We start from the raw sequence: 72089 nt of genomic DNA on the forward strand, positions 1-72089 counted from the left end.
TTTCTTAGTTAATATTATAATTCCTCCTCCTTTTTTTAAATTTCTGTCTCTTCTCCATATATTGTATTCCTTTAAGTTTAGTATGTCGTTAGATATCCTTGGTGTTAATTTTGTTTCAGTTAGGCATATTATTTGTGGTTCATTTATCTCTAGTAATTTGGATACCATTCCATCCACATTTGAGTACATCAACTTTATCATCTTGTTTATATACTTGTCATGACATGATTTTATTATTTTCCTCCTTTTTATTCCATCCTGTTTGTGTACCACTTTCGTATCTGCAATCCTATTACTTTGTAAAAAAATTTCTTCTCCTCTTCTGATCTTCCCTCATTTTTTTTTTTTTGCTTCCTCCCTTTTCTCTTTCAGTAATTCCAGTTCCTCTTGTGGTAGGCATCTTTTTATCCATACATTTTTGAACTCCTCTTTTTCCATAAGATTCTTTGCATTTTTTAGTATCTCTTCCACAGTGTTTACACTCTGGAAAGTCACCTTTAGAGGTCTTGTCTTGCTTTTCTCATATTTCCCTAACCTTTTGTGTTCCTCTATGTCTTTACTACAGATTTCCTCTGATACTTCTTTCAGTAAGCTCATTACATTTGCCATCTCCTTTTTGTCTCTTGTGATCTTGTTTTTTACTCCTTCCTCTTGTATACCAGTGATTACTATAGATTTGTTTATATCTACTGAAGCTCTGACTAACTTTGGATTGTTTTGGATTATTCTTTTCACTTCCTTTTTAATGCTTTTTTCCTCCACCCTTGTTTCTAAGTCTTTTTTTACTTTCACCATTTCAGCATACATGGTTTCCACATCATTTTTGTAGCTTTGCACAGATTCATTCACCTGTGTTATCTTCTCCTCAATATCACTGCTTTGGTCAATAAGACTGCTTACTTGCCTAATTGTCTCTGTGTCATTTTTGAACTCTTCCATAACACTCTCGTGATTGACTACTGTACTTGCCATTTCGCTCATTTTCTTCCTAAGTGTACTCAATTCCACTGTTAGTTCACTGATGGTTGTGTCTTTCTTATTGGCCTCCCTTCCTAGTTTTTCTATTTCTTCCTTTTGGAAGTGCATCTGCTTCTTTATTTCATCAGTTTCATTTTTGAAAGCCATTTCTTGTTTGTTTACACATTCAACCAGTCTATTGTGAGTCTCCACTTCAACCAGTTCTTGGTAGAAATCATCATTTTGCTTTTTACCTTTATCCCTTTTCTTTTCCAAATTTGCTTTACTAAAGTATGTATCCATTTTGCAATACTAAAAGTGCAGAGTATGTACTTACAATCCCCGTGTTGTTGTAGTCTAAACAAACCTCACATGACTCAGCGTATTCTTTCGTCTTGGTTCTCTTTCCTGTTTGAACAAGTCTTGTTTAAGCTTATTATTTTTTTCCTTTCAATAATGAAAAATCATTTAGTCTAACCTGGTACAGAGCTTGACTCATACAAAGATACTAATTTAGGTAATGCCACTGGCCGTGTTGGTTCGGTACGGAGCGCTGATGTCGCACGTCCGCCTCGATTGAATCCCTGTGTGTGTGTGTGTGTGTGTGTGTGTGTGTGTTACAGAGACTGGAATAAAACGATTTCATTGTGTCTACACTTCTTCCATTACGAAATGTCTCCTTCATACTGAATAAAACCACCTGCCGTTAGAAAAATGGATTAAACATAACAGGCCATAAATACAAGGAGAAACATAGCCTTCCATAACCAAATATGAAGAAAACATAACCAGTCAACAAAAAAAAAAAAAGTGGTGCCAGGCACAACAAACCTCGCTCGACCACTCAAGGTCAAAAGTCATGGTGAAAAATGAAAGCCCACATGAGACTTCCTAAATCTTGATAATAGTAATTATCTATCTTCAACCAGTTTCAAGTTATAGTCCCGTGGATATCCGTGTTAAGTCTCTGCCCCACACTGCCACAGGCTCCAACAGAAGTAGTACAGTACAGGAAGGACGTTGCCCAGTGGGTTGTTCTTCCTATGGTCAGCCTTTACTGTAGGTGTACAGCGCACAAGATCAGCTGAGGCAAAAATAAACATTGTCGTCTTAAAGTTCGCGATCTTTATTTTCCAAATAATTCCACTTAATGCTTTCCAGCTTCACTTCACTATTCTCACAGACACTGGAGCTATAGAAACTTTATTAACTGCAGTTATACTTAATGATTGACAACTCTATTTTCAAAAGTACCGATGATGTACAAACTTCAATAGACATTTCACTATTTGCCAACACTTCCCTGTTTTCACAAGTACCGAAAACATACAAACTTCACTGCACTGACACTGCACTACACTTAAACTGAACTGAAACACCGATTGAACCCGAACTAGTCTCCTCCCCATCCTTATATAAGCTTGCATTGTGCTAGAATGATCTACTTCTCTACAGTTCTGGTGTATTGAGCACAGTTATCAACTCGGAGACAACTAAAAAATGCCAGAGCTCTCCCACACTGCACTATACTCTAAATTATTTAGCATACAAACTTAAATTAAATTACACAGTTTAATAACCAATCACATAAATAAAACATTATTGAGAAAAAGAGCATAAAAAGTAATGCATAACTTACAAAGTAACTACGCTCACAAACAACAGGCAAACTGGCAACTCTGACTCGTATCAGAACTAGCCTATGGTATGGGAAACGTCGCGAAACGTCTCGGCTACATAACTGGCAACTCTCGCTTCTTAACACTACCCCCTCCCTAGTTTTTTGTTGTCCCAACAAAACTACACAATATATACCAACACGATAAATCCTAAAACATCTAACTATACACAAAATAATCCTTCAACTTATCAGGTCTCCTTCTATTCTGCTTCCGACGGCGTCATTGCTCCTCCAGACAGTCCACTCCTCCAGGAAAGTCTTGGTCCTCTTCCCAAATCATTTCTTCTCTCAGGAAACTGTCACCATCCACTTGCACTTCAGCTCCATGGTCCTCAACATCCTCAGCTGCAGGAGAGCACGATTCCTTGGAGACGTCCCAGATGTACTCTCCTGGCCTATGGTACTGCCACAGATGATTCACGTGTACCATCTTTGGGCGAGATTTCCTGCCTCCCTGAATCTGATATGTTATGTCTGATAGGGAGTCCAACACAGTGTAAGACCCATCCCATGGAATCTGCAGCTTCAGTGACTGTTCCTTCTTTCACTGAGGATTGTATAACCATACTTGGTCACTCTCCTTGAAGCTCACCTCACTTGCCATGGCATCATACTTGCACTTCATCACCTCTCCTGAAAACATGAGGGCTCATCGCACTCGATGTTGCACTTCAGCCAGCTTTTCCTGAAGATGCTTTGCATTACTGGAGGTGTCTGGAGGCAGCTCTTCACCAGGTGGTGTTCCCATTAATAAGTCAACAGGTAATCGTAACTCGTGGCCCAACATTAATTTTGCAGGGATGTAGCCGGTAGATTCCTGGGATGCAGACCGATATGCCACCAGGAACGCAGGTAATTTCTTTCCCATTCTGTTTCTCCCTCTATGCAGTACTTGGCCAGTTCTTGTCCCAGGGTCGAGTTGAATTTCTCCACGATCCCATATGACTGTGGCCTTAGTGGGGTCGTCCTGGTCTTCTTGATTCCTTATAACTTGCGGCACTCATGTTTCTACCCTGGTCTGAATGTAGCTCTTGTGGCATCCCCAAATGACAGAAAAACTGCTCAACTAACACCTGAGCAACAGCTGCAGCCTCTTGATCGGGGACAGCATAGGCTTCTGGCCAATTTGTGAAGTAGTCCATGGCGACACATATATATCGGTTTCCTCTTTCAGTGAGTGGCAGAGGTCCAGCAATGTCTACCGCGACTCTCTCCATCGGTGCACCCACTTGTACAGCTGGAGAGGGGTGCAGCCATATTTCTTGGGTCCCTTCTTGGCAAAGCATACATTACAGGCCTGACACCACTCTTCAACATCCTGACGCATGCCAATCCAGTAGACCCTCTGTCGCAACCGGCTTAGAGTTTTCTTCACTCCCAGGTGCCCACTAGTGATCTGGCTATGGGACTCATCCAAGATCTCGGACCTCATCTTCTTCAGAACCATCAATTGCCAATTGCTGAGGCCATCAGGTGTTTCCCACTGATGCTCCAGTAGTCCGTTGTTCAAAAGAAGAAGGTCCCACTGACTCCATTAACTCTTGGTCGCAGGGTTTAACCTGGAAACTTCTTCCCAAGTTGGTCGCACTGTACTCTGCTGCAGCCACTCTAGCACTAGTGGTAAATCTGCATCCTCCATCTGCATCCTCTTCAGGTCTCCTTCATCTGATTCTGGCCCTGTTAGTACAGTACAGCAGCATTTATTGCTAAGATTTCCATTCCTACTACACTGCATTGCATATGTTCTTCCATCTTCTTGCACACTAGTCATCAAAGTTCTACATTTCTTCAGTGGTGGGGCTTCTTGGGGAAAACTGGCTGGTTGTTGCCTCTCGTCACCAGCATTCATTAGTTTACCCTCATCCATCTCAGTTGGACACTCATAGCTGAAGTGTCCCACCTCACCACATGCCCAACACCCGTTTGTTGCAATCTGAGATTTCCTTGCACTGTTCCATTCTTGCTCCTTCTTCCATTTGTAACAATCCACCTTCTTGTGTCCCAGCTTCCAGCAGAACCAGCAACCTCCTCTGATCTTCTCTTCTTTCTTCCACTTCTTGCAATCCACTTTCCAATGTCCTGGCTTTTCACGCTACCAGCACCTTCCTTTATAACTGTCCACTTCCCATACCTGTGCCTTTCTTGCCTCGAATCCAGCACTATGACCTGTCTGAATAGTGGACGTACTGGACCTGACATTGGACTCGACTCTAGAGCCCTGGCACGCTTCTGGGTTATGCTTGTTTCACTTGCACTTTCAATTCTACTGTCAAGAGTATCGATGAACTGGTCCCTCAGCTAACAGGTTAGGTGCAGCTCCAGGGTATGCCTTATATGCCATACTCTTCAGGTCATGAGCAAGCTGCTGCAGAGATTCTCCTTGAGCCCATACACGGCTCCAGAATCTCGCTTTGTAAACCTCAGTCTGGTACATGGTTCCATATCTGCGCTCCAGCACTTCTACTAGGGACTAATAGCTGTTCCTTTCCATTATTGACACGTGGCCCAGAATCTCAATTGCAGCACCCTTAAGGCTAGTATCATCCTCATTCTGATCCGCAAGTAACTCAAACTGTGCATGGTAAACTTCCCAAGATACTCTGCCATCAAATTCCTGAGGTTTCTTTTTAATTAGACACCCATTATAGCCATGCACTTCACTGGTTTGGGGCCTAAAATACTGGGGCATCATAATTAAGGCCAGTACCTAAAATTTCTGCACTCTGATTATTCAACCCTGTAATGCTACCTTGCCAGGGATCCATTAAGATTCACCATATACTGTCCATTCCTTTCATATGCTCCCTGTACACTAACCTGAGGCTCAGCAGTGCAATAATTCTCTACAGCTTCATTTTTCTCACTAATTATCTTCACATAGTCAGCTACATGCTTCAACTGGTTATCTACATGCTGTCTGGATTTGTCACTATTTCCTCACTAATTGTCTTCAATTGGTCGTCTACATGTTTGCATTCGGTCACATTATTGCTTACCTCATACTTCTGCTGCCGTAGCTTAGCATATACCTCCTCCTTCAATTGTTCCTGTTCTTCCTTCATTCCCCCAATGAATGCATCAAGCTGTCCATGCATACTCAGTTGTAATTCCCTCCATTGCTCCTGTAATGCCTCTTGAAGTAGTTCACTCTGTGCATGCAATTGTTCTTTGATTTCATTCCTGAGCTCTTTCTGTTCTTCACTTTGTGCTTGTAATTGTTCTTTTTCTTTACTTTGTGCCTGTAATTGTTCTTTTTGTTCTTCAAGTTGTGCCTCTAGCTGTTCACGCTGTCCCTCTAGTTGCTCAATCTGTGCCTTCATTTGTACACATTGTGCCTGTAATGCTTCACAATTGTCGCCAGGAAAATTTCTTCCTCCTGCCCAGCTCGAGATCTTGTCTGCACACCTCCTGCTTCCATGTCGAAAGTTAGAGTCACTGGAGCCCTTAAAATATCCACACTCCTAGCACCAGTGTAACGTACAGTACCTGTCCCACAGTGCCACAGGGTCCAACAGCAGTAGTACAGTACAGGAAGGATGTTGCCTAGTGTGTTATTCTTCCTATGGTCAGCCTTTAGGTGAACATCACACAAGATCAGCTGAGGTACAAACTGTCTTCTTAAATTTCACGTCTTTATTTTCCAAATAATTCCACGTACTGCTTTCCAACTTCACTTTACTATTCTCACAGACACTGGAGCTATACAAACTTTACTAACTGCATTATCACTTAATGCTTGACAACACGTCACTATTTTCACAGGTACTGATTATGTACAAACTTCGATAAACACTTCACTGTTTGCCAACACTTTCGTGTTTTCACTAGTACCGAAAATATACAAACTTCACTGCACTGACACTGCACTACATTCAAACTGAACAGAAAACCGACTGAACTCCAACTAGCCTCTTCCCCATCATTATATAAGGTTGCATTGTGCTAGAATGATCTACTTCTCCAGAGTTCTGGTGTATTCCAGAGAGAGAGAGCAGTTATTAACTCGGACAACCAAAACATGCCAGAGCTCATCCACACTCCACAACACTCTAAATTATGTAGCATACAAACTTAAATCAGATTACACAGTTTAACAATCACGTAAATAAAACATTATTGAGAAAAAGAACATAAATATTAATGCATAACTTGCAAAACAACTATGCTTACAAACAGCGGGCAAACTGGCAACTCTGACTCGTACCGGAACTAGCCTACAGTACAGGAAACGTCAAGAAACATCTCGGCTACCTAACTGGCAAATCTCGCTTTTTAACATCTGTGACCTTGAGTTTTACCTTTCAAAGTCACTTAAGGTCAAAGGTCATTGTACTGATTACAAGCCGATATATGACTTCTTATACGTTGATAATAGCAAATATCAATCTTCAACCAGTTTTGAGTCATAGCGCCCTGAATATCTGTGACCTTGAGTTTGACCTTTCAAGACCACTCAAGGTCAAAGGTAATGGTGCTAAATGAAGGCCCATATTACGAGCTCCAGTATGTTCATAACAGTAGCCTAAATATCTCTTTCTGCAACCGGTTTCAAATCCCAGCCCTCTGAAAATCCATGACCTTGATTTTGGCCTCCCAGGTTCACTTGATTAGCTCCAAATTTTAATCACTTTCTTTTGGGACCATTACCCACATATCCTGAAAGTTTCGTGTAGTTTCATTCAGTCGTTCTTCTGTAATATTGATAACAAAGAAAGAAGCAAACAAACCAACAAACAAACAAACAAACTGGACCGAAAACAATACCTCGCCGGACTCCGTCCGGGCGAGGTAAAAATAAAGAACACGTAGCTGGTCAATACAAAAGAAAAGAGAAACAATCCGGTCATAACCCCTTTCCAAGGAAACACTCGCTTTAAGCTTAGTAAAATCGTTTGGGGGCAGCAGGAAAACAATCTTTGGTGGTAGAGAAAGGGTTTGATGTTATGCAGTTGTGGTGAAACAAGCGTGAAGGCAACACAAATTATGTAGTGGTAGAGAATAGTGCACGGGGAGAGGAGGGGTAGAGAGGGAGGAGAAAAAGAGGATGGGAATGGGGGGAAGGGGAGAGAGGAGGAGTAAGAGAGAGAAGGGATAGAGAGAGAGAGATGCGATGCGATTAGAGAAGGGACAGAAGAGGGAATGGGTGACAGGAAGGGACGGATGGAGGAGATGGAAAGAGGTGCATGGAGGAAGGGAGAACGAGAGCCATGGAGGGAGGAACAGAGGAAAGAATGGGCGATGAGGAGGAAGAAGGAGAATGGCAGGAGTGGGACGAAGGAGAAGGAAGGAACAGAAAGAGATTTAAAAAAAAAAAAAAAAAGAGGAATGAGTTGAGATATAGAAGAAAGAAAGAGAGAGGGTAGGCAAAATGGAAGTAGAATAAGGTGGGAAAGAAAAAGAGAGAGAGAGAGAAAGATGGAAGGGAAAGAGATGCAGGTACTAGAGGGAAAGGGATGCAAGAAGCAGGGAATGCAGAGTTGATAGAATGATGGGAAGAATGACGGTAAAAGGTAGTATGGGGAAATGGAGAGAGGCTGAGGGTGAGGGACTGTGGCAGAAGAAGGAAGAAGAAGGGAAGAAAGGAGAAGAGGAAAGAGAAAAAAGGAGGGGTGGAAGGGAAGGGAGAGAAAAGAAAGGAAAAGGAATGACGCAAAAGGTAAAAGGGAGAGAGAGAGAGAGAGAGAGAGAGAGAGAGGATTTGGAAGAGAAAGAGAAGGGAGTAGGAAAAGAGGGAGAAGGGGATGAGAGGGTAAGGAGAGGAGAGGAGGAAGAGGATGAGACGGGGAAGGGGATGAGAGGATAAGGGGATGAAAGGTGAAGGGGCTGAGAGGGGGAGGGTAGAGGGGTTTAATTTTTAACGTGACGGAGGTTTAGGTGATGCATGTAAGGTCACTGTGATGTTGGCCTTTGGTTAATTAAGTTGTGCTTTGACATGCACGCCTCACTCTTTACACACAACCTGTCACCAAACTCCCCCACCATATCACCAAATATAATACTGCTTTATGCATATTTTGTACATCGACAGGTGACTAAGTAAAAGATGACAGTACCCAGACATCTCATGTTTTAAATCATATGCTGAATAAAATTGTCTGGCGGTAATTATAACAGACGTAAAACATGGCATCGCATATTATTTGTTGAAGATTGTTCTTAATCCTTAGATTACGAAACCAAATAAATCGTCTGTCACCAGTAAAACACACACAGAAAGAAGTCATTGTTCTAAATTAAGTTAATGTTGTTTTAAATGCATAACATCCACGCTAAACAGTTTTTGACACTAATCGCCCTCATGATATCACAAAATTATTTAGTATATTCTTAGGTTGTGTATATCACCAGTGATTAAGTATATGTAAATGCATAATCTTTTTCATTCAAAGCATTCAGTAACATTTTTTTTTTCCGTCGTGCAAAGAGAAACGGCTGACCCATAGAAGAACTGGAACACTGCATTATAAAATACACATATACTGCATATATAAAGCCATCTGAATGTATTTGACTTTGGAAACAACTCTTGTAGTAAAGCTCGTACCGCTGAAGTTACTCTTGCTCACGTTTAATAATATACATCACCTTGGAGCAGGCTTATCGTAGTAAAGGGGTTGGTGGGTTTCCGTTCACCCTGGAATCCGATTATATCCTTTGTTTAAATCTTTTTTTCTCGTTAGAGTGGTTTAATTAATCTCTTTGCACCCCACGTCCCCATTATGGGACGGAATTGGGCTTTTTTCAAAATTTCATAAAGATGGGAAGCCCGGGGTAGGGACCTATGAGCTTCGCGAATATGAGTCGACAGGAGGAGGGTGGTATGCCTAGCACCAAACCAGCAAAATCCCTCGTGCAGGAACCCTGGGAGCTAAGGGGTTAAACACTGACATATCCACTAGTTTCTTTAACCCCTTTGCACCCCACATCCCCAGCAATGGACGGAACTGTTTTTTTTTTTTTTTTTAAATTTAATAAAGAAGGGAAGCCCGGGGTAAGAACCTATGAGCTTCGCTACAATGGGCCGACAGGCAGAGAGTGGTATGCCTAGCACCGTTCCAGCAACATCCCTCGTGCAGGGACTCCGGGGGCTAAGGGGTTAACACTCTACTATACACCTTACCTACAACACCTAACAGACTTATACCCCTAAAGCTAGTACATGCATACTTATCACCCTTATTTTTATACAGCAGAACCACACAAGCACTATCCCAATCAATCGGCACTGTACCACTCACACAACACACATTCAGTGATCTTACTAACCACCCAACAATAGTTGCACCATCACCTTTCAGGCATTCCACAGCACACCCATCCATACTTGCAGCCCTTCCTGCTTTCATCTCCTTTACTGCCTCCTGCACTTCCTCCATTGTGATCAAAGAATCATTCAACTCTCCCATCACATATATTTCTTGCACCCTTTCATCTGCCACAGTTTCAGCCTCCCTTTCCTCCTCTACATTTAACAATCTTTCAAAGAACCTTGCCCATGTCTTCCTTACTGCATCCAGCTCAGTTAACATCCTTCCATCCTCTGCTTTTACTCATTCTTCCTCCCCGGACTCTCCCTTTTGCACCCTTTTCACCTCCTAAAAAATTTTCTCAGTATTTTGAAAATTCTCAGACAACTGCCTATCCACCGCTCATCTGCTGTCACTTTAGCATCACGCACAGACCTTTTCGCCCTATTCCTCTTTTCCTTATACCTCTCATATGACATTTCATCCTTCCTCTGCAACCACACTTCATATGCATGTCTCTTCTCAGCCACAACCATACTAACTTCCTCACACCTCCATTCACTTCCCTTTCTTACACCACCACCCACTCGTCTCACACCACACACCTCATCTATTGCCCCACCACAGCACTATTAAACAACTGCCATTTCTCCTCCACAATGCTATTTTCTTGACCTTTTACTGTGTTCCACCCATCTTTCAACGTCTGATATTCTATCATTTTCTCTCTTTTACATGGACTCCACACCTAACTCTCCTAGCTCTCACCCACCTCATACCTACTCCCAACTTTCCCTCCACCAGGTAGTGGTCACACACCTCCACCCTCGCCTCTCAAAACTCTCACATCCAACAATCTTCCTCTTACATTCCTGAACACAACCACATAGTCCATCAAATCTCTATCAACAACCCTTCCATCCTACTGTCTCACCCATGTATACTTATAAATATCTTTCTTCTCAAACAAGGTATTTCCAATCACCATCTCTCGGTCAACACACGTCCCTATTATTCTTTCCCCATTTTCATTTATTCCAGGCACACCATGCATACCAACTATACCTTCAACTACTACATTTCCCACTCTAGCATTCAGATCTCTCATCATTACCACATTTACATTTGCTCCAAAACTCTGCAGACACACTCATTCCGGAAAGAGTCCCTCTCTTCTACATCCCTTTCAATACCAGGCCCATACGCACTCACAAATACCCACAACTCACGTCCAAATTTCTCTTTCACCAGCATCAACCTTGATGACACTTTCCATTCAGTCACACACTGCTGCACTTCTGGGCTTGTTAACAAGTCCACACCTTCTCTCGCCCTTCCTCTGTCAGCACTTGACATCCTTCCATTCACACTTCCAAACTGCGAGGAGTAGACTGTAGCACCAGTCGAGCAGGGCAGTACTCCCGAGGTGGATGGAAAGCTGATGACAGGGAGTGCTGGAGCTCCCGTTTCATCAGCCCTCAGGACTAGTTCCTGTCCATCCCCCTTTGCTGAACTTTTTCAATGTCTCAGTCACACAGAGAGTAGGCCAGCATGCTCTCCAGTACAAATTTCTCTAACTATCTACACCAAACTACATGCACAGTACACACTACACTTCCTATTAAAAATTCACTAAAATGGCGTCTCATCACCAAGCCTCGAATTCCTCAGGGGGGGGGGAACATAAATGCCCCCACCATCCGCCCCTCTCCCGGTGACGACTCGAGGTGCCTGGAACCACTGACTCTCTTCTTCTTCATTTCTGCAACATTCGCGGCCTTTCCTTTAACTTTCGCTCTGTTGAGCACCACCTCTCCTCCTCTGAACCTCACCTTCTTTTTCTAACTGAGACTCAGCTGTCTGAGGCAACTGACAGCAAACCCTTTTCTGTATCCTCCTACTTTCTCTATACTCATTTCAAAGCCAAAGGTGGCTGTTGGGTATATATACGCAACGACTTAGCTTGCTCTCGTGTTCCTGAACTCGATTCTTCTGAATTCTCTACACTCTGGCTTCGGCTTTCCTGTCATTCTCTGACTAAATATATCTGTGCTGTTTACTTATCCCCTGATTCTACTGACTATCAAAAATTCTTCGACTATCTTACTTCTACGATGGAACGCATTCTATCCATTTCTCCTTTCTCTGAAATCTCCATTCTAGGAGATTTCAATGTTCACCACCACCTTTGGCTCTCCTCTCCTTTCACTGATCCACCTGGTGAACAAGCCTACATCTTTTCTATCCTTAATGACCTAGAGCAGCTTGTACAGCACCCTACCCGTATCCCTGACCGCCTTGGAGAGAGCTCCAACATACTTGACCTCTTCCTCACAACTAATCCTTCTGCTTACTCTGTTAATCTTTTCTCTCCGTTGGGCTCCTCCGATCACAACCTTATTACCTTAACCTGTCCTATCACTCCGGTACGGCCTGTGGACCCTCCAGGGAAACGTCGTCTGTGGCATTTTGGAGCCGCGGACTGGGAGGCCCTCCGGCAGTACTTCTTTGATTTTCCCTGGAATGATTATTGCTTCCATGGCCGTGAGCCATCTGAGTGTGCCTTGCGCATTACTGAAGTTATTCTCTCGGGCATTGAAGCATACATTCTTTTCTCACATCCTTTGACTAACGCAAGAAAGCCTTGGTTTAATCACGCTTGTTCTAATGCTGTCCGCAACAAGGAGAGGGCCTACAAAAGGTACCGGAGCCAACCCACCCCTGAATCACATCATCTTTACGTTTCTGCCCGGAATCGTGCTAAGTCTGTTCTTCACTCTGCTAAAGATAATTTCATCCGTACTAAATGCTCCTAACTCTCCAACTCCAACTCTTCCTACTCCTTCTGGCACCTTGCCAAAAACCTTTCTAACAACTTTACTTCATCATCCTCCCCTCCTTTTTTCTACTCTGATGGTTCTGTAGCTATTTCTTCTACTGATAAAGCAGATCTTTTCGCACAGACTTTCTCCTCCAATTCCACCTTAGACGATTCCGGTGCTGTTCCTCCATCGCTTCCCCCCTCTGACTTCCTCATGGGTGACATTAAAATTTCTTCAGCTGATGTATTTTCTGCCATCACTGGCCTCAGTACTAACAAGGCATATGGGCCTGTTGTTCTCAAGAACTGTGCTTCTGTGCTTACTCCCTGCCTAGGCAAACGCTTTCGCCTTTGTTTGTCAACTTGTACCATTCCTTCTTGCTGGAAGTTTGCTCTCATTCAGCCAGTCCCAAAGAAGGGTGACCACTCCCAACCCTCCAACTATCGTCCAATTGCTTTAACGTCCTGTATTTCAAAAGTTTCCAAACTGCCCTCCTACGGTTTCTATCCTTCTATCTGTGCCTTCATCGCTAGCTTCCTTTCTGGTCGTTCTATAGCCGCTGTTGTAGACGGCCATCGTTCTTCTCCTAGATCCATCAACAGTGGTGTTCCTCAGGGCTCTGTCCTATCACCAACTCTCTTCCTTTTATTCATCAATGATCTTCTAAGCTGTACATATAACCCTATCCACTCATACGCTGATGACTCCACCCTTCACCTTTCCATTCGGTTCTTGCAACGCCATCTCAACAGTTACTTCAACAAACAAGGGATGAGGCTATGGCACACCTAATGTCTGACTTAGCTCGTATCTCTGACAGGGGTAAAAATAACATGGTTGTTTTTAATGCATCTAAGACTCAGTTCTTACACCCATCAACCCGACAAAATCTTCTACAGGTATACCCACTAATGTTTAATAATATTCAGCTTAATCCTGCACCATCCTTGAACATGCTTGGGATTTCATTTACTCGGGACTTATCTTGGAAAGATCATATTACATCTCTTGTAAAATCTGCTTCCAAGAAATTGGGTGTGCTAAGCCGACTCCGCTCTTTCTTTACCCCTGCACAATTGTTGACTCTATACAGGGGTTTTATCTACCCCTGTGTGGAGTACAACTCTCACGTGTGGGGAGGCTCTCCACATACAGCTCTTCTCAATAGGGTGGAGTCAAAGGCTTTTCGTCTCATTAACTCTCCTCCTCTTACTGACTCCCTTCAACCTCTCTCTTCGCCGCACTGTTGCATCTTTATCTCTTTTCTTACGCTACTTTAATGGTCACTGCTCCTCTGAACTGTCTGCTTGCATTCCTCCACCTCTACGACGGGTGCGTAGCACCCGTCTGGCAGCAAACTCTCATCCCTTTTCTGTCCAGCTCTCTAATGCAAGAGTTAACCGTTACTCCCAGTCTTTCATTTATGCAACAGGTCAACTCTGGAACTGTCTCCCTCTGTCTGTATTTCCTGCTGCCTATGATCTCCAGTCTTTCAAACGCAGTGTGTCCAGGCATCTCCAAATGATCGGATCTTGAATTTGGCTCTCGGTTCCTTCTTCCTCGCAAAAAAAAAAAAAAACTTAGACTCACCTTTTCTATATGTGGAGCTTCTTGAAGAACTTAAATTATTTAGGCTAACAAAATGCAGGATAAGATGCGACCGTACTGAAGTTTTCAAAATAATGAAGGGATATGACACCTTAGACATGAAAAAATATTATGAAATAGACAGGTCGAGTCAAACCGGGAGTAATGGCTGCAAAATTATGGAAAAAGAGCTTCCAATTCCATAAAGCATAATACTACTTCAACAGAGTGGTAAGTATCTGGAACAGATTACCGCCAGATACCGTGAGCAGCTTCTCAGTTAAGACATTTAGTAACAAAATAGACAAGTACTTGCACATGAGTCCTCAGTTGACTTTGCTTTTATCAGCTGTGCGTAAATTTATTCCCCTCCTATCTACAAGACATCTCATAAACTTAATAGACCCGTACATAGCGTCATGGCACATCAGTATATATTTATCAATGCAAATGCAGTAGTATAAGTACAGACAAAGATCTGCAAAGGTAGCCCTTATTTAGCGGTCACGACTTCAACTTTAGACCTGTGATGGGCTGTGGATCACCGAGGGGTCTCTGTTAAGTGAGCATCATCATTTTTTTTTTTTTTTTTTTTTTTTTTATGTACCAGGAGTCACTGCTTCAGGAGGTAACTTGTGTGCTTGTCCCACATGGGAAAGTTCCTTGTTTCAGTGAAGTGAACGCTTCTGGGGTTTGATTGACTGCTGCCTACCTTAATAAAGCCAAGCAAGGCTGCTGCACCACCCCTGAACGTCCACACTGTGTCTACAGACGTCCCATTACCTCATCATACCTGTACATATTGTCATGCTTTAGTTATTTATCAATTTGATTATTCATTTTACTTTCTTACTTTCTCGCTCAGGTTATTCAAACCGGTAGCTTATAGACAAAGTATTATAGAATGTAACTTTTCCTTTCCAGTCTTTCCTCTTCCTCCTCCTCCTTCTCGTCTTTTTCTTCTTCCTCCTCCTACTTCCCCTCCCCCTCCTTTTCCTCTCACTCTCCCTCTTCCTCCTCCTCTTCTTCCTCTTCCTCCTCCTTCTCGTCATCCTCTTTCCCTTCTTTTTCCCTCCTGTTCCTTTCCCTCCTTCTCTTTTTCCTCCTCCTCTTCCTCTTTTTCTTCCTTCTCCTCCTCCTCGTCCTACTCTTCTACTTCTTCCTCTCCCTCCTCCTCCCTTTTCACTATCCTCCCTTCTTTTAGTCCTCTTTCTCTTTTACGTTTTAGCTTCATGGGGATCTTCTCTGCTGAATCAATTCCTCAACTACAGAGGGACTAAACTCCGTTTATCCAGGCATCGTGTGTCAGAAGGTTACAAAGCTACAAGTAGCCTAAGAGTAGGAATTTACAGGACCGATTTTATCTTGACAACAAATATTCACTCTTTCGTAGTTTATTTCTCTTAGCTCAGTGGTAAAAAGAAAAGGAATACTCTACACCTTTCTCATAACACTTCCCCATAACTAGAGCCATATTCTAGTGTTGACCTAGTGCTACAGCTCAGTATTCAAGTGGGCATGATGGTAATTTTTGTCCGGGCTAAAGTGAACACAGATTTAAATGGATCACTGTGTGGATAGGTAAAGTCTATATTCGTAAAGCTACAGCAGTATTGTTACTCAGGATATCTATGGATTAGCAGTGGGAAACTACTAATAAATAAAGCATTGTTTTAATTTACATTTTCTTATGTTCTATTGAAGACCAACTGTGACAGATTTTTAAAAATGAATGGAGGACGCCTGTCATCAGGTATATGGAATATTTGAATTTAACAAATGTGATGAAATTGGTAAGAGTTAGGAAGTACCTCCATAGGTTTATTAATAAGAAGTAGTGGCATGCGCACAGAGAACTATGAGATGGTATCAAAACATTGATCAAATGCATTCAAACGCCTCAATATGTCATGCAATACACAGGTCCGTATTCTCATCGGTTCAGGAAGCTCCCTAACACCTTTTCTAGCAATATAGTTAATAAACCATACATTCTTCTGTGTTATATACAGTAAATCCTTCCAATATCGTCATACTCTGCATAAATAACGTACAAAAGGATATTATCCTGCTATATACAAAAATACATCGCTAAGGATGAGATGTTAGGGAGCTTCCTTACCAGATGAGAATAGGTCACGTAAAGAAAGACAACTGTAATGCAATACACGTTTGCCACTTAACAAACTGCAACAAAACCCTTGCCACTCGTCGCCTGCTGCAGAATATAGTATGATGGTGTGACTTCTCAGGGCGCCTTGGCTTTCTGCAGTCGCGTCCTTTCTTTTGTTTAGGCTACATCTTTTGTTTGTGTTGGTTTCAGTGGGTTGTGGGGGTGTTACGTGGGACTGGACTCACTCTCTCTCTCTCTCTTTCTCTCTCTCTCTCTCTCTCTCTCTCTCTCTCTCTCTCTCTCTCTCTCTCTCTCTCTCTCTCTCTCTCTCACACACACACACACACACACCTGCTTTAATAAAGAATAAAATAATATGTGCTCTGAAAACATCGTGACATTACCATATCCTTGGGTAATAGCTTTTACTTGGTCACTAAGCAGTCGTTCCCATTTGTAATTCAACTGAGGGAGGTTTTGATAGGCTGATTATATTGATGTAGTAAAAAAAGAAATTGCAGATTATTTAAGAAAATGGCTCATGATGGAAGGGCTCTCTCGTCAATCGGAATAAATAAATGAATCTAACATACAAGATAATTCCGTTCTATTTACAACTGTGATCAAAGAGTATAAAGATACATGACGTCTTAACATTATCTCTCGTTCTGTCTTTTGAGAGTTACATTGTTACGTGGTTCCATTTCTATTATCTTAAGCTGAACAGACAGGTATTCTGTAACATATATATATATATATATATATATATATATATATATATATATATATATATATATATATATATATATATATATATATATATATATATATATGAAGTTATTAGAGAACTGCTGCACACTGTAAGAGCCGGTACATAGGCAAAGACGATCAAAAAGAGATTGTAGTATGACGTACATGTCTAGTGCTGGATTTTGATCAACTGTCTAAATATTTTACCCAGCCTGTCTCTTCTCTTCTCTTCTCCTCTCCTCTCCTCTCCTCTTTTCCCTTCCCTTCTTTTCCCCTACCTTCCCCTCTCTTCTCTTCTCTTCTCTTCAGTTCCTTTCGCTTCCCTTCCCTTCTCTTCTCTTCTCTTGTCGTCCCTTCCATTTTTTCTCTTTCGCTCCCATGCTTACCTTTCGTCCCTTTACATGTGCATCCCTACATCCTGCCTCCCTTCCTCCCCCACCTCTCTTACACCACTGATTAATCTGGCGTCATCGGGTGTGGCGGGTCTTCGTGTGAGTGTGAAGTTCAGAGCGTGTAGGGCTTCTGGTCTGGGATGGGAATATAGCCATTTCGGTGCCAGTTTCCAAAGTGACCATTTGATTCTAATTAAGGCCAGGAGATTATTATTATTATTATTATTTTTTTACCAGAGGGAAACCACTGGCGGCCAAAGTTTAGATCTCTGTGAACTATATTCTAGGGTCTCTGAAAGAGGGACTTTTATTCAGATAAGGAAAATAAGTGGCAGCCGAAGAATTATGGTTGTCAGTTCACTGTTCATTCAGCCAATGAATTATGGTTGTTAGCTCACTGTTCATTATTGGTTCATTGTCACATATACTAGAAAATAATTTGGTTTTAAATATCGTTCCTTTATATTATACTCGTCCAGTTCCTAGATGGTTTCAGTCAGCTCTCGGGATCTCTCTCGCTGTTAAGAAGATAAAAACTAAACTATATCTTATTACTTGTGGAGGTAAGGCAGAACGGGTGAGAGGGTGGGGGTACGGGGATCTCTCAAAGCTAAATCTGGTGGGAACTGCACTTCTTCTCACCTGTTCTCTCATACATTATTACTTCCAACATACATCTGTTTCACTGCACATCTACCTTCATGTTCATCTGCACTAAATAATCTGCCTAATTAACACCTGTTTCACTGAACATATGCTTCACTTTCATCTGTCCCTCTATACTTATTTAAAGAAAAATATATATTCACGCTTCATTATACACACTTACCATATTACACATCTGCTTTGCCACACATTCTCTTTCACACCTGAACTGCCACACACCTTTCCCATCACACCCCTGCTTCACTAAATAACTGGTCAATTAGTTGACTACTATGACTAACATATTAACATTCCTGCTACGTCAACACTTTTTTCAGATGATTCATTAACACAAGTGGAAATGTTGGGCGGGAGAGAGACACAGGTTAGACCAGGTGTTCCCAAAGTTGTCAATATAATCCACGGGGGTCGATGGGACTATGCAAGCTGTCGATAATGGAAGGGGGGGGGTCAAAAGTGGGTCTGTAATTAGCTATGGGTTAATAGGGGGTCGATGAATGAAAGACGGTCGACTGAGGATTAATCAGTCTACTGGGGCCGACATCTGAAATGGGTGTAAGAAATTTAAATTAGATATATACAATATCACGCAATTGCGAATTATTCCAACTTGATTATGTATAATCAGTTTTTCTCATATATTTTAGATTAGTATTAATGAAAAAAATGATAATTTATTATTCATTAACCAGAATCACGTGACGTGACCACACTATTATATTGTCTCTTTCACATGGATGAATTATTTTTTTCTTTAGTCATTTGTATTAATTTCACTAATACTGGATAAACATATTAAATGTCTTTACTGTACACATGAGATCTTCATAACTCTTGTCCCGTCCATTTCCTGTATGTCTGTACCCCGCCCCTCTTACCTCCTACCCACCCCCTTGTCTCTCTCATCTCCCCTCTCCCAGGAAGGATATTCGTACGTGTGGTATTCCTGTTCACTTCCCGTACTGAACGCACTCCCCACACCACATACGAACCCAGTCTCTGGACTACGGAGAGTCAGTACATTTTCAACACCGATATCGGCAGGAGTGGTGTCAGTAAAGTGATTGCTGTGCCTTTACTAACAAACATAATGGCAGCCGCTCATACCAAGGGGAAGTGCCGAAAATATTCACAAGAAAATACGAAATTTGGTTTCATCATTTCATTTACCAGTGAAACAATGTCTATGGGCGTAATATGTGAAAAGGCTTTCAGTAGTAATGCCATGAAACCTGCGAAGATGAAAGACCACCTTAAAAGACTTCACTCTGGTAAGGAATATAAAGATCTTGAATTTTTAAAGACACCGAAAGAAAATCGAGCAAATTTAAAGAAATTTTTCAAAGCATCTGTCAATGCTGATCATGAAGGAGGATTGAAGACATCATAGAGTATATCCCTCACCAAAGCAAAGAAAGGAAAAACGCATGCAGTTGATGACATCATAATTCCAGCAATTAAAGCGGTGACAGAAGCTGTTATGAAGAAAGAATCTCAGCCTGTCCTAAAATGTCTGTCATTAGGCGCCAGTACAATGCAACGACAAGCCATTAAATACAGTGCAACGACGAGCTGATAAGATAGCCGATGATGAAGAAAATTTTGACGTCACAGCTTCAACACTCCAAGTTTTCTCTCCACATCGATAAGTTAACCATCGGCAGTTCAAATATTCTTATGGCCTATGTGAGATATTGCAGCAAAAGTCAAAAGTGCATTGTTAAATAATTTTGTTTGCCAAGTATCTTAAAGCTGATCAAAGAGGTGAGGCAATACTTCGGTGTTCGGAGGTGTATGTGGAGAAGCACAGTACGCCCATCGTTCGTTCGTTCGTTCGTTTACAGATTTCCTGCACCTTTAGTGCAGGCCGGGCCATACATTAGCCCTGTCACTGGGGTTTGGGCTGACTTAAAAAATAGTAAGGGGGAAGACAGGGCCTGGGGATTGCCCAGCACACAAGCCCTGTCTTCTGGCTGGCTTTGTGGTGTGTGTGTGTGTACGTCCATCGGCAATAATACTGCAATGGCTATTGACGGTGCACTGGCAATGGTCGGACGCTACAGAGGATTTGCCACTTTGCTCAAGGAAAAGATATTTATTCATTGTGTATTATACAGCCATCATATTGTACCCAAGAAACTGAGTGATAAATTGCGTGATGTCTTTGAAACTGTGTATCTGAGCAATTAATAAACCCATAGCACATCCACTCAACTGCGATTGTTTTCAGTGCTATGTGAAAAGAATTATGAAACATTGAAGCAATTACTTTTGCACACAAAGGTAAGGTGGCTGTTTAAGGGTGATGGCTTGCAAAGACTTGTAGAAGTATAGATTTCAACTGTGCAGCTTCTAGCAGATGTAAACCCATCACAATGTGAAACGTTAAAAAAGTGTAAAAATTCTCTGTTCTATTTGGCAGACCTATATTTAAAATTTAATGAAGCACAGAAATGTCTGCAGCGTAAAGATGTTGCGATTATTCATGCCTATGCAACTTTATTAGGCTTCCAAGCCATAATAGGCATATTGAAAGCTTCATTGGCACGTAAAAATTTTACGGCAGTTGGGAGAATATGAAAACATTTCAAACAGAGATCTTGTGATATACACAACGCACCTTGTAAAATTGAGGGAAGACTTTAAAGTGCGCTTTATGGACCTTGAGAAAATGCACGTGCCTGACTAGACTCTTACACTTTTATATATGGAAACACAAAATGCAAATCATAGCTTTGGTGTAGCAATGTAATTGCTGCTGCTGAATACCCTCAACTTTGTGCAGTGGTCGAACCTTTTTTATATGCATTCCCAAATTCTTACATGGTTGAAGCTCGTTTTAGCCACGCAAATGCTCTTCCAACAAAGCAGAGGAACAGTCTAAACCTGGGAGAGTGTCCTGACTTAAGACTAAAACTCATCAATCTCCAGTCAAATATCTGCCCTTGTTAACGATCATCAGACGCATCCTTCCCATCAATGATATCAACAGTTTCAGTAAAAGGTATATTAAATAATTTTCTTTGATATTTTAAATATCACATTTTTATGGTCACAATATAATAATAATAATAATAATAATAATAAATATTATTATTATTATTATTATTATTATTATTACACTGGTCAACAAAACTTTAACTTTAGTGGACCTTTTAGTATCTTTTACGCTGAATTCGAATCTGTTTTTTGAATTTTTCTATAAGACATGGTTTTTAAATGACAGAAAGATTAAATTTTACAATAAGAGTATATTACTTATTCATAAATAAGGCTGGTATTACAACTAAAAAAAAAAAATTACCCCTATAATGTAGAAGTGTAAGATTATTGTATATAATTGGCCTCAGGAACATCCCTCCTTAGTGTCCAGCAAAAATCTGCCAACGTAGAGGGGCTCCACTTTCCTTGGCACCGCTTTCCATGTCTAAAGTGTCCTGGTGAATTCTTTCGCCGTGCTCATCACTGACTGCCCCGAGATTTTCTGGGAAAAAGTCTGAAGTGCGAGTCCAAAAAGTGGATTTTTAGATCCATATTGCACGCCAGAGCTTTACATGAAGTCAAAATATCTTTTACAGCATCACAGTAGTTTTCTCATCTGCGATTTCCCAAAATATATTTGCAAACACTCTTAAATGAGAGCTATGGTGCAGTTTTTTCAACTTCATTTAGCTCTTCATTGAACTTTTCATTTCGATGCAGTTCCCTGATCTGTGGTCCTACAAAAATAACATCCTTGATTTTTGCATCACTGATTCTGGGGAATTTATTTCTCAAGTGTGTGAATCCATGGCCAGTTTTATCCATACCTTTGATGAAGTTCTTCATCAATCCGAGCTTAGTGTGCAAACGCGGCAGATAAATTTTCTCAGGCTCAACAAGAGGAGGACTGATAACATCCTTCTTCCCTGGAGTAAGTGATGCTCATTTTGGCCACACTTTCTTTACATGTGATATTTCTTATCGTGGCTGTTCCACTCACAGAAGAAACAACAGAACTTTATCTAACCAAGAGCATTCCGAGTAAAAGTGCCATTACCTTTAGGTCACCCCATACATTCCACTTAAAGTTCCCATACTTATTTTTTTCCAAAAGAAGCTTCGTGTTATCATACGATTCCTTCATGTTAGTTGCGGAAGCCAGAGAAACAGAGGGGAACTTATTTCCGTTGTGGAATCGAACTGCTTTTAAGCTTACTTTTGGTGAGTTAATAAACAAGCACCACTCATCTGTGATATATTCGTGGCTAAATGCCTCCATAACAGAAGGAACATCATTGCAAAACACCAGACCATCTTATTCTTTGAAAGTGTCATGGCGATCACGACAAAAACAAACTTTAGTTTCTTTCTGGGGAACATTCCAGTCCCTTGACCTGGAACCCAAATGTTCGGCTTGCTCCTTGGACAAATTCAAATTGAGGATGAGATCATTAAGGTCTACTTGGCTCAGCAAATATGGTTCACTTGAAGAACAGCTTGCTTGAAGTTGGTGGATCCGTACTGTTCTCTGCTTGATCTACTATCTCATCACCACACTCATTGTCAGTCGGTGTCATGTTTCCTGGAGGCTCTGGCACAGGTAACTCCTGACTGTGAGGTACTGGCCTCATAGCGGATGTTAAATTAGGATATTAACAGTATGCTTGGATTCTGATGTTTTACCAATTATATTTGTCAGACAAAAGTAGCAATCTGAACCATGATCTTTGAGTTCTTTCCAAACCATAGGAATGGCAAAAGGCATATGGCGTGACCCTTTTGTCCATACTGTGAGAAGCCTGACACATGTGACAACAAATATGGCGGGCCCAACTTCTATCCTGGTCACCTACTTACAACCAAAGTAATGCTCGTAGCATTTTTTGGTGATGGATGTGAAAGAACATTTCTGCAATATGAATGTCAGTTCACAGCGGATGTAACAGAAAGAATTCCGACTATTTACACAGTTTCTCAGTATTATAATGGTGGATGGGGTATCAGCACAACACTTGAATACACAAAAGCAAAATCTGTCAGCAGAGTGGAAAAGACATTGTTTACACATTGAGTTCAAGCCTTCAACTGATAGAGAACTGCTGCTTAGGTGTTTGAATGTCCCAACACGCCCAGTCGTGTTTCTGCAGGCCCCTGGTGACTCATTTGTCTAGGTTTGTGCTTTCAAAAAGAAGCTATTGCTCTTCACAAACTATGATAATAGCTGCATTTGTTAAATTTTTGTTTCAAACACTCAGGAGAGTGCGGTACATAATATACTACACATAATGATATGCGAGTGTGCTGTATTTCCTGCTTCCTATGATCTCCAGTCTTTCAAACGCAGTGTGTCCAGGCATCTCGAAATGATCAGATCTTGAATTTGACTCTCTCTGGGATTTTGTTTTTCTCTTGGAAGGAACAGCAATTGCGGGCTAGTGGCCTTTGGTTCCTTCTTCCTCGCATAGAACACACACACACACACACACACACACACACACACACACATATATATATATATATATATATATATATATATATATATATATATATATATATATATATATATAAATAAATATATATATATATATATATATATATATATGTATATATATATATATATATATATATATATATATATATGTGTGTATATATATATATATATATATATATATATATATATATATATATATATATATATATATATATATATATATATATATATATGTGTGTGTGTGTGTGTGTGTGTGGTAGGTGGGGACGCTCACCATCCATTCACTCGATATAGTGTTGCTCTCAGGTGTCTGCCCTTTCCTCTCCTCCCTCTTTTCCTTCCTCCTTTGCCTTTCTTTACTTCATGCTTTCCTCGTCCTTCTGCCTACGGGTGACTTTACACTCCCCTTTTGTCTCTCTTTCCTTCATTCTTTCCTGTTCCTTCTGCCTATGGGTGGTTCTACAGTGAGTGACAAGCCAAATGTTTTCCTGTTAACCAGGAAATCATTTATATGCTAGGTGGTAACCATATAACCAAATTATGGCGCCTGGTGGTTTAGTGGGCAATTGCAGCACTCCAGTCGGATTGAGCCAGTGAAGGTTTATATCCAAGGGATGGTTGGGGTTATTGCTCACATAATACCAATCAGGGATGAGTGAGGCTGGTCACTCTCATCTTAAATGTCAGAACCAACTTGCCTAGCCCTGGGGTCTTACGCTCCTCGTGGGACAACGTAGGATTGCATGATGGATGGATGGAATATATATATATATATATATATATATATATATATATATATATATATATATATTGTTACATAGCCTATGATTTCATCATCCTTTGTATAATTCTAACGTACAGTATGCTGCATGTTTGATCACGATTCGCCTCGTGGCTTCCATAGTGCGTGTTCTACCTCACTCCCCCCCTCCTCCCTTATAGTAGAGTAAGTCGTTCTTTCTGTTGTTCAGAGCAGGAGTGTCAAATCTTTGTCCCCTATGGCTTCATTTGCGCGTCCTTCTTACAAGTTGTATCAAGCTCTGCCGGCCCCTATATAATGAGCTCAGTCTCTGCAATAATTGCCACTTAGATCTACTCCTCATTTTGCTCACATCTCCGTCCTCCCCTGTACAGTTGTTATTATTGTGAGTGCTCAGGAAGTCTCCAGCCATCTAGCAGCTGTGTAATTTGAGTATAAGTGTTATTACATTTTTTCATTGTACTGTATAGCATAAGGTGTTAATTCGTAGGCCTAGTGAGGTTTTTGTGATCCATGTGTTTTTGGTGTCAGCCAGTAGTAATAATATTTTGTATCTGTAATAATATATCTTGCATTCACTGAGTATTATCCGGTTTTCTCATTTTATCAGGGCTGACTTAGATAAATTTACTCTTGCTAATTTCGTGTTAATAAAGGCTATTGCAGTTAACCATTTATTTAAACTGTTTTTTGCCATTACATTATATGAGTCCTGAATGTGTAGTTGTTAGTTTGAGCATTAAACTTTAACTTGTTATTTTACCTAACTCTTGTTTTGAACCTGGAACTTTACGGGACAATAGTGATTTTTAGTATTCTCACTTAAAGTGTACATTATCTTTCTCTGTTCCGTAACATAAATTTGGCGACCTCTTATTAGGATATTCAGGATATTATCATGAGGATATTGCTTGATATTTTGTGACTGTGATTTATTCATGATGTCTACTGTTACTACGCTTGATGAAGCCAAAGATTTTTTGTCAAATGTGCAAACAGTGTGTGATGTAGAAAACAGAACAAAGAATGAACTTAAGCTTGTTGCTCAACAATTGGGAATTGCAGTTCACTCTCATCATTCTAAAGATCAAATTGTTGACATGATTATGAAAGCTTGTTTAATGTAACTCCTCCAAATGAGCAAACGCAGATTGAATTAGCTAAGTTACAGCTAGCACTGCAGGAGGCTCGTGCTAAGGAGGGTGAGTCTCTGGCTCATATTCAGGAGGCACAAATTGAACTTGCTAGAATTCAGGCAGACCATGATTATCGCATGAAACAAGGTGAAACTGGATCATCTAGCTCTGATGATTTTGATGTGGCTAAAAATGTTAAACTTGTCCCTCCTTTTAATGTATCTGATTTAACAAAGTATTTTCAGTTGTTCGAGAGGGTAGCTACAGGTTTTAATTGGCCAAAAAAGTATTGGCCAGTACTCCTTCAAACTGTTCTCACTGGTAAAGCTCAAGTAACTTATGCATCTTTGCCTCAGGATCAATCTGATAATTATGATGTAGTTAAGAGCTTGATTCTTAAGGCCTATGAGCTTGTTCCTGAAACCTATAGAGTAAAATTTAGGACAACTTATAAGCAAGATAAGCAATCCCATGTTGAGTATGCAAAAATCAAAGATCTGTTAGAGCAGTGGTTAAATTCTAAGAATGTGGATTCTGATTTTGGTAAATTTAAGCAGATGATTTTGCTGGAGGACTTCAAAAGGTGTATTAATAATGATGTAAGCCTATATCTTGATGAGAGAAGAATAGATAATTTGTCTGATGCTGCAGTTTTAGCTGATGAATATGTTCTCACTCACAAGAGATATTCTAGAGGAAAAAGGAAAGCTGAGAGTAAGTACGTTGCCTCTACTCAGAGTACAGGTAACAGGAAAGAGAATAAAGATGATGTTTCTCAGGAAGTAAATACCAGCTTCACCTCTAGATTTCAGAAAAGTAAATGTACTTATTGTAGTAAGCTTGGTCGTACTACGGAGAAATATTTCAGGAGACAGCGTGATGTGAACAAAAAGGAGTCTTTAAATATTCAGTCAATTGGTCTAGTGTCCACCCTTGAGAGTTCCCAGAATTCTTTGAGTTAACTGAACCTGCTTTGAGGGGTAAATTAAATTCTCATGATGAAGCTCCTCTTTTGAGCAGTAACGTGGGTGACACTCTCAAGAGTTCATGTGCTAATTTCCTGTCTGATGGTTTTGTCAGTCCTCTGGACAGTAATGACAGGAAATCAGTTAAAATATATCGTGATACAGGTGCTTGCCAATCCCTTATGCTGACCAGTGTTCTAGGCTCTAATGTTAATTCCTCTGATGAAACTGTAACCTTACAAGGTGTAGGGAATAATTACTTCTCTGTCCCTCTGTGCACAGTGAATTTAGAGTCTGGTTTTGTTAATGGTTCCGTTATGGTTGGGTTGGTTGAGACACTCCCAATGTCAGGTGTAACTTTCTTACTTGGAAATGATATTGGTGGAAGTCAAGTGTGTCCAGCTCCTCAGTTGTCTAGTGAGCCAGTGGCTGCGGCCCAGGATTGTGATGTCCCTGATGTGTTCTCTGCATGTGCTGTCACTAGGGCTAAGTCTAAAGTTACTGGTGACTTAGAGGATAATGATGAAGATGATGTTATCCTAGCTGACACTTTTCTTGCTAATTTGGACCACTCACCAGATGAGGCAGTACCCCGTAGTGTTGATAATTTGTCTCGTCAAGAGTTGGTTGAGTTGCAGGTTGCTGACCCTGAGTTAAAAGGTCTAGCTAACTCTGCTTGCAGTGAGGAAGAGTCAGCTGGTGCTTCTACTTGTTATTATATAAAGTCAGGAGTACTTATGAGGAAGTGGAGACCCCCAACAACATCAGCCGACTGTGAATGGGAGGTTGCACATCAAGTTGTCATCCCTCGTGTTTGTAGGCAGGATATCATAAGAGTGGCTCATGATTCCAGTTTGGCAGGACACCTTGGAGTGAGGAAGACTGTGGCACGCATTTTGAAACACTTCTACTGGCCAGGTATCTTCAGGGATATTTCCTGGTATTGTAAGTCTTGTCACACCTGTCAAGTTGTGGGGAAGTGTAATCAGACCGAAAAGGTTGCACCTCTAGTTCCCATTCCTCCTTTTGAGGCGCCATTCACCCGTGTGTTGGTGGATATTGTGGGCCCTCTTCCTAAGACTTCTTCAGGATTTTCTTATGTGTTTACCCTGATTGATATGGCTACTCGTTATCCTGAAGCCATTCCACTTAGAAATATCTCAGCAAAGAACGTGGTTAAGGAAATGCTAGGGTTCTTCACAAAGTTTGGTCTGCCCAAGGAGGTACAGTCAGACCGGGGAAGTAATTTGATGTCAAATGTTTTCAAGCAGTCTCTGAAAGAGTTGGGCATCACCCAGATCACGTCTTCAGCTTACCATCCCCAGACCCAAGGAGCGTTGGAGAGATATCATCAAACACTCAAATCGATGCTCAAGAAATACTGTTTGGAACATCAGAAAGACTGGGATAAAGGTCTTCCATTCGTTGTATTTGCCGCAAGAGAATCTCCAAATGAATCACTGGGCTTCTCACCTTTTGAACTACTGTTTGGCCATGAAGTAAGAGGACCCCTTAAGTTACTCAAGGAATGCTGGCTGTCGGAGGAAGATGACGTCAACCTGCTGGAGTATGTGATGAAGTTCAAAGAACCGCTGTCCACTGCTTTAAAGCTGGCGAGAGAGAATTTAGGAGCTGCTCAGGAGAAGATGAAGATTTGGTATGATAAGAAGTCCAGGTTACGCCACTTTCAGCCAGGAGATCAGGTTTTGATTCTGCTACCAGTGCATGGGCAAGCTCTTCAAGCCAAGTTCAGTGGTCCTTATTTCGTGGAGAAGAAACTCAGTGATGTCAACTATGTCATCGCCACACCAGATCGTAGAAAGAACAAGCAACTTTGTCACATGAACATGCTAAAGTTATATCACAGGCGTGACGAAAATAGCCCAGTCTGCACTGTAGCTGTTCCACCCGAGTCTGCAAGTGAAGCTCTCCCATGCAGCATGAGCCTGAGTGATAGTTTAGGGAAGAATCCTGATATCATGAATGATCTCCAGACTAAGCTTTCTCATCTAGCTCCCAAGGAAAGGCAGGAGTTTTCGGCATTACTGCAGGAGTACCCGCAAGTGTTCCGTGCCACTCCAGGAAGAACCACTGTGTTGATGCATGATGTCAATGTTGGAGTCGCAAAGCCAATTAAGCTTCCTCCTTACCGTGTGAACCCAGTGAAAGTTCCTCTCATCCAGAAGGAGCTTGGCTACCTGTTGGACCACAAGATGATTGTGCCCTGTCAGAGCGAGTGGAGTTCTCCTGTCACTCTAGTCCCTAAGCCAGGTGGGTCACAGCGGCTTTGCATCGACTACAGACGTGTTAATCAGATAACCAAAACAGACACTTACCCTCTCCCTCGCGTGGAAGATTGCGTAGACAAGATTGGAAAGGCTAGGTACATAAGTAAGTTTGATTTGTTAAAGGGATACTGGCAAGTACCTATGACTGAACGTGCTAGGGAGATCTCATGTTTTGTAACACTAGGAAAGACTTTTCCATGTTCTGTAATGCCATATGGTATGAAGAATGCACCAGCTACTTTTCAGAAGCTCATGAATGTTGTAACAGAGGGTTTGGCAGGGTGTGTTGTTTATATAGATGATGTATTAATCTTCCGTGACAACTGGAAAGATCACCTATGCCATGTCAGTAAATTTCTTGAGCGTTTGGTTCAAGCTAATCTTGTAGCTAATTTATCAAAGTGTGAGTTTGGTCAAGCTAAAGTTCAGTACCTTGGGTACGTAATTGGTGATGGACATGTTGCCCCACCAGGAGCTAAGGTTCAGGTTATAAGTGAACTTCCCAGACCTAAAAGTAGGAAAGAGCTACAAAGATTTTTGGGAATGGTAGGTTATTACAGGAGATTTGTTCTTAACTTTTCAATTCTTGTATCACCACTTACAGACCTACTGAAAAAGGGAGTTAAATTTGTCTGGACCGATAACTGAATCCTCTTTCATCAAACTTAAAGCTATCCTATTAAGTCAGCCAGTGCTCGCTACTCCAAATTTTGCTAAGCCTTTTAAGATGGCTGTTGATGCAAGTGATACAGGAGCTGGGGCTGTTTTGCTGCAAGAGGATGATCAGGGTATTGAACACCCTGTATCTCATTACAGTAAGAAGTTCACTCCACCTCAAAAGAACTACTCAACTATTGAGAAAGAGCTTTTGGCCTTGATTTTGGGTTTACAGCATTTTTCATTTTATTTGTGTTCTGGTTTTGACCCCATAGTCATTTATACCGATCATAACCCACTGAAATTCCTTAGTAAGTTTAAAGATAAAAATCAGAGATTGACAAGATGGAGTCTACTTCTTCAGGAGTATTCATTAAACATACAACATATCAAGGGGAAAGAAAATGTTATTGCAGATTCCTTATCTAGACTTTCGACAGATTGTTTTAGAGTAATAAGAAATTTCCTTTGTAAATTTCTTTTTCTTTGTGGGGAGGTGTTACATAGCCTATGATTTCATCATCCTTTGTATAATTCTAACGTACAGTATGCTGCATGTTTGATCACGATTCGCCTCGTGGCTTCCATAGTGCGTGTTCTACCTCACTCCCCCCCTCCTCCCTTATAGTAGAGTAAGTCGTTTTTTCTGTTGTTCAGAGCAGGAGTGTCAAATCTTTGTCCCCTATGGCTTCATTTGCGCGTCCTTCTTACAAGTTGTATCAAGCTCTGCCGACCCCTATATAATGAGCTCAGTCTCTGCATTAATTGCCACTTAGATCTACTCCTCATTTTGCTCACATCTCTGTCCTCCCCTGTACAGTTGTTATTATTGTGAGTGCTCAGGAAGTCTCCAGCCATCTAGCAGCTGTGTAATTTGAGTATAAGTGTTATTACATTTTTTCATTGTACTGTATAGCATAAGGTGTTAATTCGTAGGCCTAGTGAGGTTTTTGTGATTCATGTGTTTTTGGTGTCAGCCAGTAGTAATAATATTTTGTATCTGTAATAATATATCTTGCATTCACTGAGTATTATCCGGTTTTCTCATTTTATCAGGGCTGCCTTAGAAAAATTTACTCTTGCTAATTTCGTGTTAATAGAGACTATTGCAGTTAACCATTTATTTAACCTGTTTTCTGCCATTACATTATCCTTATGAGTCCTGAATGTTTAGTTGTTAGTTTGAGCATTAAACTTTAACTTGTAATTTTACCTAACTCTTTTGTTTTGAACCTGGAACTTTGCGGGACAGTTGTGATTTTTAGTATTCCCACTTAAAGTGTACATTATCTTTCTCTGTTCCGTAACAATACATATATATATATATATATATATATATATATATATATATATATATATATATATATATATATATATATATATATATATATATATACATATATATATATGTGTGTGTGTGTGTGTGTGTGTGTATATATATATATATATATATATATATATATATATATATATATATGGGTGACAGAAACTCTGAGGATATATATATATATATATATATATATATATATATATATATATATATATATATATATATATATATATATATATATATATATCATCATCATCATCAGCCGTTTGAGTATCCACTGCAGGACCGGCCTATCCCGACTGAAATCGGGACGATACAGCTAATGTATCTCTATCAAGTGGCTTAGGCTGTCTAGTAGAGATTGTATGTAGGGTGAGAAGTGCTTGTTGGTGTAATTATAGTGTTGGAGTGGCTTTGGATGTGTGTGATGTCTGCGAACCAAATGTAATTGGCCCGTGCAAGCCGACTGGGTGCAAGCATCCTTTACAGTAAGCGACACTGGTTCAACCACAGCACCCCTGGTGTCCGCCAATGCAGTACATGGCCGGGTGAACACTCCCAAAGTTTATTACCTTGACGGGGCGAGAACCCTGTTCCACCCGTGTACGAAACGCACACTTTACCACTGTACCACAGAGGTTCCATATATATATATATATATATATATATATATATATATATATATATATATATATATATATATATATATATATATATATATATATATATATATATATATATATATATATATATATATATATATATATATATATATATATATATATATATATATATATATATATATATATATATATATATATGGATGACAGAGAAACTCTGAGGACCTATTTGGATTCAGCGTACAAAAACACATAAAAAACAGCTATCATTTTCCATTGGACAAAATCTTTGTTGACTAGTGTTATTATTATTATTATTATTATTATTATTACCTAAGCCAAAGATGTAATGACTTAACTCGTGTTGGTTTATTGGTCTGTTTGTCTGTCTGTTACCAGGAGTATTCAAAAAGTTATGAACGGATTATGATGAAATTCTATGGAAAGGTGGGCCATGGGCCAAGAAAGAAATGGTTAAATTTGGGGGCGGATCTGGATCTGGATCTGGAGTATCTCACAGAATATCACCAAAGGTTCTCAGTTAATTTCAATCAATTTTAGTGGAAAGATGCCTGGAACCACTGTCTGACTCTCTTCTTCATTTCTGCAACATTCGTGGCCTTTCTTCTAACTTTCGCTCTGTTGAGCACCACCTCTCCTTCTCTAAACCTCACTTTCTCTTTCTAACTGAGACTCATCAGTCTGAGGCAACTGACAGCAAACCCTTTTCTGTATCCTACTTTCTCTATACTCATTTCAAAGCCAAAGGTGGATGTTGCGTATATGTACGCAACGACCCATCTTGTTCTCGTGTTCCTCAACTCGATTCTTCTGAATTCTCTACACTCTGGCTTCTGCTTTCCTGTCAATCTCTGACTAAATATATCTGCACTGTTTACTGATCTCCTAATTCTACTGACTATCAAAAATTCTTTGACTATCTTACTTCTATGATGGAACACATTCTATCCATTTCTCCTTTCTCTGAAATCTCCATTCTAGGAGATTTCAATGTTCACCACCACCTTTGGCTCTCCTCTCCTTTCACTGGTCCACCTGTTGAACTAGCCTACACTTTTTCTATCCTTAATGACCTAGAGCAGCTTGTACAGCACCCTACCCATATCCCTGACCGCCTTGGAGAGAGCTCCAACATACTTGACCTCTTCCTGACTACTAATCCTTCTGTTAATCTGTTCTCTCCGTTGGGCTCCTCCGATCACAACCTCATCACCTTAACCTGTCTTATCGCTCCAGTACGGCCTGTGGACCCTCCAAAGAAAAGTCGTCTGTGGCACTTTGGAGCTGAGGATTGGGAGGCCCTCAGGCAGTACTTCTTTGATTTTCCCTGGAATGATCATTGCTTCCATGGCGGGGAGCCATCTGAATGTGCCTTGCACATTACGGAGGTTATTCTTTCGGGCATGGAAGCATACATTCCTTTCTCATATCCTCTGACTAATGCAAGAAAGCCTTGGTTTAATCACGCTTGTTCTAATGCTGTCCGCAACAAGGAGAGGGTCTACAAAAGGTACTGGAGCCAACCCACCCCTGAATCACTTCCTTTATACGTTTCTGCCCGGAATCATGCTAAGTCTGTTCTTTGCGTTGCTAAAAATAATTTCATCCGTACTAAATGCACTTAACTCTCCAACTCGAATTCTTCCTGCTCTTTCTGGCACCTAGCCAAAAACCTTTCTAACAACTTTACCTCATCATTCTTCCCTCCTCTGTTCCACTCTGATTGCTCTGTAGCTATTTCTTCTGCTGATAAAGCAGAACTTTTTGCTCAGACTTTTTCCTCGAATTCCATCTTAGACGATTGCGGTGCTGTGCCTCTATCACTTCCCCCCTCTGACTTCATTATGGCTGACATGAAAGTTTCTTCAGCTGATGTTTTTTCTGCCATTGCTGGCCTCATTATTAATAAGGCATATGGGCCTGATGGAGTCCCTCCTCTTGTTCTCAAGAACTGTGCTTCTGTGCTTTCACCCTACCTAGGCAAGCTCTTTTGCCTTTGTCTATCAACTTGTTCCTTTCCTTCTTGCTGGAAGTTTGCTCTCATTCAGCCAGTCCCAAAGAAGGGTGACCATTCCCAACCCTCTAACTATCGTCCAATTCCTTAAACATCCTGTATCTCAAAAGTTTTTGGGTCAATTCTTAATAGAAAAATATTAAAGCATCTTTCCTGTCACAACCTTCTTTTTGATCGTCAGTATGGGTTCCGTCAGGGACGCTCCACTGGCGATCTTCTCAACTACCTTTCAGACTCCTGGTCATCCTTCTTTTCTGGATTTGGCAAAAGCTTTGCCATTGCAGTTGATATCTCTAAGGCTTTCGATCGAGTCTGGCATAAATCTTTAATATCCAAAACTGCCCTCTTACGGTTTCTATCCTTCTATCTGTGCCTTCATCTCTAGCCTCCTTTCTGGTCGTTCTATAGCCGCTGTTGTAGACGGCCATCGTTCTTCTCCTAGATCTATCAATAGTGGTGTTCCTCAGGGCTCTGTCCTATCACCAACTCTCTTCCTTTTATTCATCAATGACCTTCTAAGCTGTACATCTAACCGTATCCACTCTTATGCTGATGACTCCACTCTTCACCTTTCCATTTGATTCCTGCAACGTCCATCTTAGCAGTTACTTCAACAAACAAGGGATGAGGCTATGACATCTAATGTCTGACTTGGCTCGTATCTCTGAGTGGGTTAAAAATATTTTTTTTTTTTTTTTTTTTTTTTTTGATGCATCAAAGACTCAGTTTTTACACCTATCAACCTGACAAAATCTTCCACAGTTATACCAACTAATGTTTAATAATATTCAGCTTAATCCTGCATCATCCTTGAACGTGCTTGGGGTTTCATTTACTCAGGACTTTTGTTGGAAAGATCATATTACATCTCCTGTAAACTCTGCTTCCAAGAGATTAGGTGTGCTAAGCCGACTCCGTTCCTTCTTTACCCCTGCATAATTGTTGACTATACAGGGGTTTTATCCGCCCCTGTATGGAGTACAACACTCATGTGTGGGGAGTCTCCCCACATACAGCTCTTCTCAATAGGGTGGAGTCAAAGGCTTTTTGTCTCATTAACTCTCCTCCTCTTACTGACTCCTTTCAACCTCTGTCTCTTCATCGCACTGTTGCATCTTTATCTCTTTACTATCGCTGCTTCAATGGTCACTGCTCCTCTGAACTGTCTGCATGCATTGCTCCACCTCTACGACGGGCACGTAGCACCCGTTTAGCAGCAAACTCTCATCCCATTTCTGTCCAACTCTCTAATGCAAGAGTTAACCGTTACTCCGAGTCCTTCATTTATGCAACAGGTCAACTCTGGAACTGTCTCCCTCTGTCTGTATTTCCTGCTACCTATGATCTCCAGTCTTTCGAACGCAGTGTGTCCAGGCATCTCAAAATGATCGGATCTTGAATTTGGCTCTGTCTTGTATTTTGTTTTTCTCTTGGAAGGAACAACAATTGCGGGCTCACGACCTTTGGTTCCTTCTTCCTCGCATAAAAAAAAGACCAAGTTGGAAGTGATTAAACTTTGGGGTGGATTTGGCTTCGGATCTGGATCCTATATCCACGGATCCCGATCCGGACCCATTTTAATGGCAATGGCATTGGCGGAGACATGTGTTGTCTGATTGCATTATAGTTTATTACCTCTGCAAAGGAGGCTATGTTTTACCCCGCGTTGGTTTGTTTGTCTGTCTGTTAGCAGGATTGCTCAAAAAGTTATGAACTGATTTTGATGAAATTTTGTAGAAGGGAGGGCCATAGGCAATGGAAGAAATTATTAAATTGGGGGCGGATCCGGATCCGGAGTATCCCACACAATGTCTCCAAAAGTTCTCAATGAAGTTCAATTAATTTTTGTGGATAGGTGGGCCATGGGCCAAGATAGAATTGATTAAATTTGGGGGCGGATTTTGATCCGGAATAACTCTAAAACTTATGAAGGATTTTTATGAAATTTTGTGGAAGGGTGCGCCATGGGCTGAGGAAGAAAAGATTAAATTTGGGGGCGGATCCGGATCTGGATCTGGATCCTATATCCACGGATACTGATCCGGATCCTTTTTAATGGAAGTGGCATTGGCGTAGGTATGCGCTCTCTGAGTGTTTTCTGATTGTTTCATTATTATCATTCGTAATACTATTAGATAATTAAAGTGCTTTCATATAATAAATGCTTGGAGCTCTACGAACAATCTAAAACTGGAAGAAGGGATCAATGAGTTGAAGAGTTTGGGGACCGATGGGTTAGAGCTTGAAGGCTTTATTTTCTCTAACGTTTCGGGATACATAGAACTCTGGAAATGGAAGCTGCGTTGCCCGAAACGTCAGAGAAAAAAAAGAATTCAAGCTCTAACCTATGTCTCTCTCCTACCCGACATTTCCACTTCTTTCAGCTTGGAAGAGAGATCTGTTTAGTTCGTTCCCTTTAACTTGGCCCAATTTTTCATTCTTTGGCAGCTTATTTCACGTAGTTCAGTGAATGAAGAAAGACAATACATCCATTTTGAAGTTCTCCTTCATGACTAGGGCCCTGTTCTAGTGTTAATCTATTGATATAACTCTGCGTTGGAGGGATGGTAATTTTAATAAAGCGAACAGAGTATAGTGATGAGGTTAATGAAGGCAGTAACTAACTCCAGTTCATAAAGATTCGGCTGATCTGAATACGTCCTCGGGTTGAATGGGTTAAATGTTAAGAAACTGTTTTCTCGTCGGTTAAGGATGATCCCTAACACCTTTTCCAAAGCGATTTATTATCGTTATTGCATCTTACTGTCCTCTCTCTCTCTCTCTCTCTCTCTCTCTCTCTCTCTCTCTCTCTCTCTCTCTCTCTCTTTCTTGTGTTGCATAAATTATTCAAACATCGCCATACCGTGCATAAACAAAGTAGAAGAGGATATTAATAACCAATAACTAAAAATAAATCGCTAAGCAAGAGGTGCTTGGGAGCCTCCTTCCCCAGTGAGAATGTGGGCCCAGTCCATGATAGCCTAGCCTTGATCCCCAGCACCTTGAAGAGGGTAATGTGAGAATAGCTTCTCTCTCTCTCTCTCTCTCTCTGAGAAGTAGCTTATTTTTCAGAATGACCTCGCGAAAAAATATGGAACAAATTAAGCCCGTTTTTCTCCTCGCCACGTTTGAAGACTTTCATTACAGCTGTTGCAGACAGTGATGAAACTTGAGTAGGCGTGTTTTTCTGAGTAATGAGGAGTCCTTGGAACTCTTTTTCACAGTATGTCTTTGGCCTTCTTTCTGGTGCTTGTTTGTGTTGGAGGAATGTGGAGAATGTGGAGCTGTTTTAAATGACTGATCTTGGTGTGTATGCCTATTTATCAGTGAACATCATACAGAATGGCGTCAAATAGCACGGTACTAGAAGATCACGTGGCAATATCTTGTGTGCTGCAGCTCGGTCCGCTAGTGCGGGCGTGCTTGTGACAGTGGAAGTACAAAATGATGAAGGGTAGACACTGATATAATTGAGCCGTCCCCACAGCACACAAGAAATGCCCGACGGAGCAGAAGTGGAGTTATAAATGGGCCACCTTGTATATACCCATTAACAGCTGGAGTATAATAGCTTACACCCAGTTCCCTGTTACTTCTCTCTCTCTCTCTGTCTGAACGGTAGGTAACTGATCTATGTTACTGATAACACTTATTAATAAAAACAACATTCCATCTCTGTGTTTGGGAGATTCAAAACTTCGTGTACCACCTGACCATCTTGCAGGCAGACTTCCTCTATTGGACTAGTGTTAAATTTTGAATTATTATTTCTCCCTTTCAGGAAGATAATTTTCGTCCTCGTACTAGGGCTGGACGATTTTACCTTATGTAGGTAGGATGTTTGACTGTGACGAGGCTGGAGACAAATATCTTGGAATGTCTTCAGTATTATGCATTTTTGAAAAATAATTTCCATGCAGTCAGTTATATAACAGTAGTTAAGAAGGTGGAGGTCATGGCGCCTCCCTTCCTCAAACAGTTAGCATACAGTGATTACCGGTATCTAATTTAATGGCCCTTGAGGGGCCGAAAGGCAGAAATCATTCATAGACTAACCCTTCACTTTAATTATTACGAGATTAACACTAGAATGCAGCGCTAGTCACGAAGAAGTGCTGTGGAAAGGATACAAAACCACTATAGTAGTCTGACAGTGAGCTATAAGAAAGAGGCAGTAAAATGAAAATCCCCAATTTAAATTAAATAACCCATACCAAACTGACACAGTTCAATACACGCCACTCATTGTGAAAGCCCTTATTATTATTATTATTATTATTATTATTATTATCATTATTATTATTACTATCATTATTATTATTATTATTACTAATATTACTATCATCATCACTATTATTACTAGCGTTATTGTTGTGTAGTTGTTGATTTTCACAAAAAGTTGGAAACCATTTTTTCTTGGGTCCTTGAATATTGTGGAAGGTCATCCATCCCTCCCAGCCACAGCGCTGATGAGGAGCCTACACTTGTTGGCGCTGTGCACCTTGGGTGGAGCAGCTGCGATGTCCATCCAGAAGCCAAGTTCTTCAAATTTCCCTACACCTCGCCGTGAAGGATTCTGGCCCGACCGTGGTGAGGCGCTGTCTTCCGCGAGGGGCCGCCAGATCGCTACACGGTGCATGTACTGTACTAGACCTGTAGGAAGGCCCCGCAGTAGCAGTTGCTTACCTGTCACAGATATGCTTGGCCTGACAGACCGGGATTAAGCAACAGCAACAACAGTAATAACAACAACCGGTCATTATTTTTTTATAAGCGTATATTTGTTGGTTGGGTGTCATTAACAGTCTTTAAAGTATTCCTATAATCAGGTCCCCCTTAACTTCAAATCACCTGACGGCAGCAAGAATGAACAATAAATAAATAACTGTACTAAATTATTAAATGACGCGTGCTTTTGATCAGAAAGAATGGTCGAAAAACATTAGCAAATTACATTATACCTATAATAAGAAAACAGTTACTGGGTGGCTGACATCTCGATATTTCCAGAAAAAAGAGCAACCTACGTGTCTCAGTATATGAAATATTGTTTGATGCAAGACCAAGAAAGGGAATATTGGAAGACGGAGAAAAATGGCCACTTTATTGGAAACCTAACATGGCATCATATTCTTACTGTTGACACAGACCTCATATTGAATTACTCTGAGACGAGGTTCCTCCAATGACTTACTCCCTTCAGTGGTGGGAAGTGTAGGTTATATACAGTACATCAGCAAAGAAGAAGAAAAGGTGGAAGAAGAAGACGATGAGGGAGAGAACCAAAGATGAACCAAAAAAATATAATGGAGGGAAAAATACATACCGTAACTACTGCGAGTTATATATACTAGGTCCATCCATCTACGCATCTCTCGATATTTTCTTGCCCCCTTTTACCAGGAGCAAAAATAATGATAAAATGGACGAACTACTAACCGCTTCCCCAGAGGAAAAAATCATAACATCGAAATCCCGTGTAGAGAAATACTCAAGAGGTTTTCTTTCCATCAGGCTTGGGCCGTATTCTCATCGGTTAAGGAAGCTTCCTAACACCTTTTCCTTCATGACTTATTTCGTCTATTACCTCTTCCCCTGCTTCATCGAGTTACTTAAATCATTGTAATATCGCCATACGCTGCATAAATAACGTACAAAATGATATTACCCATCCATATCCATAAATTAATCGCTAATGAAAAGCTGCCAGAAAGCCTGCTTAATCAATGAGAATACGGGCGATCTCAGCAGACCCTGGGTTATACAGGATTCCAGCCACCTCTGTCGGCGCACTAAAGTGACCCACTGACCCACATCTGCCAAGGTAACAGTGTGGTGGCGTGACGTAAGGGATATAAACCATTGACAGTACAGGTCTATGTTCTTACCCTGTCTGTCAGGTCAGGTCACTGTACGGGTGGGGTGAAGATCTTGACCTTTCTAGAGCAAAGACTTTCCTAACGTATTACTTACAAGTAAGATACGGCATGAATACTGTACATACATATATAAATAAACAGGTAGGCTATACAATTATTTATCTGTCTATATAGACTTATAATTGCTGATACAATTTTGTTGAGTGCACTTCTCCTTCAGTCTAATCATTGGAAGACAGACAAGCACGCTTTCACGCTTGCAAGCACGCGCGCGCTAGCACACACACACACACACACACACACACACACACACACACACACACACACACCTCTCTCTCTCTCTCTCTCTCTCTCTCTCTCTCAATGCTTTCCTAATGACACATCACTGTTCCCCTGACTTATTTCTCTTCATGTTTGTTCCATTACGGCGGACGCGCACCATTCTTTCTAGCTACTCACTCTCACACCCATTCTCGGGTTCTCTTTCATGCAAGAGTTAATCGGTACTCTCAGTCCTTCATGAACACAACAGGTCAACTTTGAAACAATCTTCCTCGATCTACCTTTCCCTCTGCCTACGATTGCCAGTCTTGCGACCTAGTGTGTTCAGGCATCTCAAAATGAAAGGATCTTGACTTTTTTTATTTTTTCGTTTAACACTTTTTGAAAGGACGCCATTTACATATTGTCCATGTTTGAATTTTATTACAATAATTTATTGTTATCTTCAGTATTTTGTGAGGCAATTAAATGCGATAAAATCTCCATCTCCCTACATCTTCCTCTATGCCTTCCCATCTTCTTCCCTTCCCCATTCCACACGCTTCCGGATATCGCAGCCAGAGTTTGCCAATACCGTGAGGGAGGAAGTGCCAGTGGCGGCGGAATAAGTAAAATCTTCAATATCTATACTTGGCTGTCAAGGATGAGGCACTCACACCACCATTCGCTTCTTTGACATCCACAACACTGTGCTGAGTTGGGATGATTAGTTCAGTCTCAAGCAGTTAATAAAGTAGCTTACTTTCTGGCGGCTACATCGGAACACCCATCTTCTGACATGGTGTTTGACATGGGAAGTATTGTGATTACTCCAAGAAAGATTAGGAGAATAAATTAGACACACAAGAACCAGTATTCTCGTCGGTTAAGGAGACTCCCAAGCACCTCTTCCTCACCACGTTGCGTTTATATTCTCATGTATGATATGCAATCCATGCTGGTATTTGACAGCATATACATATAAGGATACCGAGGGATAATATTCAAGATTGGACGTTCAGGAGGACGAGACAAAAAGGCTTTTAAGGTGACGAGGATAGGCGTTTTAGTTACTCTATTGTTGAAGGCAAAAAACAGTGACGAACAGAAGTAACGAAAGGTTGAATTTTCAGACGCTGTTAAAAATATTCTGTGTCTGAAAGGAAATACAGACTTATTTGAAGTAAGAGGTACAATAGCATTATTCCATTATGTTGCTAGTGTCGTATAATAATAAATATCAATCAGATGCGTGAAATCTTGTGTCAGAACCGCAGAAGTGTAAGAACGTGTAAAGAAACTACTGACTACACACACACACACACACACACACACACACACACACACACACACACACACACACACACACACACACACACCAGGTAGAATTTTGACTTTACCCTGTGACCTTGACTTTTGACTGGATGTTCTCAAAACACCCCCTTCATCCTTGGCTTATCCTGAACCCTTCCACCAAGTTTGATCTAAATCAGACCTTGCCATATAATTTTGACCTTTGACCAATTGTTTTAATATACAAGGGGACTTTCCCTAAGCTGACCCTCACCCATTTTACCAAGTATGGTGGAAGTCGGTTCAAACTCCGCGAGAATACTATAGCGCTTCCATCGTAACTTGGTCCAAATTTTCGTCCTTTAGCAGCTTATGTCAAGTAGCCCAGTGGTAGAAAAATACAATACAAAAACTCTACATTCTTATCATAGCACCACTTCGTGACTAGCATCTTATTCTAGTGTTAATCGTTTAGTATAACTCGAAATCAAAATGCTGAGATGACAATTTTAGACCTAATTCATGGAAAGAAGGAAATATCCACCCAATTCCGAAGAATGGAAGCTCCTATGATCCATCTGATTACAGACCAATGGCTATCACATTTTATCTTCATAAAGTATTTGAGACTGTTAATAATAAGCACATTGTTAAACATCTTAAATAATACTCAGTTAACGACAAACATTTTGGTTTTTGCCAAGAAACAGCCGTTGTTGGTATACTCAATCTCTTGACTCATACCATCCATCAGTCAATTGGCCAGCATGGAGAAACCCATGTAGTAGCCACGATATTTCAAGAGCTTTCAGCAGAGTGTGGCGCCGTTCCATGCTATCCAAACTCCTTTGCTACGGCGTATCATTTTATTTTTTCTCCGACTTCCTCATATCTCAGCAGCAAACAAATAAAAGTAGATGATGTATATTCCATTATCCTCTCAGTTAATGCCGCCGTGCCATTAGGATCGGTTGTGGCTCCAACCCTGTTCCTAATGCATACTAATGACCTCTTGTCTGTCATCCATAATCTCACAAGTGTAAAAAACATTTTGAAAAAAATGCAGAAGGATTAAGGATGGGAGGACCAAATGCAAAAAAACAAGAGGGGATGGGCATTGATGCCATTTCGCACTTCTCATCTTATACAACATGTACTGAGGCCAAGCACTACTCCTTAATTTCATGTTGTTAGTAAAAATTTCCTCCTAAATGTTCTTAACTAGGAGGAAATTGAACAATCTAAGTCTCCTTCCAAAAGCAACAAAATTAAGAAGGCTTTCCTTTACCACCTATTTTTAACACTGTTAACTTTAACTCTTGTGTTAAAGAACTTGAGAAAAAGGACTTAAATTAAGTTTGAGTTGCAATTATTTTGAGCAGGGAACACTTTCTCAAAAGATGGATAGCAGGATTTATTTATTTATTTATTGTTTTAATATAACCGTACTCTTTGCCCGTACCATTGCCCTATAATAATGGGGGAGTAGTGCTGGGCCTAAGGGCATGTTGTGTCACGTGACAGGTGCACAATGGTATGAATGCCCATCCACTCTTGTTTCATTGCTTTTGCTCCTCCCATCCCTACTGCAGCTGCATTTTCTGAAAATGTTTTTTACACTTGTCTGTGGTTTTATTTTTTCACGTAATTATTCATTAAGTGCAAATAATATATATATATATATATATATATATATATATATATATATATATATATATATATATATATACACATAATCACTCTAATATCCGAACGCCTAAATCCAAACATCCCCACTAACCGGACATAATCGTCCCGGGATCCAATATTCCCAAAATGGTCCGAAAACCGCAAAAAAATCGAAAAAAAAACGAAACTTTCCCTCCCATAATTTGAACTTGGCGCGGGACAGCTTTGTTGTGGCGTGTCATTCCTCTGACGTCTGATAGAGCGCCCCTGCATCCTCCCCACTTTCTGCCTGTCTCTCGCCGCGAGTGCACGCTCATCGTCATGGCTGCCCACGTGCTCACTTTTGTGGTGGTGCCTTACCTGCTGCAGGCACTCCTGCTGCTCTCATGCCTCTTATTAGTGTGTGTGATGATGGCCCCGCCGCCTGAGAAGAGGAAGAGAGTGGTGTTGACTCTGGAGAACAAACAGGAGATATTGGAGAAAGTAGATGCAGGTTGGACTTCTTCCCGCATCCTCCGCGAGTTCAACCTGGCCCGATCTACTTTGTTCGATATCAAGGGATCCCGAGACAAACTCATGCAGTACACGGCTGACTTCTCACTGAGAAGCAAACACAATGTGGAGAGGAAGGTGATGTTTACTCCCAAGTTTGCTGAAGTCGACCGCTCTACGTTGATTTGGTATCGACAGCAACGTGCTGCTGGTGTGATGGTACGTGGTACGGAGCTGAAGGCTGCTGCTGAGAAGTTTGCAAGGCTTCACGACGCCCTAGACTTCAAGGCATCCAAGGGTTGGCTCTTCGTGTTCAAGTTACGGCATGGCCTTACCAACCATAAAGCTCATGGTGAAGCTTTGGACGCTAACGAGGATGGAGTTGACGAGTTTCAGCACAAGGTGAAGGGCTTCATCGACAGGGAGAGCCTCACTCTCGGTCAAGTCTACAATGCTGACACTGGTTTATTCTATCGCTCTTTGCCAACGAACACTCTAGCCGAGGAGACGGAGAAGCATGTACCTGGACGCAAGCTCTCCAAGCAACAGATATCTGCTTTGTGTTGTGCCAATGCTAACGGCATGCACCGGCTTTAGCCCGTTATTGTTGGCCGTGCAAAGCAGCCTCGGTGTCTTCGTGGGGTGATGGATGTCCTTCCTGTCGTCTGGTACCATTCTTTGAAGGCATGGTTTACAGCCCAGATCTTCAAAGACTGGTTCCACCGCCACTTCGTCAAGGAGGTCATACATTACCAGACGAAGACACTGGGAATCCCATGCGACCAGGTAAAGGCCCTCCTTCTCCTCGACAATGCACCTGCCCACCCGTGCGGCAAGGACTTCGTGGCTGAAAATGGCCGGATTACGTGCATGTTTCTGCCACCTAATACGACTACTCTCATCCAACCAATGGACCAAGGAGTGATCGTGGCAACAAAGCGCCTATACAGAAGGAAGTTCCTGGACGAGATGATGGTTGTTCTCGAGGACGAGGATGAGCACAGGGAGGGACGGGACACGCGAGGCCAGCGGACTTTGGAAAACCTTTGCCGCTACAACATCAAGTCTGCAATCTACAACTGGGCCAGTGCATGGAAGGAAGTTCCTGTCAAGACTCTAGAAAATGGTTGGTCTCGTCTGCTTCTCGGAACGGATGTGGAGTACGATTTCCTAGGTTTTGACGTGGATGACTTCCATGCACGTCTAAGTACACATGGCGACGATGTTGATGTGGACGATGTGGGTAAGTGGTTGGATGACAATGAGGGCGATCCTGGGTATCAGACATTGTCTAATATCAAGATTGCATCTTCAGTTGCAGGTGTCAGTACCCAGCTTGAAAATTCTGACGAGGACGGCGACGATGATGCAGACTCCTCTCAGCATGACACTACTCCAGCCATCCCCAAGCTGAGTGCACTCTGGAAACACCTAGAGTTCGTTGTCGACTACCTGGAACACCCGGGCTGCAACAGGGAGATGGGGCCCTTGGGACTTGTGGAGGAAGTGCAAGCTTTCAGGCAGCGCATCATCAATCGTCAGAATCGTCGTTCCTTGCGTCAATCAACGATTGACAGTTTTTTCAGGCCCATGACCCCAGCTTTGCCCAGCCCTGGCTCCACTCTGTTGCCTCCCCAAGACAGGCCCTCATGCTCCGAGCCACAGCCCAGCACCTCAGTCACGGTGGAGTCACCACTCGAGGTGAGTTTGCGTCTATCTTCAGAGTCGTCTGCAGTGGGTATGCCATCACCACAACCCAGCGACGCACCCCTAGGTCACCTGCCAGTGATACTCTCGGACTCTGACAGTGATTAAACCTCTCCATGCTTTCCCTCGTGCTACTCGGGCATCTGCTAGCGCTCATGACTGGAATGTCACTCAGCCATTTTGCAGATCTTCTGCCTATCAGAATTCTTTCATTCCCCGAACTGCATCTCTCTGGAACTCACTTCCCCAGAGTTGTTTCCCTCCAAATTTCAACCCACAGCTGTTCAAGTCTAACTGTTACAGATATTTTATGAACAGAGGACACCAGTAATCTGGTGTATGGATTTTTTTTTCATTTGATTTTCCTTCCTCTGTTCTGTTATTTAAAAAGAAAAAAAAAAATTACATACTACATGGCCTTAACTTTGTCAAGTCTTGGATTACCTCTACATCATGACTGGTCTGAGCCCAAGGAGAAGAAAGAAAGCGAGCTCCCTACCTACCTGCAATATATGGGCAGGTTTAAGGGGCAGAATTTAGCAGAGCTCCACCTCTTCATGACTCAGCTACCACTACTCCCATTGTGACTCACAATGAGTCACAAACACCCGGGTCCAGCAAGAGGATGTCACCAGGAGTAATCCAACTTGAAGAGGTCGGTGCTTATCAAAAGATGAAGATGGGGAGGCAGAATGGAACTGTCATCCTGCCTACCCCTCATTAACGTTTCTGGGCTGTCATCCAGAGTATATCCACAGTGAGAGAGCTTCTCAGGAGGAATGGGAAATCCAGATACAACCAGTTAACTCTCTGTGAAACAAAACCGCATGGTAGTAGCCCCACGTGACACCTCGCTTCCTGAAAAAAGAAAAATCTGGGAAAATTTTGCTTTACCTCTACAATCAAGCCCTCGACAGACAATCGGCGAGGATATTGGTTACCTCTTTGATATGAAGCATTTCTAAAGTATACTCTTGCAGGAGGAGGGCCCAATGGGTCAGCCTCGGATTTTTATATTAAATTTGGCCAGGAAATTAAGGGGGTGATGATCGGTGCAGACTTTGATTGGGGTGGAGCCAGAGCCTACATACACAGAGAAATGTTGCAGGGCTAGTATGAGGGCAAGTAATTCCTTTTCTATGGTGGGTTAATTTTGTTGTGCCTGATTAAATTTTTCACTAAAGTAACACACTGGCATCTCTACACCATGACAGTTATCTTGCAGCAACACTGCACTGGCCCCGACGCCACCAGCATCAACAGCTAATTTAAATGGCTTGCTGAAATTGGGGGCCTGAAGTACAGGCTGACTAGACAAAACTGCTTTTAGTTTAGAAAAAAAGACAACTTCACAATCTGACATCCACTCATACTGTACATTCTTCTGCAACAAGTCAGTTAAGAGTAAACTGAGAAATTGTAATGTCATTGTATTAGAAGAGACTACTAGAATAAATGGCTTCTGGATAGAAGGTGCCCTATGTTGGATAAATGACAAGGGTGAGACTGTCATTTTAGCTAATGAAGATGTGATGATTAAACATGGAACCTGTATTTGTAGGTTAGAGATTTGCCCAGCCCCTATACGTGAAGTGACAGTAGCGAGGACATCAAGCAGAGTAAACTCATCAGACAGAGTGCATAAAGGAGCATTTGGTTTGCTCAGATAATCCTGATGTTGAAAATGATTAATTTGATTTACTACAGAAACATCAACAGACTGTCGCATTACCTGGTGAAAACTTAGGGTTTACAGATCGAATCCAACACTATATTAATGTAAAACAGGATACACAGCCAATCTATATGCCAGCATGCAGTGTTGCACACTCACTAGCAAAGCAGTATGAGGATGAAATGTTAAGTCTGGACATCACTGAACCTTCAGTATCCCCATGGAATGCACCACTTTTCTTTGTACCCAAACAGTACGGGGAAATGCGGGCAGTTCTTGATGACTGCAGACTTTATCAGGAAACCACTCCCGACCGTTTTCCCATGCCATTGTTAAGTGATGTCCTGCACAACATTGGACCAGAAAATATGGTCTTTTTTACAATCGATTTATTAAGTGGCTATTAGCAAACTGGCCTAGATATAGAATCCCACAAATACACTGCTTTCTCTACGGACAGTAGGTATTATCAGTAAAAAAGAATTCCTATGGTATTAAGGATTCCAACGATTAATGAACAGTGTACTATTTGGAATATTAGATGATGGTATATTTGTCTAATTGGACGACATCCTAATTGCAACACACAATAGACGGACATCTACAGAAATTAGACCAGCTCCTACACAAGTTAGCCAAATGCTTGTTTAACCCGCGCCGTCCCGGGGACGTACTTGCACGTCCTCACGTTTTGTCACAGCTAATCCCGAGGACGTACTTCAACGTCCTGCAATTGCAAGGTTCATAATTTCCACAATTTTCAAAATTCGCGGGAGATTTTCGTTTCGCCTGGGTACCCAAGCCTCCCCTACCTGCCGCCAGGCGGGCAGCGTCCTAGGCCCCGCGTGACCCGCGCTCGCCCTTGTCTCAGTCACTCACCTGCTAGCAGTGACCCAGGTCAGACATGGCGCGGAAAGGTCTCTCAGACGAGGAAATCGCATCCGTCCTGGAAGCCTTCACTGGAGACAGTGATTCTCCACTCGATGATGATGTGGTGGATCGCGATTACGTCCAGCCAGAGGAAGAAATAAGTAGCAGTGATGAGGAGGTCCCTTCACCCCGAAAAACGCGGTATGTGACATACCGTAAGGCAAGGGAAGGCCAGCCTGCTCCCCAACCACGTGCACAGCTATCTCTCCATCACGAATCTGATCAGGACGAGGATGAGGATGATGAGGATGACGGAGGCCTAGGACGTGATATCGCCGCGTGGTTGGGAAAGGAGAAAATATCACCACGTGGATCAGAAGGTGGGGCGAGACGACACATAAGGTATGGTCAAAGTACTTTGTCTGGGGAAGTGGCAAATGGTGTGGTGGGATTGCTGGGAGAAAGGGAAAGTGTTGTGGCGGCAGTGCGGAGTGAAAGTGAGAGTGGTGTGGGGGTAGTGCGGGGTGAAGGGGCCAGTGGTGTGAGGGAGGCAGCACGAGCACGTGGTGGTCGTAGGCCCAGGGGATAGGAGGTTGAGTCACTCCCCAGCACTTCTTTCGCCCCTGAATATTCCCAAACTTCCTCCCCACAGCCCCAGGATGTGGGGAAAGGAAAGAAAGGGAAGGGAAAGGGTAAAGGAAAAGGGAGAGGGAAGAGAAGTGCAAGTGATGAGAGGTGCCGCTCTCCACCTCCCCAACCTCCCCCACCACCCTCACCTCCCCACCCTGACGAAGGGGACGATGGTGACGTGGCTGGAGACGGTGGTGTCACGTGGAACTGGGAGGATGGGAGTAATTTTACTCCCATCATTCACCCTTTCACTGAGGAGTGGCGGTCAGGTTGCACGGCTCCAGGTGTAAATGCTGGTTCGTCACGGTTAGATTTTTTCAACTTGTTCTTTGGTGAGGCGTTTGTTGGGCGCATAGTAGAACAAACAAATATTTTTTCACAATCCCAGCGCCGTGAAAGTGAACGTTCAGGAACCACAAGCAGGCATGCAGAACAGTATGACTACGAGTATCCCGTGACTATTTCAGAGATGTTCCTATTTTTGGCCCTGGTAATCTTGATGGGTGTGGTGAGGAAAAACCAAATTCCTGCCTACTGGACAACAGACCCAATCATCCTCACACCTTTCTTTGGAAAGGTGATGGGTCGTAACAGATTTCAGTATATTCTCGGCCGCCTCCACTTTTTTGATGCAGATGATCCAGCCAATGCAAATAACACCGATAAAATGAGGAGAATTAGGCTGGTATTTGATCATTTACGGGAAATGTTCCACTCCTCATTTTATCCCTACAGAGACCTCGTCATAGACGAGAGTCTTGTGTTGTGGAGAGGCAATATTTCCTTTAGGCAGTACATACCCAGCAAGAGACACTGTTTCGGGTTCAAGATCTTTGTTATGTGTGACTGTAAGACTGGTTATGTGCAAGACATAGTCTTGTACACGGGCGCACAGACAGATATAATAGAAGATCGGAGTATAGGACTCTCTGGGGCCGTGGTGAACACAATGATAGAAGAGTACCTTCATCGTGGTCATGTGTTGTACCTGGACAACTGGTACACTAGCCCTCTTCTCGCTAGGTTCCTCCACCAACACGACACCGGAGTCTGTGGTACAGTCAAGAGAAACCGTCACCATATGGTCAAGATAGGGAGGAAACTTGACAAGAACGAGGTGGTTTTCTTCCAGGCCAATAACATCCTTGCAACCCTGTGGAACCACAACAGGGAAGTTTGCCTCCTATCAACTGTTCACAGCCCCCTGATGCACCGCACAGACTCCGTGGATCACCGTAGCGAGAGGAGGCGCAATGTATGGAAACCAGAGTCTGTACTTGCCTATAATCTGAACATGAGGCAAGTTGATCAGTCAGACTCGATGATTTCAAGTGTTGACTGTGCCAGGACCACGATGAAGTGGTACAAAAAACTCTTTTTCCACTTGCTCGACATCACGGTCCTGAACGCCCACTACCTGCACGCAATGACCACCGGAGTATCCGAGACCTTTGAGGGGTTTGTGAGGGAGCTGGCACGTGAAATAATCGCCAAGCATGCCCAGGACAGACCCACACACCGCACCCGCGCCCCCCGTGCTGCTCAGACTCCCCTACATCTTGCAGGCCGCCACTACCCCAGCGCAATCCCTTCCGAACCAAACCGTCATAAACCCCAGCGTCGCTGCCATGTATGTAGGCACTCGACAGTCAGACCATCCACGCAGAGAAAAGACACAAGATACGAGTGTGTCGAGTGCAATGTTGCGTTGTGCCTTCAGCCTTGTTCCAAGGAATATCATAATTTCCTACACTACTGAAACTGTGTGGGAAGGCGAAATGACGCTCATGATAATGGTAAGGCCAGTCAGTAGGTGCTAAGTCAAATATAAAGTTGAAACGGGTGTTATTTTTTCAGAAAAGTAATGTATAAGATGAGAATTAGTGTAAGTGGAAAGAATTGTTATCAAAACTACACCCACTGTGTAAATCTGGTCAGTAAATATGTGATAGCAAGGAAATAAAGTGGAAACGGGTGTAATGTTAGCATGAATAAAACGTATAAGTTGAACATTACTGTAAGTTGTCATAATTGATGTCACGAGTACACCCACATTCTGGTCAGTAAGTATGTGATAGGAATTATATACAGTGGAAGATGTTGTAATGTTAGTAGTAAGGTATTTTATAAGTTGATTACTAGTGTAAGATGAAACAAATGATATCGCGATAACACTCCTGTGTAAGTACGCGCAAATATGATGCTAAGTTCCATCGTACGTTCAGAAATGATGTGATATCAATTATATCAAGTGTTTACATGTGCAATGTTAGTGTAGAATTATTATATAAGTACAAAAATAGGTTGTAAGTTGAATTAGTTGTCATAGCGACTTCACCGTGTGTGTTATTATGCGCTATTATTACGCTATATATTTACGTAAGGCCTGAAATAATCTCAAAACAGTTCTATAAAGTTGAAAAGTGTATAATAATATTAGAAAAGTATTATGTAAGTAGAAAAAGCACAATACGAGTTGAAACAACAGTCACAGCGAGTTCACTCACTACGTAAATAAGCGCTAACATTACGCTAAATATTATCAAAAGGCCTGTGAATACGTAAAAACAGTTCAATAAAATGTAAAATGGTATAATGTTATTGTAGAAGTATTATGTAAGTAAAAAAAATTATATGTATCATGATTTTAGAATGTTAGCGATTCATCGTGACCAAGTTGGCCGATTTTGCTCGTTTCGCACGATGGTACAATGCTTATTTCTGCTCTATTTTTGTATAAAATCCAATATACTCTATTATCACATGTTTTTATGTTAGTAATAAATTCATTTCTACTTACTTTCATTGGTTTCCCAAACTTATAATACCATAGAAAACGTCTGAGGCTCACACCGCCTAGTGAGAACACGGGGCCAGGTGGGACCAAGGCATACCTGGTTAAGCTAATTAGGGACCCTGGGGACCACTTTCTTTGCCACCGGCCATTGTTTCTGATCAAAAGCGAAAGTTTAATCAAAAAAAAAAAAGGGTCGAAAAATGGTCGGGATTGGGGGGTACCAGTGGTTGAAAAGTGGTCGGGACGGGGCGGGTTAAAAATCAAGCTCTCTAAAAGTAAATTTTGCTTTAAGGAAATAAAAATCTTAGGCCACAGACTAGATGTACAGGGGATCCACACCTCAGAGGACAAAATACAAGCAATAAGGGATTTCCCTGAACCCACAAATGTGAATGAAGTTAGACAATTTTTAGGTCTTTCTGGCTACTGCAGATCATTCATACAATAATTCTCTCATATAGCAGAACCATTATTCCACCTACGGAAAAAACAAGTGGCATTTCAGTGAGGAGAGGAACAAAAAATAGCATTTGATGAATTAAAAGATAAACTTACATGTGCACCTTGCTTGGCCTGTCCTAGTGTCACAAAACCATTCATAATTTGCCCAGATGTCTCCCTCAAAGGTTTAGGTGCTGTACTGATGCAAGAGGATAAATGAGGTAAATACCAATCCATTGCGCTCGCAAGTAGACAAACAAAAGGAGCAGATCAAAAATTACTGTACGGCAGACTTAGAAGCCCTAGCGGTAATATTTGTGCTACAGAAATTTCGTGACCTTGTGTATGGATACGTAATTCACCTATACACTGACCACAAGCCTCTCTTGGGCATGTTCCAAGACTCCTCTCTAGGAGGAGAGCTCAATGGAAATGTAAAATCCAGAATTACAATGTAAATATTCACTACATAAAGGGTAAAGTAAATCTGGCAGAAGATGCCTTATAGCGATATCCGTCAGCCAATGTTGCTGCAATAAGTCCACGTGAATTTCTGTCCAACAATGGTGAAATGATCCCTACTAATAAAGAAATCTCACAGGCACAGAGACAGGACCCATTATGGTCTAAAGTAATATATCATCTGCAGTCAGGCGATCATGTACCATTACCCAAGTTACAGGTACCACTTAAACAATTCACGGTGGTAAACAATGCCTTATACAGTATAGGTAAATCCAGGACAACCAAAGCATAGAAAAAATATTAGGCAGTTAGTTATTCCTAGTACATTGATACCTCACATTTTAAGGATAATACACGACAGTCCACATGCAGGGCATCCTGGCAAGGATAGGACAGTCAGGCAGGCCCGGATGTCATATTATTGGCCATCGTCACTCAAAGACATATATAATCACATAGACAAATGTGAGTCATGTACAAGACACAAAGGTTACACGGTATCACCTGCACCTATATGAAATATCCTGTACGAAACCAACTATGGGACATTGTCACGGTTGATTTACTTAAATTACCCTTAACTACCAACCAATCACAATCAATATCTTTTTGTTGCCACTGATAATTTCTCATGATATGTAATCTTAGTTCCAGTTAAGGATATAACAGCAGAAACAGTCGCATAGGTAATCATTGGTAGTGTTATCTGCAGGTTCAACACACCAAAGGTGCTAACAAGTGACAATGGTGGTGAATTAAACCCTGAAATTTGCAAGAAATTATGTAAACAATGCAATATAAAGAACGTTAATGTCTTGGCCTACCATCCAGCTTCCAATGGATAGGTGGAAAGACAGAATAAAACAATGTTAGATGTACTACTGCACATGTTCAATGAAAATTATGCAAACTGAGATCATTGGATCCCCAGAACTGAAGCATCACTTATTTGTGCAATTAACAGATCTATAGGAGATACACCTTATTTCATCATTTATGGGTCAGATAAAGGTCTCCCTTACGAGACGTCAGAAGGCAAACAAATTCCCATATACAATTATGACGATTATCCTAAACTTCACTTACATGAATTTCAAGAAATACACACAAAGGTAAAGAAACAGGTAACGATGTCCAAGGAAGAAAAGACTGAATCATTTAATAAGAAGGCAAAAGAATCAAACATCAGCATAGGTGATATTGTCTATGGCATCATTCACACTAGAGACAATAAACTGTCACCGAAACTCAAGGGCCCATACAGAGTAATTAAGAGAAAAGCCAAGAAAACAGTAATTAAGTCACTATCGAGAGACGAAGAAAAAGAAATTCATATTGATCACTTAAAAAAGGTCTCAAGAAATTTAGCTTGCAATTATAAAACACCGGACACGACCGAAAAGCCTAGTACACACGGTGAAAATAAGCCCGAAGCAGTTAACACATCGGAATAAATTGCGGTCACATACCAAACAGACAAAAAGGTGCAACCAATACAGCTCTCACCATAACAAGGCATTTACAAGACTTAGGAATCGATTTAGACTCCTTTTATAGATAATAAGATTAAACAGGTAGAGATATCTGTAGTATTCATCATCACTCTCATCACCCTTAGCATACCTTGCCAACAACAGTGGATTAGCTGTCTAATACAGTTGTTCTTTCGGTAGGAAAAGATGAGGCGAATTATTCCATGAATCACGTTCCTGTTGATATAAAGAGGATCACCTCACTTACACCCTCATCATGTAATCCGACAAGGGTGCCTGATTACCCCAACAGCCTCAATAGCAATTAGGACATAATAAGTACCGAAATTACCTTTGACATACTGCAAGACCTACCAATAATATTACAGAAAATATCAGGACCACTTACATCTCTTGAAGAGGTATTAACATGCCCTTCCTTACATGATCACCACACAAGGAAGTAGCTGAATTAAGTTAACTGACTGTAAGCTAGAACAGGCTAAGCACATAATGATTACCATGATCCATGACATCCCATCAAGTGGGAGTAACTAACTTAAGGCAGGAAACGACATCACAAATACACACAACAGACGTGGTTTGTTCGACCTAGGTGGAGCAATCATAGGCAACATTTTTGGATTGGCTACAGAAAATGATCTGGAGGAAATTAATAATAAATTTAACAAAACTGCACAAATTCTCTCATATCAACATAAGTTGGCTGATACCCAGAACACCTTAATGCTGACGACTGTAAAGAACCTAAGGAAGGCAGAAGCATCAACTCTAGGAACTGTGGAGAAAGTAAATACACTTGAAGGAGACAATACACTATTCCAACATCTCTCAGTGATCATGGAACATACTGACATAAGAATACTACAGTTAGACAATACTAGAACTCATTATCAGTTTTCATGAAAGGAATTGCTAATGCTGGTAACGGATGGATCTCTATTAATTTACTACCCATTTACAATCTCCGTCAAATAATTAGTCAAGGCATACATAAGCATGAATTGAAACCTTTGTTTGAGGAAAGAAATCTGATGTTATATCATCCATATTTGGAAGCAACACTCACAACAACATCAATTGTAGTTCATGTACCATTTGTAACAGATGATTTTTTCACAGTCTATCAAATATACCGTTTTTCTTCTAAGTAAGGTGATTTAGTCACCATCAATATCAAAACAGAAGTCATCATGATCTCCAAGAAATGAGACGCTGTCACTTTCACTACAGAAACAATCGAACACAATGCATTACATGCATTTCGCCTTTGTCTTGCATATGTCTTCACATTTCAGGCAGCTGAGACAGTCCCTCATGAAATGGCTATTGTAAAAGATCACATCCCTCATCACTGCAATTTTACATTTGCTCCAGATAAACTCATCAGTCATCAAAGAATTGGACATTCACAGTTCTTCTTCTTCACTCACAATGCATTAGTTTTTGTGACTTGCCCAGACACACCTCCAGCCCATACACCAGCATCAGGTTTATACATCTCACCAGATTACTGGGCAGTTCTAACACCACTATCCACTTTGCCCACTTAAAACCATTATGCCATTCTCAACCACACACACACACAAGGCACTTCCAGCCATTACCTAGGATGAAATTAATTATAAGTGCATAAATTGACTTCACCCAGGTAATAAACCATGCAACTAATAAATCAGACACTAGAACCCTGGGAAGAATACAGTAGGATTATGTTCCAATATATACAGCCCAGCTCCAGTCATCTTTGTAATTTTCTCCATCATATTTGCTATATTACTTTTGGCCATGCACAGAACGCAAGCAAGGATTGCTAACCTGGAAGCATTGTTTAAGAACTATTCTGTACAAGTGAGACAAACTGTGTAAATATTGTAAATATTGTATATATGTTATTTTTATAAAATATAATTTGGGTTACACATAATATAGGCTTACTTTAATTACCGTATACTATTATGTCTCATTTATATATGAATATATACAGCAAGTCCTTCTCATATATATTGTATAATTGACTACAGTAGATTTGCTATTGTATTTTTTTAATATTGAAATTATATTTAAGTATCTATTGTACTATACATGTACAATTATATTATGTTACAATGATATTAATGCAATGCCTACAACTACTGTATGATCACTACATTATCAAAATTACGTTACTTTTACAATATTATGTATTTCAATTAGCTTACAAGTTGATTGTAATGTGTGTATAACATGCATTAATATGTTATGACAATATTTACTGTCGTTGGTATGACAACCTTGCATGACAGAGCGATATGTAGACATTATATAGGCACTAGTATATATCTCATAACACAATGTACAGGATGTAGTGTCTGCTGGAGACATACACAGCTTCTCACTAGCAATGTCAATCCACATAATGTATATCCAAAATCTTGTTGTCCTAGGCCATCAAGCATGTTTAACATATGATGCACCTCATACAATCTCTTTGTAGTCCAGACGACCAAGAATTTCATGACATATTCAAACTCGTGGGGTAACCAGCCCTAGTTGGTCAGTCCACGTGAATGGAAATCTACTAGACACTACATCATACACACACATCCTCTCCTAGCTGTGCATAATGTCAGAGAGATTCCCTTCAGGTCAGAAGGGGTTGGAGAGAAGGCCCGATAACACGAGGGTCAGCTAGGAGGTTTTGCTGTCATGCTACGTTACACTGTAAATCACTCTTCGATATTATTGTACAATAAAGCTCCGTAACCCAAGAGTGCTCTAACTCACCTCGCTGACACACACACACACACACACACACACACACACACACACACACCGCTCGCTGGTGCAGTGGTAACGTTCCCGCTTGCCAACTGGTGGACGGGAGTTCGCGCCTCGCTCAGGTTGCGAAAAGTTTCACTGACGAAGTGGGTGGTTACTGTCCCCCCTGAGCAAGGGGACGTGTGTGTGCGTGTGTGAACGTCACAGCCTTGCCCTTAGATCCGACTATATGAGCTCTCAGCTCCCTTCCGGGAGGGTAAAAGCTGATCATCACGACCATCAAGTGATCCTGACCAACCCGGTGAATTACACACGGGGGGGGGGGGGGGAAGACCTACCTATTCACTGTAGCCGACGACACATCATATAATAAGCAGAGATAAGTTCGAGCCATACTACGTCTCACGACTTTATTCTGGCGGTGCTTTAGTGATCTACAACCAACCCTCCAATCTGCCTACAAGTACCTACGACCACGCTATCGAGACTCTTACCTAAATGTATGTTACTGTGTCTTTGTCGTTATCACCCATCAGTTGTTACTATTTCACTATACAAGTACATTTCTTTATATTTATCAATGGATGTATCACACATGACTTCATTGTTTTAGCTGATTTTACATATTTATATATTAATGATTCAGGCTTACAATGGTCTGTCTTTTTTTTATCATTTTATTATACATGTCTGCTGTACATCTCCGCACTTTCTTTCACATGTTGTTACCTAATTGTGTTTTACTGAGTCAGGCTCACAATGCCCTGTATTTGTTACTCTTTCATTATTCAACCCTGTAAACATATGGATAGTCTTAAAATAAATGAATGGACTTTTCCAACTGGAGGAATTCTTCTACCAAGTATATACCACAATAAAACAGAAAAAAAATATTCAAAGTCACTTGCTTCACGAGGTTAACAACATGGGCAACAAGAACCCCCCCCTCAAAAAAAAAAAGGAAGGAAAGGAATTTCTCAGTTTCCTAGTATACCCATGTCTGAATTTATAAACGTTTTTGAAGTGTGTGTGTGTGTGTGTGTGTGTGTGTGTGTGTGTGTGTGTGTGTGTGTGTGTGTGTGTGTGTGTGTGGAAAGAAAGAACCAAAAGTTGAAAGCATGGGAGAACGCTGTTTTTTCCAGAAGCAAAACCTGAATTTTATAGTTTTTGGCTTTATATTTAAAAGATTGGTGGTCATAAGCAGAGGGAAATAGAGAATGAGGATGATAGTTCTAACGCTGACCTATTGAATACATGGTCTGTTGGATGCCATTTTAAAACCTGTACTTTTACTTATACATCCGAGGAACACTTCATAACCAAACTACAGTGATTAGCAGCGTGAAAAAATGCAAACAAATAATTCATGAAAATATTTAACCACTTGATTATAAGAATATATCATCAACCTGATGACGGCAGTTTCATCCGGCTAACTTATCATTCAGGCTAGGGAAAACCTCTTGTACTGAAGGAATTACTGAAAGACATCTGAAATGTACTGTTCAGAAAGTGTTTCCTATGGTGGTATAGATCGTCTGAAGTTATGAAGAATACAAGATATGCACGTCATCGAAGAGAATTCGTTAAGAGCTATGGAGAATTAATGCGTTTATCGAAAAAAATAAATTAGTTTCCTACTACAATCCCTGGCTTCTAACGTCCCGAAATAATAAAGCAAGATATAAAAGTCGAGCCCGAAAAGGATCTGAAAGTGAAAGTACAGGGGTCAGTGAGAGAAACGTAGCTACAAAGCCGAGGGCAGGAGGGTGTTAGTATGGAAGAGGCCGGAACTACAGGGGCAAAAATGACAATGAGAATTCAGGAGGGCGGCACTCAGTATGTGGGGGCAGGGGAGAGGGAGGTATCAGAGTGAGGGAGCATTCAAGAGTTGTCAGTGGTGTGTAGAGAGTACGGGGAGTAGGAATGCATTCAGAACTGGAGTTTGAGAACGAGGTGAGACCTTGGTAATGGATCACTGTGGTTAGTGGATCATTCAGAGTGGCAGAATAATAAGAGTTGTGGATTACCGAAGGTGAGGGAGCGATGACAATGAGTAGCATTCAAGGTGGGGGAAAGAAGCATGTCAAAGTTATTAAATGTCACAGAGAGGTTAATGAGGCTTCCGAGTAGGCATAATGAGTGGGGTAGCGTTTAGAGGCGTGGAGGGATTGAAAGGGAGAAGTTAAATGGGTGGAATGGCGTTGAAAGTTGGAAAGCATTGAGGGCAATAAAGTATTTGAAGGAAGGGGGGAGCAGTGACCCCATTAGAGCTATGACATCTCTTATAGTTTATTTCTATTATTTTCAGATTACTTTAGTCATCTTTAGAGAAACTCCTTCCACCTGCAGTGAAGAGGTTAATATGCAAACGGCTGATGGATATACATTTATCAGTCATCCTCTTTAAGAGGCTTCCGCTGCACTGAGTGAAATCATTTGGTAGTATCAAACACTTGAAACATCATCGTACAGATGGGGTTAACAAACAGCGTTTTTACTCTATTTCATACTCGAGATCTCCCCAGTGTGGACATAACAGTCAGACGGGTCACATTATGAAAAACGGTAGTTGCTGTCTTGCTGAGGAGGTGAGATATAGAATGGGGTTACCGTTCACTTGTCCTTTCCTAACCTCCAATTCACACTCAATCTAGCATACCTGGACTCACTCAGACTCAACCATGCACACCCAAATCTGTCACCGCTCACTCAGACACACCAAGCAAGTCAGTATTCACTTAAATTTACCCATACCTGATGCATTCAAACACACCCAAACTTATCCACATACACACAGCTGCACTCAGCTTCACTGACTCGCTATCAATCACTCAGACTCATCTAAACCCACCCCGTGTCAAAGAAATTCATTCGTCACCAAGACTCACCTTGTTGTTAGATAGATCGTCTGTTGTATGAAATGACGCGAGTTCGATACCAGGCTGTAGCAGGGAACTGTTTGATTACCTAAATTTCGTTAAAACAGATTTTGCCGATTTTCCACGACACCCATTGGCACGCCATAAAAACATCACCACTAACACCAATGCACTAGTCCTCGATGAGACAGTTTTATCATGTATATATTAAATGTGGACCTTGGGTATTAGTTCTTAAGCAGTGACATGAGGTTTGCGATATTAAGGAAGACTGATTGACATTAATATATAGGTTAAATCTATGCCCGAGACGGACACATATACAACAACAAACTTTGCCCTAACTAACTCAGTCTAACTAGTCTGATTCTAACTAACACAATCATAGCCAAACCAATCCACATCACTCAGAATAACCCAGTCTAATTCAGTTTCACTCAAACCCACGCGTGGTCATCATCACGTACCGAAAACAACGTCATTTCTTTCACCTTCATTCCAACTCCGCACAGGCTAACCTATAAATGTTTGTAACTCACCCTGGCATACACAAAGTAACCGAAGACATTGTATGCTGTCTGTCTTACTCAATCTGTCTTTCCCATCGCGTTCGCCCCCCAGTCATCCATAATTGGTATGTGTCCAAGCATCTCGACATGAACGGAATTTTTGGATGGCTTTCTTTTGTCTATTTTAAAGGATTAAGTTATGCAGGCTCGAACTCTTGGGTTCTTTCTTATGCATACAACAAAAAGAATTCATCAAAATTAATACAAACTTCCTTATACTCAACCAGACAGTAAATTTTCAGGCTGCAAAGACTGCTTTGCTTATAAGTTTGGTAATGAATTTCCCCCCAAGGCTTACCAGTTAAGTCCAGGGATAAACCCTTACAGGAAAGTTAGTTATCCCCAGTGGGAGACCTATTTAAAGCTTAAGAATGCTGTCTAACGGTAGAAAAAAATTATCTGCCTTGAAAACGGATTTTTTTTTCTTTTAATTCCATTATATAAAGGGTCTCCTCCAATCAGAACAAAATCATCTGGCTTCAGTAAGAATCAAACAATTGAATTAAAAAAAAAAAAGTATCATCATCCTGAAGTGTTTCATGGAGGTTGTTTCTACCTCCTATATCACGATGAATCCCTTCTGAGCCAATTAAAATCTTTAAAAGACACCATTACTTAATTGAAAAGAGACCAAACCACTATACCCACATCCAAACCCATTATTATTATCATTATTATTTATTTTTTTGCCAGAACAAATGCAGATTCTTCTGTCCACACACTTCTCAATGCCCTAATACTTTTGCCTCTCCACCTTTCCTAGTATAGCTCATTTCCGGTGCCACAGTTCCACTTACTGCCATGCCATTCCCCCGACTGACCTAAAACAGAAGGGAACACTCATGCACTATATTCCATCTTAGGCCAAACTGTAGACCCTACTTTATGATTCTGACCGTTGATTGATTGTTCTAAAACTCAGACTACTTCCACTTTGTCTGACCCTCTACTCTTCTAGTAAATACGGTCGAAACTACATTAAAAAAAAAAAAATAGTTTAAGTTGTTTTGTGACATTAAACCGTAATCCATCGTTTTGAAAATAAAGTCAATTCATCAATGGTGTTTCTTCAGGCGACATACAATAAAAATGATTTTAGTTAAGTTGCCAAACTTCTGACCTTATTCTATGGCCTTTACCTTTGATCGATTGTTGTTGAAATGAAATTTTTAAATTGTTTCCTGCCTCTCATTTCTTCCACCAGGTATAGATGAAATCGGATCAAAACCACTTGAGTTGACTATACCCGTGAGCTACGATTTGTAACCAATGTTTGGTTTAACCCCCATCCACCAGGTAACGTTTATGCACATCACTATTGGGATGTTACGTGGCCACCAGGTAGGGGCTATACACGGAAGTGTCTTCCCGCCACCATTTGAATCAGCTGCCATTTCATCTCGGCACCAAAGGGCAGGGAGGGAGTCCCTCCATAAGCGCACAGGCGAGAGTCAGTCTGTCCCGTGCTTTTACCAGGTGTACAGTGATGTCTTCAGGTTCCTACTTGTCTGATTCCGTCTACGCCACCTGTAGCCAATTGCATCATCCACCCATGCCATGCCTCTTTCCAAGAACAGTAGAAAAGGGCTCAGTGATAGTGCCATAAGGCGTGCCTTGGATGCAACAATGTCTAGTTTATCTAGTGGTGGAGAAGTTGTTACGCTGACAGCAAAGCCATAGTCAATTCCACAGGCAGACACAAGAACATGTTCTGCTCTCGTGCCGAAAACTAGTTCTCTTCCTCACGTCAGTACTCATCAGTGCAACGACCTACAGATCTGAGGATACTTTCATTCACAAGAGGAAGAGTTGAAGAGTAATGTGGTTTTTAATTTGTTTCCCTAATAGATATTAAGGTTTGAAAACAAGCAGTTTCCGGGAAATTGTCCGTAAAGAGGTGATGGCAGCATTAAAAATAGCCTGGCGTTTGAGGGTTACACTTAATCACCTGCTCATCTGATTATCTTTAATATTTCCCCCAAACTGGTGCAGTTTCATCCATAACGTTGTGGACAGACAAATAAAGTAAAACGCATAGCCCCCACGTGCATAACCCTCAATAAAATTGTAGCCCCAACACCACTGAGACGTATTTGTCATTATATCCAGATAACTGTCAGACAATTTTGTTCAAGGTAAGGACCTCAGTAGCGGTGTTCACAAGCTCCCCTAAATTGTTAATCTTCATCTGAAAATTTAATATGAAAAATAAAAATGTGCTCAACTAAACTACTGTTTTGTAAGTTTTTCCTTTGTCACTTCATTCATAAGTATAATTTTATTTACATATCTCCCCAATAAAATGAAAAAAAAAAAAAAAAACTTTATTATAAAGTTGAACGGAATCCCTGAACTAACAAAACTAACCATCCAAACATCGGGACAACTATTCTTCATAGCTTAAAACTGATTACAGTACTTACATTCCGAGTCATGTCTGATATTAAAATTTTAATCAAACAACATATTCAGACATATATGTCTATATATAATACTAATATGAAGTCGATTGGCTGCAAAATACTTATAAGAATCAGATGAAGATTGGATGCACATGGCCACACCAGGTTGTGTTGTTGTCTTCCATAGGAAACCTAGGTACTTGGGATTTCAGTTTGCGGCCTCCTTTTCACATGATATCAGCTTCATAAATTGCACCTTTTTTTGTAATGAATAGCCGGTGCATTCTCCTATGCATTTTCCAGAATGAAACATGAATTTCTTTTATAACAAAGTGATAGCGTTTCAAATTAAACATGCAGGGGACTTCTAATAATATACAATGAATGCTAACGAACCTCTTGTCGTTTTATGAATTCTAGTAGCCTACTGTACTGTTCTGCAGCATTTTACTTTGTAAATCAAATATAGAAAACTGGTATAGTAAGCAATAATTAAAGTATTGAAGAATTTATATACTCTTCATCACAACATATGATAGAAGGGATTCTAGAATATATATGGCTATGGAAACCATGAGTAGCTGACCGAGTTCTTAATCAAATTACCCAGCAATCACTGGCAACTCCTGAGTTTGTGAAGGAGTTATTGAAGTCTGTATGTAACCCGTATCATTCTTGATGCATCCATAACTAAGTTAAACTGTGAAAAGAAAGCAAAAAGGAAACAGAAAGCACATGAGCAGATTTAAATGAGTTTAAAGAAAAAAAGTCATGATGTGAGGGCGGCGGTGTGTTCAGTGTGGTTGGTGGGGCAGGCTGGGGCTAATTGCCATTACCACACTAATTCCCCCACAGCTGGAGTCACGCCATCATATGGATGTGGAGAATGGAACCCATACCGGTACTGTCTAGTTTGTTTTATTCGTGTTATGTTATTTCGCTATTATAAAACAAGCAAATAAAGTGACAGAAGAATAAATAACGAATATATTACCATTTCTACTCTACACTTCAGTGTAGTGATCAGTCAATCAGGATAGAGCAAATGCTGCAGGGCACATAGCCTAACTCACCTTCTGACTCCACCCACACCGGTCCCTCTGTGCAACCCTCCAGACAGCGACTCTTCCCCCTCTAAGTATCTCCTGACAGGAGTGATCGAGCTGCTCACAGCCTTGAGTTATGTGGCCTTGCTCAAAGATCATCCTGCGAGCAGGATTAGCCTCAGGAAAGCTGGCCACATGCCCATATAGCTGGAGGTGCCATTGACGGATTATATGGGTAATAGGCCTTGATTCAGTCTCATGGAGTAGTCGCTCATTATGCACCCGGCTTTACCAGCAATATCCCATGATTCTGCAAAGACATTTGGTACCAAAGGAGTCAATTCGTCGTTTCAAGTCACTGCTTAGTGTCCATGTCTCACAGCCATAAAGTAAGACAGGGAGCACCAGCGCCTTCATGATGCGAACTTTCATCCTTCTACACAAATCATGACAGCGCCAAATACCCAACTACGTGAATCCATAACCGTGTAGGCCAGGCCATTTCGACTAGAGAGAGATCTGTCTGATCTACAGTTTTTATGGACTACACTACCAATATACAGGAAGTGAATCTTTCAAAGACTTCTATATCCATACCACATGTTTGGACAGGCTGAACTGCTTCATCCAACAAGCCACAAATGCCTGGATCTTGGTCTTGGCCCAAGAGACCTTTAATCCCAGTGGCTTCGCATTCTTGTGAAAATCCTCAAGGGCACTCATTAGTGTCTCCATTGACTCCTCTAGGATAACTGCATCATCAGCAAAGTCAAGGTTGGTAACCCTGAAATAGCCAGTTGAAATCCCACAGTGACTTCGACTCACAGGGCAGTGCAGTACCCAATCCATACATATGGTGAAAAGTGTGGGGGCAAGGACACATCCCTGTCTAACACCAGAGCTTACTAGGAAGAAGTCACATGTTCCCCCCCGCCCCTCTTCACTTGACAGTACTCTCATTAGCTGAGTACAAACCAGCAATCAGACGGATTAACCCTCTGGGGATCTCACGGAGTTGCAGGAGTTCCCTTAGTACCTCCTGAGTTACTGAGTCAAATGCCTTCTGGAGATCCACATAGGCTGCTAGCAGACCTTGTCGAAACTCAAGACGGGATTCTACAAGAACTCGAAGAGCTAGGATACAGTCAACAATAGACTTCTTTGGCGTGAATCTGAATTGCTCAGGCCTCTGTAGCTTTAGCAAATGGTCCCTTATATGTATCAAGAGAATGTGAGCAAGAACTTTGCCCGGCACACTGAGCACTGTAATACCACGGTAGTTGCCACAGTCACGCAGTTCTCCTTTTCCTTTCCAGATAGGGGTGACCAAACCTTTGTCCAGTCAGGAGGAACTGTACCGGTCTGCCAAACGGCTTCTTTGACTGTGTGTAACCCCCTGATCATGGCTTCACCCCCAGGTTTGATCAATTCTAATGGGATGTCTCAAACACCAGCTGCTCTACCACTTTTCAACCTAGCCACTGCCTTCTTGATTTGACCTACAGAAGGCATGGCTTAATCAATTGGTGGAACAGCAGTCAATGGTTGTACACCAGCTGACGGAAGCTCTCCACCGGGAGGTTCAGTCATATATACCTGCTCAAGGTACTCAGCCCACCGAGCTCTATACTCACTTGTCCCCAACACGAGCCATCCATCAGCTGTCCAAACAGAATTAACTTAAGAGTTGGGTCTCGAGTGGACTTCCTCATTGCTCGGTAGCCAGACTAAAGGTCATTTGCATGATAATGGCCCTCCAGCGATTTCCCTTACATACCTCTCCTTGTCCCTTCTCAATGAGAATTGTGCCCATCGAAACAGGAGTCTGTGCTGTTCCAACCTCCAGCCAGTCTGACAGTACGACTCTCCTCATTTGTGATCAGCGTCCCTTATGAGATGAATCCCTTCCTTGGTCTCGGGTGGTCTCCAGTACACTCATCAACTACTGCCAGGGTAGCATTCCTAAAAGTATCTCACTGTTTAACAGGATCCTCAACAATACTGAGCGCTTTTACCAGATTTGAGACTGCCACTGCATACTCATATGCACACTCCCCATTCCTGAGTTTTTCAAGATGGAGTTTTCTTTGGTGGCACCTTCAGACTCTCTGCGTTTTGATTTGTACCTTTAGAGTAGCAACAACAAGTCTGTGATCAGTAGCAAAGAAATCTGCACTCCTGAAAACCTTGCAGTTTTGAAGGATTCTCCAGCGAGTACTAACTAGAATGTGATCGATCTCCTAAGCAACCCCTCCAGCACTGGGATACCAATTCCAGTGGTGAAGATTTGGCTGCTTGATTCAGGATCTAACAGTTCTTAACTTATGGGATTTTGTAAATTCCAGAAGGTCAGAACTATTGGATTTCTAGTTCCAGAACCATGGGGACCTACACAGTTCCTGAGACATTCCCTGTCAGTGCCAGTTACTGTATTAAAGTCTCCCAAGACCAGGAGTGTATCCCACGTGGGGCACTGTTCCACAAGAGAGTCAGTGTAACACTTCTTTCACGTGGCGAAAAAAGTTCAAGCATCCCAGCAGCCTAATCAGTGGAGCCATACCAAACAGATGGAACCATAATATCCCGGTTAACATATGAATTACTTCTGGCAGGTAAATATATAATTTGACAGGTAGAGAGACAGACTGACAGAGATAGTATATAAATAAACAGACAGGTAGGTATACAAACATGCATAGATAATTGGATAAATATATAATTATGTATTTTTTTTTTCATTTACTACAGTAGTTACGGCTTTAGATGTGTTGTGGTTTTGTTAATTGATGATGAATGTTTTTCCCCCCAGAAGACTGTGACGTCAGTACCTGATGTGATACTCGTATTAGCTGTAATGGAAGTGGTGGGGGTTTACCTGGTGAAACTGTGATACTGGTGTTGGCGATGATATTAGAGGTGATAGTGGTGCTTATGATGGTGTGGGTTCTGCTGGTGACGAAGAGATGGGTTTTGTGTGCTGCTCTTTCACCTCTTGAGTCCGGTGGGTGAGGAGATGAATCCCAATATTGGTAGGTGATGACTTTGGGGAAAAATAGATTAAGAACTGCATGGGACGCACAGGTAAATGATGCTGTGGCTCTGGAGAGAAAGATGAAAAAGCGGTGTGTGTGTGTGTGTGTGTGTGTGTGTGTTAAAAATTGAATTAAAAGATGCCCTTGTTACAATTCCTTCAGCATAAAATGTCTCCCTCAAGCTTAATAAAATCACCTGGTGTCAAAAAATTTAATAAACATAATCAGTTATAAATCCCCCAAATAACCTTTTTTTTTTAATATATGAAGCAAACATAACCGGACATAACAGCAGTGAGAAAAACATAACCCGAAAAATTAAAAATACGGAAAGCAATAACGCCTTCACAAGGAAACAATCTCCCAAACATAAATAAAAAAATTTAGTGGCAGCAGGAAAGCAATGTGTGGTGGGAATGACTGAGTTCAAGGTTATGCTGCTGTTTTGTAACGCGAGTGATGCCAGCACAATTTATGCAGTGGTGTACGGAGGAGGGAGGGACATAGAGGTGGGAGATTTAGGGGATGGGAGTTGGGGGAGGAGGAGAGATGAGGAGTAAGAGAGAGAAGAGAAGGAACGAAGGGTTGGAGGGAGGGATGGGATTAGAGAAGGGATAGAAGAGGGAATGGGTGGAAGGAGGGGGTGGATGGGGAAGTGGAAAAATGTGAAGAGAGGATAGGAGAACGGGAGCTATGGAGAAACGAACAGAGGAAGAAATATTAGCTGAAGAGGGGGTGAACAATGTGAGGAAAGGGTGGGGGTAAGAGAAGGAAGGAAGAGGATTTGAAAATAGAGATGGATGAGTGAAGACAGTGAAGAAACAGAGGGGAGGCGGTGGCTGAATAGGTAGAGAGGTGGCCTGCAGTCCTAGCGGACCCAGGTTCGAATCCCGGCAGGAGCAGGGAACTGTTTATTGATCTGAATTTCATAAACAATTTGTCGACCAAATAAAAAGACCCGCCGAATGAAACTACCCCCGGTAATATCAATACACCAGTCCTGCACGAGACAGCCCCAGCATGTATTCTATACGAACTGTGGGTATTAGCCCCCAAATGGTGACATTTGGAGATGTATGGTGCGTAGGAAGACTACTGTGCATTCAGAACAGGCTGTGAAGCCTATGCCCAGAGTCAGACACATAAAAAAAGGAAGAAAGGGAGTAGAAAGAGGTGGGGAAGGGGAGGGGAGAGAGGGAGGGGGAAGAGATGCAGGCACGTGAGGAAAAGGAATGGGAGTAGAGGGGTAAAAGGGGATGGAAGAAAGTGGGAATGGAGAGTTGACAGAATGGTGGAAAGAAAGAAAGTAGAAGGTGTAAGGGGAACGGGGAGAGAGGCAGAGGTGGAAGGGATGGAGGCAAATGATTGGGGGGGGGGGTGAAGAAGGAGGGAAGGAAGAGAGGAAAGAGAAACGGAAATGAAAGGAAGAGGGAGAGAGGAGAAAAAGGAGGAAAGATTGAAGGCGAACGGTGAAAGGGCAAGGCTGAAAGGGGGAGGGTCGAGGGGGTTGTTTTCAACGTGAGGGAGGGTTAAGTAATGCAAATTAGGTCACTGTGATGTTTGTCTTTGATTAATTACTGTGAGCTTCGATAAACACTCCTCACTCTCCAAACAATCCCAGGCACATATTTTCTCATATCACAAAATGTTTTATTATTTACTCAACCTTTTGTGCATAGAAAGGCAAATAAGTATGTGGCTCTTTAATTTATGCTAATAATTAGTGTGAAAGTAATGTGAAATTATGTTAAACATGTTCTTGCTTATTACTGGTTAACAAAGTTCCCAATTCGTAGACTACGAACAGACTTACATAAACTGTAAATCCTTTGGCAGTTAGAACAGAAAACGAAAAGAAATCTTTGTTCTATGAGAGGCTAATAATCTTGTGTTTTATATGCCTAGCACCCACCCGGAACAAATTTTGTCACTAAACACCCTCACAATATCATTAAATGTTTTATTTTCTGAGGCCTGTGTATGTTAACAGTAAGTAAATGAAAATGTGCTAGCTTTATAATTCCAAGACTTCAGAAATTTTTCATTTTATTTTTGACTTTCAAGGAAAGCGGCTGACCCATGCAAGTATTGGGACACTGTCTTATGCTCGTACATGTGTGTTACGCCAAGAGATTTTGTTTCCCTTTGGAAAGACCTCTCCTATTGAAGCAGCTAGCCTCTTCTGTACGAACAAGTCTATAATTTAACTCACTCAAGCCTGATAAAAAAAAAAAATAATCATCTCATGGTAGGCTTTTCTTTTTTTCAGTGCATGGAAGAAGGAACCAAAGGCCAGAAGCCCGTGAGACTGCTCCCTCAAAAAAAAAAAAAAAAAAAAAAAGGTAACAGAGAGCCAAATTCAAGATCTGTTCATTTCGAGATGCGTGAACACAGCGTTTTAAAGAGTGAAGGTCATAGACAGAAGGAAATACAGAGGGAGACAGTTCCTAGGTTGACCTGTTGCACAGATGAAGGACTGGGAGAAACGGTTAACTCTTGCGTTAGAGAATTGGATAGAAAAGGGATGAGAATTTGTTGCTATACGGGTGCTACGCACCTGTCGTAGAGGTGGAGGGATGCAAGCAGACACTTCAGAGGAGCAGTGGCTATTGAAGTAGCGACAGAAAAGCGCTAAGGATGCAACAGAGGTTGAATGGAGCCAGTAAGAGGATGAGAGTTAATAAGACGAAAAGCCCTTGACTCCACCTTTTTGAGAAGAGCTGTATGTGGAAAGCCTTGCCACACGAGAGCTGTACTCTACACAAGGGTGAATAAAACCCGTGTATAAAGTCAAAACTGTGCAGACTTTGAGAAGGCACGGAGTTGGCTTAGCACACCTAATCTCTTGGAAGCAGATTTTATAGGAAAGGGTTCGAGCCAGAACTGATCCTTGTGGCACATCGGCGTTAAGTGAATGGAAATTGGAATACATCATCTACTTTCATCTTTCTGTCGCTGAGATGAGGAAATCAGGGGAACAAAAGACGTTAGTCCATAGCAAGGGAGTTTGGATAGCAGGGAACGGAGTCACACTCTGTCAAAAGATTTAGAGATATCAAGGGCTACTACATGAAAAAAAAAAAAAAAAAAAAAATACCGTCTATCACAAATTAAGCTGTTGGATTCAAGACTTTTAATTATGTGTTTATTTATTACAGTTTCAAATACTTTACCAAGAGAAGCCGTGATAGCTATTGATCTGTAATCAAGTGGGTCAGAGGAACTTCTTTTCTTCGGAATTGCGTGGACATTGGCTTCTTTCCAAGTGTTAGGGAATGAAGAAGTACCTATGCATAGTCTGAATAATGTAGCTAGAACAGAAGCAAGTTCTGGGGAGCACCTTTTCAAAACAATTGGAGGACTTTCATCTGGGCCTGGAGCTTTGTTGGTTGGGAAATTGTCAAAGATGAATTTTATGTATCTAGTCTGTTTTTTAAGTGGAACAGTTTCGGGAGAGTCAAGTTGTAATACTAAGACGTTCAGGCTGACTTTGCCTAATGTAGAATTTCTGGCAAACAGGCAAGGATATTTGCTTCACCAAGCGGGTCGTATTTTGTAGTGATACCGTCTGGTAATTTTAATGGGGGAATGGGTGATGACTTGTTTCAGTTATTTTTAAAAGAACTAAGTGTTGACCAGAATATTCTATTGTCGTTAGGACTGTTCAGCAATTTGGATGCTTCATTGTGAAGAAAGTTTGATTTAGGAAGATTTACGGTATTATTGCTTTTGCATGGTTTCTAGCCATTTTAAGTTCGATGAGTGACTCAATTGTTTTTTATTATAAGTAAGAGTTATATGCTGATGACTTTTGGGCCGTTGCTCTGGCACAATTGCTATCACGTATTTTGGGGGAGTCTGATCTTTTAGTGAACTGTTGACTTGGTTTGAACATTTCCATACCAGCTTGTATTAATGTAGGATTGAGTAGAATCGATATCACTAGAGAAGAAACACTGCTATGGAATGTCAGCAAGATAATTTCTGAATCCATCCCAGTCTGCCTTATCAAAGTGCCATGGGGTCACCCTGACAGGTTCAAAATGGAGAGGTTTGCGGGAGCCGACTAATGAGGCTTTGATGAGACTGATTGTGATCGGAGGATCCAAGTGGTGACAGCACTCCTATCCTGTATTGATCTGGATTATTCGTCAGGAATATGTCCAAAAGATAGGCGTTATGCTGATTACTCTCAATATATTTATCTGTACCCTCCATCTATCCATTTATGCAACCATCAGTTTATCTGTCCATCCACTCATTCATCCATGTCTCTCCAAGGCTGCAGCCACACCGAATGTGACGAGTGAGGCGACTTGAGCGGGGAGGGATGAGGCGACACGACAAAACACTCTGAATCCTATGTAGGTAGCAATGAGCGGGGAGGTTTGTCTCCCCGCTCACCCTCCACGCTCGTCGCTACGCGATGTAGCATGTTCTAAATTGTTGGCCATTGCCTGGCGCCATGCCCACTCCCCAGGCATTTGCATCATCATTCTGTCATGCTGATATTGCGTGTTGGAGCGGTTGGGTTCTGGTATTTATGTCTACTGAACACCTTATTTGGAGCCGTGTACCACAAGAGAGCTGTGTGGGATCCAAACGATCCCCTCACAAAAATACTGGAGTGTTGAAGAAACAGTGGGAAGATAATTATCTGTGAATAACTGCATACAAATGGTAAATTATAATCGAGCATTGTCATACGACTGCTTAAGTAACGTTTGTTCCACCGTTGTTATAAAGCCTATCAAAGATCATTAATGTCTAAAATTCATACTAGTATTTAGTGCTCTATTCCCTTTGTTACACCGTAGGCTTAAAACTAATAAACAGACAAGTGTATACACTACATATATATATATATATATATATATATATATATATATATATATATATATATATATATATATATATATATATATATACATATATATATATATATATATATATATATATATATATATATATATATATATATATATATATACACGAACATCGACAATTTCATTATTTATCTACACATAAATCTATGAAATATAATTCAGTAGATAGTGAACTGCCCAGCGGATATTTCACTACAGGCATGCTTCGGACTAGCTGTTGCCCGCGAGGTTGCCGCTTCCTCTTATATTTGGACAAGCATCGCGCTGACGCTCACCTCCACACGCACCACAAAGCTAGCCAGAAGACAGGGCGTGTGTACTGGGCAATCCCCAGGCCCTGCCTTCCCCCTACTATTTTTTAAGTCATCCTACACCCCACTGACTAGGCTAATGTATGGCCCGGCCTGCACCATAGGTGCAGGAAATCTTTAAACAACAACAACGCTCACCTCGTTGCTCATCGCTGGACGCTACCTCCCCGCTTGTCGCGTTCGGTGTGGCCGTAACCTAACCATTAATCCATCCATATCCCCACCTACTGATTCATCCATTCTTCCATTATTAACTACAAAATATTATCCATCCAGCTTTCCATCCAGTCCAGCCATCCACCAGTCCATTTATTCATGTAACTGTATTCATCCACCAGATTATTTATTCATCTACTTACATCTACCCTTTAACATCCATGCATCAGCCCATCTCTCCATCCACTCTCCTTCCATTAAATCACTCATCATTCCGTCCACTTATCGTCCCATACATCCTTTTACTTGTTATTCACTCTTGGACTGACTCATCTGTTCATTTATTCTTTCACCTATTCATCCACCGACCCAAACATCCAGTCATCCACACTTCACTTCAACCACCGATCCACATAACTACCCATTCACCAGCCCACCCACTTACTTATTCATTCTTATAAGTATTCTTTCACCAAGCTATTTATCTTTTCACTGTCCGCTCCACAACCTGCCATTGAACCACCTTCCAGTTCGTCTCATCACACAGTCATATATTAATCCAGCAATTAATCCATCCATATAACAATTATCCAGTTATCCAGTCACCCGTGTATCCTTCCATCCATCTCCCCATCCACCAATCTATCAATCCTTCTGTCCATCCATCCATTTCTCCTTCCATCTCCCCTCTCCCTGCCTCCATCCATGCATTCACCATAAATGCCGTCTACCCTTTCACCCGCTCATCCATTATTCCATCCCTCCATTAATCCATCCAACAATCCATTCATAAGAACGTCCGACTATGTATTTATGTACGAGTATTTTTCCACGCACATCTCAATCCACAGATTCACCCATCAACTTACCTGACCTTCCCCCACGACAGAGGCTC

Source organism: Coenobita brevimanus, chromosome 69 (genome assembly GCF_032717465.1).
Source record: "Coenobita brevimanus isolate Jiangsu-jjx chromosome 69, ASM3271746v2, whole genome shotgun sequence".
Lineage (NCBI taxonomy): Eukaryota > Metazoa > Arthropoda > Malacostraca > Decapoda > Coenobitidae > Coenobita > Coenobita brevimanus.